This window comes from Camellia sinensis, chromosome 7, assembly GCF_055761805.1.
Source record: "Camellia sinensis isolate YWXY chromosome 7, ASM5576180v1, whole genome shotgun sequence".
Taxonomy (NCBI): Eukaryota; Viridiplantae; Streptophyta; class Magnoliopsida; order Ericales; family Theaceae; genus Camellia; species Camellia sinensis.
In genome coordinates this window covers 173,196,504-173,268,592 of record NC_138967.1, presented here as the reverse complement: position 1 = coordinate 173,268,592, position 72,089 = coordinate 173,196,504, and the positions used below count along the sequence as shown (strand labels likewise).

At 34.2% G+C, this 72,089-nt stretch overlaps 3 protein-coding genes across 3 annotated transcripts; 1 reads left to right on the top strand and 2 right to left on the bottom strand.

Annotated features, from left to right (window-relative positions):
* Window positions 1–38,836: 38,836 nt before the first annotated feature.
* On the top strand, window positions 38,837–39,688 carry LOC114314011 (F-box/LRR-repeat protein At3g48880). The gene has a single exon (XM_028260447.2). It carries the CDS (start codon window positions 38,837–38,839, stop codon window positions 39,686–39,688), a length of 852 nt encoding a protein of 283 aa, XP_028116248.2.
* Window positions 39,689–40,943: 1,255 nt separating this feature from the next.
* LOC114313999 (ras-related protein RABA1f) lies at window positions 40,944–53,426 on the bottom strand. Its single transcript, XM_082879860.1, has 2 exons — window positions 52,796–53,426; window positions 40,944–41,741 (listed from the first exon to the last, which is right to left on the bottom strand). The coding sequence occupies exons 1-2, from the start codon at window positions 53,014–53,016 to the stop codon at window positions 41,312–41,314; spliced, it is 651 nt and encodes a 216-aa protein (XP_082735986.1). The 5' UTR covers window positions 53,017–53,426; the 3' UTR covers window positions 40,944–41,311.
* A 1,573-nt stretch (window positions 53,427–54,999) lies between these two features.
* LOC114314000 (TAF RNA polymerase I subunit A) lies at window positions 55,000–69,758 on the bottom strand. Its single transcript, XM_028260432.2, has 10 exons — window positions 69,630–69,758; window positions 69,211–69,552; window positions 68,385–68,501; window positions 67,328–67,410; window positions 59,732–60,213; window positions 57,599–57,774; window positions 57,118–57,203; window positions 56,388–56,521; window positions 55,303–55,608; window positions 55,000–55,203 (listed from the first exon to the last, which is right to left on the bottom strand). Exons 2-10 carry the CDS (start codon window positions 69,538–69,540, stop codon window positions 55,025–55,027), a joined length of 1,893 nt encoding a protein of 630 aa, XP_028116233.2. The 5' UTR covers window positions 69,541–69,552; window positions 69,630–69,758; the 3' UTR covers window positions 55,000–55,024.
* Window positions 69,759–72,089: the final 2,331 nt, after the last annotated feature.

Genomic DNA, 72,089 nt, shown 5'->3' with positions numbered 1-72,089 from the left:
TCAAGGTATTTGCGCTAGGTAGCTCGGCTATTCGTAGCGAGCCAAGCAAGGTGATAACCATCTCACTTAGTTGGCAGTGAGTAAGGTGTTATCAAAATATGCATTATCCTTGGGAATGTAATTCCTAGGAGGACTCTACTAAGGAGAGTAGAGTCCTACTAAGATTGCGCAAACCATCTCACTTGATTGGTAGTGAGTAGAGTGTTATCAGGATAGACACTCTTCATTGGGAGTGTGATTTCTAGGAGGATTCTTATAAAGAGAGTTGGAATCCTACTAAGATTGTGCCAGGCAGAATCTATAAAAGCTCATAGCCGAACCTATGTGTAGGTATCACAATTCTCACTTTAAAATACTGAGAGCTTATAGTCTATTTGCTGACTTAGGCATCGGAGAGGTATCCGGCACACACCCGCCGGCTAGCTTACGTTTGTGTTTTCAGATAGTAAAGCGACGACGTTTGGAGGATTGCAAACTTGATCAACAGGATTATACGAGAAGATTATTTCGTGCTCGCATACCTAGTCTCTTTGCCCATAAGATTAGAGATGTTCTTAGTCAACCTTCTGGTATAATTGAATATGATAATTTAACTTATGGCGATATAATTAGTACAATTCAAAAAGAAGGCTTAAAAATGTGTATTGATATGAAACTTAGTCAAAATAGTGCAAAGGATAAACACAAAGCTAAATATGAATTAGGTAATTTTTGTAAACAATATTGCTTACCTCCTGTTGCTCCCTCTCGTCGCAAACATACTAAGAAAAAGTCTTCATATAAATATTCTACTAAGTACAAAAAGAAATACTCACCCTCTAAATCACCTGATAAGTATTATACTAAGCCTAAAAAGAAATACCACAAGAAATCACATACTAAATTTACAAAGTCCAAATCTAATCCCGATATTACTTGCTATAATTGTGGAAAAAATTATCATTATTCTAACAAATGTAAAGTTAAGGAAAAACTTAAAGATAAACTTAATCAACTTCAAATTACTAAAGAAAATCAACAACAAATATTTGAAATATTTAACCTTACCAATATCAATACTCCAATTCAATCTCCTAATCATTCTGGTCAATCCTCTAGTGACAATGATCCTTCTGATACCTCTAGTGACACTTCTACTTATTACTCCCCTACTAATCATACTGATAATGATATTGAATTTGGATGTAATAATACTTGCTGTAAAACAATCAATGTTCTTAGTAAATCCCAGTAGGAAGAAAATGCACTCATTGATTTAATCAGTAAATTAGAAAATCCTGCATTAAAACGACAATATACTAATAAGTTAAAATATTTACTTATGAATAAGGACAAAAAACCCAAACACAATAAACCCATTATTAGTTTAGATAAAACTCTAGATCGCTTTAAAAAGGATAAAAATAAAGAAGTAACTTTATAAGATTTACAAAATCAAATAAATCAAATCAAAATCACTATTCAAGAACTTAGGACCAAAGACAAATCTTTAGAAGACGACATTGCCATATTAAAAATTAATAAAAGTCTTAAAGATTTTCAAAACAGTCATACCTCCGTAGAATCTGACTCTGAATCTGCATCTAGTTCTAAATCTGTTACTAATATTAATAATCAATCTACTAAATCTCATGATACTAATCATTTAAATATCATTGCCCGTATTAACATTCAAAAATGGCATTCTAAAGTGAAATTAGTTGTTAACGATTTTGAAATTGAAGTTATTGCTTTAATCGATACTGGTACTGATTTAAATTGTATTCAAGAAGGTTTAGTCCCTACTAAATATTATCGCAAAACTCATGAACGGCTGAGTTTGGCTAATGGCAGTCAAATGCATATCTAATACAAATTACCCAAAGTCCATATTTGTCAAAATAATGTTTGTTTTAAAACTTCTTTTGTTTTAGTACGAAATATGGCAGATAAAGTAATTTTAGGTACTCCCTTCATATTTTTATTATGTCCATTTACTACTACAAATCATGGTATCACAACACAGGCATATTTGGTCAAAATGTAACTTTTAAATTCTTGCCTCCTCCCTTCATTAAAAAATTAAATCAACTACAAGAATGTTTTATTTCCCAATCTATTAACCGATCAACCAAACAACTTAAATTTCTTAAAGAAGAGGTTAATTATAAACGCATTGCAACTCAATTAACTGACCCTATTCTTATTTCTAAGATTGACCAGTTTAAAACAAAATTAGAAACCACTGTTTGTTTTACTTTACCTACTGCATTCTGGCATCGAAAAAAACATGTAGTCACCTTACCTTATATCAAAAATTTTAATGAAAAACAAATTCCTACTAAATCACGACCCATCCAAATGAATAATGAATTAGTAGAAATGAGTAAAAAAGAAATTAATGAATTGCTAAAAAATAGTATTATTAGTAAAAGCAAATCACCTTGGTCTTGTCCTGCTTTTTATGTTAATAAAATTACTGAACTTGAACGTGGTGTTTCTCGCCTAGTCATCAATTATAAGCCCTTAAACAAAGTTTTAGAATGGGTACGTTATTCAACCCCTAATAAAAAAGATTTAATTAAAAAACTTAGTCAAGCCGTTATTTTTAGTAAATTTGATCTAAAGAGTGGATTTTGGCAAATCCAAATTCATCCTGATGATAGATATAAGACTGCTTTCACTACGCCCTTTGGTCATTATGAATGAAATGTTATGCCTTTTGGATTAAAAAATGCTCCTAGTGAATTCTAAAATATCATGAATGATATCTTCAATCCCTTTAGTCATTTTTTCATTGTTTACATTGATGATATCCTTATCTTTTCCAAGTCAATTGATGCCCATTAGAAACACCTTAATACGTTCTTTCACATTATCAAGTACAATAGTCTAGACATTCTTGCCCCTAAGATCAAATTATTCCAAACCAAAGCCCGATTTTTAGGATATGATATTTACCAGAGTACCATTCTACCAATTAGTTGATCTATTGAGCCTCCCTTTGGGAAGTGGGTTGGCTTTTTGGCTTTTCGGCTTTTTGGCTATTTTAGCCTGGGGCTAAAAAGTCTGGTTTGGGAAGGCCTTTTTGGCTTTTGACTTTTTTGACTTTTTTTGTGAAAAATGAGTGTAATAATTATGGGTTGAATTTGATGTTTTGTTTTTTGTGGCTAAAATAACCTATTTTATTTTTTGTGGCTATTTTACCCACCAAAATCAACTTCCCAAACTATGCCTGACTTTGCTTCTAAATTTCCTGATGAAATCCTCGATAATATCCAGTTACCAAGATTCTGAGGATCCTTAAATTACATTGTTAAATTCTACAAAAATCTTAAAGAAAAAAAAAATATCATTAATTACCATAAAATCTAGAGAAAATCAGTCTAGGGTCCCTCTCCCACTTTTCGTAATGGAAGAGGTCCACAAAATTATATTATGATGTCTAAGGTCCCTGCAGAGAAATTTCATATCCCTCACCCTTCAAACCTCCATAAACCAATTCGATGATTTGTCTCTCCATTCTAGAGAGAGAATCTAGAGAGAGAGAGCACCATAGTTGCATTGCAGATCTATTGAACAGACATGGAGGCTACCTACTTCAATGATTCTCAACGTGAGGCAACGAACGATGATGGTGTAATTGCTGGACTCAATGTAATGCGTATCATCAATGAACCCACTGCCGCTCCTTCTTGGCAGCCTCTCGGATCAGATTATCGAAGAAATCTTCGATTGTTATCAGACATATTCACCCCCACATGTATTGACTTTGCCCAACTCCAGTATGGCGTCCCAGAAGTCCATCATCCACCGAACCTCATTTTAGAGAGAGAATATAGAGAGAGAGAGCGCCATAGTTGCATTGCAGAGCTGTTGAACAGACATGGAGGCTGCCTACTTCAATGATTCTCAACGTCAGGCAACAAAGGATGATGGTGTTATTGCTGGACTCAATGTGATGCGTATCATCAATGAACCTACTGCCGCTGCCAGGCGTCCATACACGATTGCTTGAACACTGGCCATTAGTTTCGCTATCTCTCGACCTGAGAAGCCTTCTGTCTTCTTGGCAGCCTCTCGGATCAGATCATCGAAGAAATCTTCTATTGTTATCAGACATATTCTCCCCCACATGTATTGACTCTGCCCAACTCCAGTATGGCGTCCCATAAGTCCATCATCCACCGAACCTCATTCTTCGAATCTACGAATCTCTCACTCCTCCACCACTATAAACGAGATTGAAAAACATTTTAGAGACAAACCGAGAACAAGACAGAGTCTCTATATACAAACCCATGCCAATTTCAGACCCTTGGCCTCATTTTTAGCAAACTCATTTCCTATAAACAAGAAAGGGACAAATTGAGAGTGTGAATCTGAGGAGTTCTTACTTTAAAAACCCTGAAAGCTCTGAAAATTGAAAGCACTTTGCGTATACACTGACTTTTCCATCTCTTTGAGAATTTCTCTGGGTTTGGGAAATTTATTTGGTTTAAGTGAATTTCTTTGGGTTTGGAGAAGAGAAATTTCTCTAGAGAGAAGGGAAGGCCAGAGAAATTTTCTCTAGATGGCCAGAGAAAATCACAGAGATGAGTATGTGATTTAGTCAGAGAAATTTGGAAATTTCTTTGTGAAGTCACCAGAGAAATTCTCTGTGAACCAGAATTCTCTGTGAAGTTCACAGAGAATTCTCTGTGAAATTTGATTTTTGATTCTACAGAATTCAGGTTGTAGAGTTGGTAATAATTGTTGATTTTGCTAAATTCGACTTCACAGAGAAAATTGGTGCAGGGACTTACCTTCCCTAGACTTTCCATTGCAAATTTCTCTGGTCTTCCCTTCTCTCCAGACAAATTTTTTTCTCTGGCCTTCTGTATATTTCCCACTCTCCGTTAGAATTAGGTAAGGATAGATATACCCTGAAAAATTTGTAGATAAGTACAACAAAAATTTATTGAATTCATTCAAAGAAAATGATAGGAATTTCCCAAACAAATTGTAGAAATTCTGAATCAATATCAACAATATAGCATATTCAAACAAGATGAAGCACATTACAATTTCTCTAGAGAGAAGGGAAATTTCTCTGGAGAGAATGGAAGGCCAGAGAAATTTACAGTGGGAATTCTAGGGAATGTTAGAGAAATTGGAAAGTCCAGAGAAATTCTACCCAGAATTTCTCTGGACCAATTTTCTCTTTGAAGTTGAATTTTCTCTGGAAGTCTAGGGAATGACTTCTTCTCTTTCTTATCTATGCTAAGGTATGGCAAAATCTTACTGTCAACCACCTCATCTTGTTGAACTTGATCTACAAAGAGCACTAGGATTAGCAAACAGAATTTTGATAGTAACCCTTCATGAAAAGATATTTGTAAGAGAACATATAAAATGCACGATGATGCAGAGTTTCCTGGATTGTGTGAATTTTCTCTGAACTATCTGAATTTTCTCTAGATGTCTAAATTTTCTCTGGACTATCTGAATTTTCTCTGGATAAAGAGAATTTCTCTGGATGTCTGGAGAGAATTTCTCTGGAAAGTCCAGAGAAATTCTCTGGACCGAATTTTCTCTGGATCGAATTTTCTCTGGATTGATGTTGAAGGACCTTAGACATTATGAAAATATTGAGTGTCCTTTATACTATAAATTCTTAATATCATGGACCTTAAAAAAAATCCCCCAAAAATCTATTAAACAGTAAGTGTACTTAAAACTTTTGACACGATCAAATATTTTTTAACTAAAAGCACACCAAAATTTTTTTTTAATTTACAGATATGTTTTTTTTTTTCTTTTTTTGGGGGGGGGTGTGGCTGCTGTCGAGAATGGTACTGTTGAGCCGGTTGATGATGTGTACCAATGAAAAATCGCGGAGTCGCAGATGGCCCACCACACCTTCAACCTTGTAACGTAACGTTTTCCTCACGTTATATAACTCTGTTAATTAGGTTTACCATGTGCACATGAGTAATATCATAAATATAAAAAAATTATCTAAAAATTACTTTAAAATATTCATGTGTGATTCAAATTCATTTTATGCATAAAATTTAGGGGTATTTTTTTTAAGGTCCCTGATATTATGATTTTATAGTAAAAAGGACATCAAATATTTTCATGATGTCTAAGGTTCCTCAACATCAATCCAGAGAAATTTCAGTCTCAGAGAAAATTGGTCAAGAGAAATTCTTCAGAATTTCTCTGGACCAACCCAGAGAAAATTTAGTTCAAAAACCAGAGAATTTCTCTGGTTTTAACCCAGAGAAAATTCAGTTAAAAACCAGAGAAATTTGAAAAATCCAGAGAATGAGGTTCAAAGCAAATTCAACACATCCAACTCTACAAAACCCATGAATGTACGTGTTGTATGTTACAATAGTTGGGCTTTCCTAACTCTCCTCCATTTCTTCTAGAATTCCAGTAGCTTCCTTTGCAGTAAAAGCTCATCATAATGGTATAGGTGCGTACATTAGGCAATGGTCCAGACTTCTTTATTTCTTCAAATAAACTTGCAAGATATTCCACTCTATTTGCTTCTGCCAAACATTTAAGCAAGAAATTGCATGAAAAAATACTAAGGTTTAACCCAATTTTCTCTGGGTTAACCACAACACGCTCATAAACAGATACCCAGAGAAATTTCCTAACCCAGAGAAATTTCCAGACAAAACTTTCTACAGAATTTCTCTGGACTCCACAACCCAGAGAAATTCCAGACTGGGTCATTTTATTAAATTGTGTACATATATATATATGAAAATATGTAAAAAGTACCTTTCGATTCAAAATATACTAAAATGTCTTGGATTTCTCTTTGCAAAACGAAAAACTTTATGAAAATTCTAGGAAATATTGTAGAGATGTAAGAGATACAAAAAATACAATTTAATTGATAATATTGTGGTGCAGATTTCTGATGCTACGGGAGAGGCAACACAAGAAGAGGGATGGCTGCTTTGTCATATCTTCAAGAAGAAAAACCACCACAAAACCCTAGACAACAACAACAATCACATCATCAATGTGGAGACAAGAACCCAAATACCCAGTTCAACAAGTGACGAAGGCACCTTAGATCTGGTTTCGAGAAATTGAAGTCTCCTACTGACTGTTTGTTTCTCGGTGACGCCATTGAAGGCCGGATCCGGTGAAGCTGGAGCTCAATCGGTTGGAGAATGAAGTTAGGGGTGAGGAACAAGAGTTGATCTGGACAGGTATGAGAATGGAGAAGTTTAGAGAGAGAGAGAGAGATGAGTTTTGATTTAGTAAGGTCAAATTTCTCTATGATATGTTTAGGGACCTTAGACATTAAAAAATAATTTTGTGGATCTCTTCCATTATAAAAAGTGGGAGAGGGACCCTAGACCAATTTTTCCTAAAATTTATAATACACATTTTTAATCTATACCATACATTCCGTTCTTGTCCCAACTTTGAGACAATAGGTCTGAATTACTGCATACTCCCTCTAATGATTCTTTTCTTTTTCTATCTTTTTGTTGTATTGTTTTCTTCTTCTTCTTTTTTTTTTTCACTTTCTTCTATTTTTCATTTTTTTTAAAACTTAACACTGGACAAAAAGTATATATAAACATATTTATAACATCTCCATTCCTTCACATTTTCTTTCATTAAATTTAAATTTAATAAATTTAAAAAAAAAATTCCAATCTTTTCATTAATTGTTTATCAAATTAAGAGTGAGTCATTTTTTCCGTCAAATTAAAAACTCATTAAATCTGTCATCAAATATAATTTGATGAAAAATTAAAAATATGAAATATTGAAGATAATTTTATTTTTCATCAAAATTGATGAAAATGGAAATTTGGAATAAGAAATTTTTTTTGATAAAAATGTAATGACAAAATTGAAGTAGTTCATACCAAACCAAGCTTTTTACTTGAGTTTTTAGAATCAAATTCAATGAAAAAATTGGGAAAAAGTTAGAGATGATCTTATATATTCAAATCCAATGGTATACAGAAAAATACACACATATCTATCTAGCTATCTATCTATACTATATATAAAGTGAACACTCATACTAATGTCTAAAACATTTTAGTTTCTCTATATGTCAAGGGAATTTCTTAATTAGAAAAAGAAAAGAAATGTTAGATAAGAATATAAGATTCAAACCTAACATCTTTGGTTCGATAAAGAACACAATTAACACACTTACTACTTGATTAAGAACATATTTGTAATTGTTTTCTTGCATCCCATCGAAAATGAAGAATGGGAACCGATCTTTGAGGCTCGAAACAGATCTTCAACCTTTGGACAATGGACATAAAGTTTCAAATCAGATCTTAAAGTTAATAGAACACACCTTTTCTGTAAACATCAAGGTTTCAAACTAGCCAACTGTATTTTGCAGAATAGACAAAAGAAAAAAAGAAAAGAAAAGAAAGACTATGGTACACGTTATGCACCTTATCACTACTTTTTGAGTCATAACTAAATGAAGAAAAAGAAAAAAAAAAAGACATAATCAAATAACATATAAGGTATAATTAAAAGTCTCATGAGTTATAACTAAAATAAAATCATTATCAAAGAAGAAAATAACATAACTTATGGATGCATATGGTAAGAGGTGTGTATAATAGAATTTTCCAAAAGTTAAAAGAAAATTGCAGAATGGTAAATCAACCAAAGAGAAAGGGGCAAACAACATTTTGCCCTTTTGTATCATTTCGATTCTTACAATTTTAATTAATTCATTTTAATTTTATGTCAATTTGGCTTAATTGATAAAGTCACTAAATTTTTGAATTAGTTGAGATTAACCCACTAGATTGAGTAGTTTTTGTTAGAAATAGTTTTGAAAATTAGATTTTTCCTTAACTTTGGTTTAATTTTTAGGTGGGACCCATGTGCCAAAGTTGGCAGATCTAAGTGGTAACGCGTTCTATGCCGCGTTATGATTTACGTGGTATATTTGATTGCTCAAAACCATTATCGGGTGAATGAAAAATTGAAGCCAAAAAGAGCTCCATGGAAATAGTGTTTTTGGTGAAATTTCCTAAAGATTTGAATAAAGACTTGTCTCACATTGATTTGGTGTGAAACTTTGAGTGGGTTTATAAGGTTTGGGGTTGGAACTTGGGGTAAGCCCCAAGGGACACCCAAGTTTTGTAGAGAGGGAGGTTATGGACAAAGTGGGTTAGACCCATTGGACCCAAAATAAACACACGCGCCGTCCGTCTGTCTAGGCAGGCTGGGCTAGGCTTGGGCGCAATTGGGTTAAGCTTGTCCAACCTAATACCTATTTTTTTGGGCCAAAAACATTTGAAATTTATTTTCTAAAATTAAACTCTAAATTTTTGGAAATTGAATTCAAAATGGGCTCCGTTTTTTCCCCTCACCCAGACAGATTCAAATCTATTCAATACAGGTTTTATCTGTTTAAAATTTGAACCCAAAAGATTTGTATCTGTTTATTCAAACTGAATAGGTACCATACCCGTTCATACAAATCTGTACCTGTTTAATTCAAATTAAACAGCCACCACTCCATCTATAAATAGGCAGCCCTCATTTGATGTTTTGACTTCAAATTTCGTCCAAAATATTCTACAATTTCTCTCTACATTTTGCTGCATTTTTTTTCTTATGCAAACAATTTGTAGTGTTGCTATTGTTTGTTGTTGATCATTTTATCCTGGAAGATAGACGTCCACAATCTGAAAGTACCGTGGAGAGGACGAATATGTCTTAAGGACACAGTGTTAAACACTGGACTTGATCAGAAAATTTGTTCAAGAAATTAATTTGGTAAATAATTAATTTATTTTCTATTTTATTATTTTTCTGTTTCAGATTTTCATTTTGTTTTTGTAACAAAATAAAAATCTATTTTATTTATTTTATATTATTTTCTGGTTTGATTTTTGCAATCAAACAAATTCTCTCATATCCTTTATTTCTTCTGTATTCCGTTTGTTGTTAAGTATACAAACATAATTTATTTATTTCATTAAATACAGTGAAGATTGTCTAACAATCTTAAGACAGATTAATTTTTGGTGTCTTCATTATATTTATTTTTATGTGTTTTCATAAAGTGATATTCTGGTTGAAAAATACAAATAATAGTAATATACTATTTATTTTTTTTGACAACTAGTAGTAATATACTGGTGTCATTAACAATTGCAGAATATTAATTTATGTCACAGAAATTTATTGTGGTATTTTATTTTTCTAGTTTTAATAACAAGAAAAGTAAAATTATTTTGTGTTATAATTTATTTTCTGATTTTAGTAACTTGAAAATTAATTTGTGTTTTGGTTTTTTCTGATTTTTGTAATCAGATATTATGACTGCTGAAAGCAGTACTCCAAATCCGATCGTTATAACGACTCTAGTCCATATCCAGAACCATGTTCAAGTTCCGATAAATCATGGAGAAAAACCGAAAAAATTTAATGGTACTGAGTTTAAGAGATGGCAGCAAGAAATGCTGTTCTATCTTACAACTCTAAATTTGGCCCAGTTTCTCCGTGAAGAGGCTCCAGTACTTAGAAATGATGAAAGTGATCAGCAAGTTGTTGCCGCTATAGACGCTTGAAAGCTTTCTGATTTCCTGTGCAGAAATTATATCCTCAATGGCCTTGACAACATGTTGTATAATGTTTACAGCCCTCTGAAAACAACAAAAGAATTATGGGATTCTTTGGAACAAAATACAAGACAAAGGATACCGGCACAAATAAATTTGTTATCGGTAAATCTCTAGACTTCGTTATGGTAGACTCCCAAACGGTAATTTCTCAAGTTCAAAATTTTCAATTAATTTTCTATGATATTCATTCTGACGGTATGTCTCTTAGCGAGTCTTTCTAAGTCGCTGCTTTACTAGAAAAGTTATCACCAGCTTGGAAAGATTTCAAAAATTATTTAAAACATAAACGCAAGGAGATGACCATGGATGAATTGATTGTAAGATTAAGAATTGAGGAAGATAACCGAAAAGCTAAAAAGATGAATGGTAAAAATCCCATTGAGTCCATGGCTAATGTGGTTGAGCAAGTGCACAAACCACATATCAAAAAGAGGAAGTTTACTGTAGATGGTCCTAAACAAGGCGACAACAATGGCAACAAGAAGTTCAAAGGAAAATGCGATAACTGTGGCAAAACTGGACATCGAGCTTCTGACTATCGCCGCTCTAAGAAAGATCACGGAAATACAAGCAAGAAGGCCACCAATCAAGTCAATGTGACAGAATTAATTACATCTCTAACGGGGTAAATGACATCAACCTCTCTACTGTGGTGTCTTAGGCTAATTTGGTTGGAAATCCCAAAGAATGATGGGTTGACACTGGGGCAACTCGTCATATTTGTGCGGACAAAAAGATGTTCACTACCTACAATAAGACTACAAATGGTGAACAACTTTTCATGAAAAATTCTTCTACTTCTACTGTGGATAAACAAGGAAATGTGATCTTGAAGATGACATCAAGGAAAGAACTTACCCTCAACAACGTACTACATGTACCAGACATCCGAAAGAATTTAGTTTCTGATTCTTTGTTAAGTAAAAATGGTTTTAGGCTTGTATTTGAGTCTAATAAATTTGTATTATCAAAGAGTGGTATTGTTACCCAAAAAGTACCCTAAGAGGGGGGGTGAATTAGGTTTCTACAAATTAAAATGAATAATACCCCAATAAAATTAACTACTAGTACAACAAATTATTAACAAGCACAATGATGAACTTAACAGTAAATGATCAAGTAAAATAACAATGAAGTATAACTAACATACAGGGTAAATCAAATGATTAACACATGAATATTAGATAACTATAGCAGTAGTAAGAAAGTAAAGAGATTAGGGAAGAGGAGACAACAGATTATAGTGGTTCGGCTTCAACCAAGCCTACACCCACTTCTCAAGCTTCACTTGAGATTTTCCACTATCTTCTAGCTTCACAGGGGTGCTAGCAATCTCATAAACATGGAACAATCCTCCATAGATTTTACACAAACTTCACAAGCCCAAACCCTTGCAAATCTTAGGTGATTCACAATCACTCTCAAGATTTCAAGAACACAGTGTTTGCAACACTTTTACAAGATGAAATGGTATTTTTACTTTTAAAGAAAGCTTACAATAAATATCTCTCCCAGATGGATATACAAAATAAAACTCTAGTTTTTCTGTAAACCTCACACAGGAAAGATAGGCTTAAAGCTATACGTCTCAGCGTATAATTTCTGAAAGAGGATGTAAACAAAAATTGAACAACACTCCTCAGAGAATTTTTCAAAGAATAGATGTGAGTGATTATAGATCAAAGAATATTTTCTGAATTTTTTTTTTATAACTTATTTACATTAGAGGCACTACAAGAAAACTGGGTATATGAGACGGAACTATTTGCGACGGCACACTTGCCGTCTCAAAAAGTCACTTTTTGTGACGGCAGAAAATGCCGTCTCAAAAAAACAGAGTATTTGCGATGGCACCATTTGCCGTCTCAAAAAAGCAGAGCATTTGCGACAGCACTATTTGCCGTCTCAAAAAATGAGAGTATTTGCGATGGTATTTTCTGCCGTCGCAAATACTCTCATTTTTTGAGACGGCAAATAGTGCCGTCGCAAATGCTCTGCTTTTTTGAGACGGCAAATGGTGCTGTCGCAAATACTCTGCTTTTTTGAGACGACATTTTCTGCCGTCACAAAAAGTGGCTTTCGTGTTTTTTTTTAGTGAATATTTTTAAAATTTTAAATATTTTTTTTAGATGTACTTTACTTAGATGTATCTAAAAAATAAAAAATTATGAAAAAATATTTTTAAAAATTAATAAATACATAAAAATACCCAAAAAAAATGTATTGAATTATGGTATTTTTGGTATTTAGTGAATTTTTAAAAGATTTTGGTGATTGTGGTTTTGAGATAGCTTCATATATATACAATCACAAAATGATTTAAATAAATTCAACGGTATTTTTCTGTCGCAAAAAAAATTAGAAAAAACAATGTCGTCTTACTCTTTTGATATAACATTTCTCTTTTCATTCATTTTTTCATTTTCCTGTCTCTCTGTCTCTATCTCTCTCTCTTCTCTTTATCTCTTTTCATTCATTTCTCTCTATCTCTATCTCTCTCTCATTTTCTCTCTATGCCTCTCGCCTATCTCTCTTCTCTCTATCTCTCTCATATGTTTTCTCTCTCTGTCTCTCTCGCTCATCTCTCTTATCTCTATCTCTCTCATTTCTTTTTTCTCTCTCTCTTTCTCTCTCTCTTATCTTTCTATCTCTCTCTATCTCTCTCGCTCATTTCTCTTCTCCTTCTGTCTCTCTCTTTTCTGTGTCTCTCTCTCGCTCATCTCTTTTCGCTCTATTTCTCTCTTTTTTTGTCTATCTCTCGCTCATCTCTTGTTTCTCTCTCTTTTTCTATCTTTCCATCTCTCTCTTTCTTTCTCTCTCTATCTCTTTTTTTGTCTATCTCTCTCTCTCTGTCTCTCTCTCACTCATCACTCTTTTCTCTCTCTGTGTCTACTTGTCTATTTGTCTATTTCTCCCTCACTATGTTCGACTTGCTCACTCTCTTACTCCTATCTTCTCTATTTATCGAGCTTATTCTCGATTTATCGATCCACTATAAGAAAATACACTTTTAACAACCACTTTGTCTATCTCTCTCTCGCTCATCACTCTATCTCTGTGTCTCTCTCTCTCTATCTCTCTTCTTTATCTGTCTCTCACAAAATTAAAATATTTAAATATTTAAAATATTTAAAAAATTGATTTGAATTAAGTTTTGAACAGAGTTTTGAATTATCTGTCTTCTTTATTTATTGAGCTCCCTATCGATTTATCGATCCACTACAAGAAAATACACTTTTAGCGACCACTTTGTCTCTTTCTCGCTCATCACTCTGTCTCTCTATCTCTTTTCTCTATTCGTCTCTCACTCATCTTTCTCTCTCACTACCCATCTTCTCTACCACATTTACCACTACTACAAATGCCATTCAACTACCACCACTCTTCTCTTTCTCTCTTTCACTCATCACTCTTATTTCTCTGTCTGTTTGTCTATCTATCTGTTTGTCTGTTTGTCTGTGTGTCTTTCGTTCATCTTTCTTCTCTCTATCTCTCTCATTTGTCTTCTCTCTATGTCTCCCTCGCTCATCTCTCTTCTCTCTATCTCTTTCATCTCTTTTCTCTCTCTGTCTCTCTCGCTCATCTATTTTCTCTCTATCTCTCTATTTTTCTATTCTCTCTATCGTTCATCTCTTTTCGCTCTCTTTCTATATGTCTCTCTCATCTCTTGTTTATCTCTATTTTTCTATATGTCTCTATCTATCTCTTTCTCTCTCTGCCTCTCTGTCTCTCTCTATATCTCTTTCTCTCTTTATCTCTCTCTCGCTCATCACTCTGTCTTTCTCTCTCTTCTCTATCTGTCTCTCACTCATTTCTCTCTATCACCACCCATCTCCTCTACCACCTTCACCACTACTGCAAACACCATTCCACTACCACCATTACTTCTACTGTAGCCACTTCACCTCTACGACTACCATTACTACTACTATCGCCACCACTCCACTACCACCACTACCACTACTACTACCATTACCTCTCTTTCACCCCTGCCACTCCATTTACACTACCACTACCACAACTTCACCACTAATCTGTTTCGTCATCACCATCACCACCGCCACCACCATCATCTCTTATCCACCACCTTCACTACTGCTGCCGCACCTTTTCCTCTACTACAAAAAATTAGTTCATGATTTTTAGTAATAAAAAAAATAGACCGCAGAAAAATATTTTTCATTGACTACAGAAAATTAACTTTTATTTTAGTGAAAATATTTTTCATTAAAATATATACGAAACAAATCAACCTTAATAACGGAAAGAAAAAAAAATTATTATTTATTTATTTTTATTATTTAAATATTTATTTATGATGATTTTTTTTTTTTCCATCCCGCCCGCTCGGTTCACCCCATTTTTTCCATTCCCGCGCCACAAAATCCCCAATCTCTTTAGAACAAAAAAAAACCCTAAATCTAATCGTCTCCCTCACATCACTCTCTCAGTCGCCTCTCTCTCTCTCTCTCACTCTCTCGTTTATCTCTACACTGATCTCGTTTATCTCTACACCGATCACTCTCCTACTCTCTCGTTGCTCATCTCATTGATTCGCACCGATCATCGCACCGCCGATCTACTCACAGGTAAACTCTCTCTCTCAATCTCTGTCTCTCTCTCTCTCGGCCCGATGGTTGTTTTATATATATATATCAGATATATCTCTGACCTAATCTGTCTCCCTCACTCTCTCATCTCATCAGATCAGTCTCATCTCTGTCCCTCCCTCTCTCGCCCCGATAGACTCACACTGTCTCACAAGTAAGCCTCTCTCTCTCTCTCTCTCTCTCCCTGATCTCTCATCTCTGCACTGCACCGATCGAATCTGTGTGTGTAATGTCTCCCTCATTCAGTGATGTCTGTAATATCTGTATGGTAATCTGAATCTGAAATGTTGATCTTAGTTGATCACACTGTGTAATCTAAAATCTAATCTTAGTTGTGTCTCACACTGTGTAATGTTGATCTTAGTTATGAAATCTGAAATCTGTATGTTAATTTTATTAATTCTGAAATCTAAATCTGAATCTGAAATATGAATTTGTTTTGTTCGATCTGAAAATTGATTCTGATTGTTAATTGATAAGCATGCTATCTTTGTGATGGGTTTGAATGTTGTATGAAGAATTTTTACATTTTTTTTTGTAGACAACATGGATTCTACTTACCTGATGAAGTAGTTTTCTTTTTCTTTTTCTTTAGACTGTGAACCCTGGTTTAGAATGATGTGAATTTTGAAAATTTAACTACCATCAAGCTGTAGTTTGTTTTATGGTGGGCTGAATTGTTCTTATGGTCAGTAGATGTCGCCAACAATGAAATAATCCTCCCCATCAAGTATTAGTTTTGCATGCCGTATCACTATACTTTTCATATAATAGACATATTTTTATAAGTCAAATAGTGAAATTAATATTACTAACGTTAAAAAATGTTAGCTAAAATAATGTTGTAATTATTAATGTTTAGGTTATTCTGGTACAAGCAATAAATTATCTAAGGACAATAAAATTTGATAAAGAATGACTATTAGAGTAAAGCTTAGTAATTCTTCAATCATTACCTCAAGAAGTCAAGTTCCCATATGTTCCCTGAATATATCAAAACTTCACTTGCTAACCTGTTCTATTTTGGCTGGCAGTGTTGGTTGGGCCCCTTCTTTTTTGCTGAAGCGAGATGTTCCCCATGAACCATTTATTGCTGATTCTGTAGACTTCGTTGTTTCCCAGGTTAAGTCTCAAAAACTCAAGTGAACTGTTTACTAGTAGTTTATCTGTAAGATGTGCCTAAACAATCCGCCATTACTCTTCCTTATTTGTTGATTTGTCACCATGGAATGAGACTGTTGTGTGAAGATAGCTTGTTATATTAGAAGAAAAATGCTACTTCCATTTACTTTTGAACTATGGAGACAACATCAATTGTTTAATTGTGAAATTGATGGTAAAATGATTTTGATCTCACTCCCATTTGGAAACCTGTTTATATGGCATTGCCTTTCAGGTTTCATAGGTCTCTTGTTTTTCCATATTTTTTGAATAGCAGATTTTGGAATATGAGTCTACCTTCATAGAACAGTGTCATGCACCACTCACTTTAATTTAACATTGTCCAATAATTTCTTTTCCATTTAAATGATTTTCTTTTAAAGTTGCCACTTCTCTTTGCATTGTATGAGTAGTTATTCTCACTATTTTAAACTTACCATCAACCTCTCTTTTAGTTATACTCCACCCTCTTGTAATTCCACAAAAAAGTGTGTATTCAAATTAAAATTCTTTTATGATCCATTTGGTTCATGAATTTGGTAAAAGGGAAAAGTAAAAGATAATGCTAAGGAAATTATTGTTCCTTGTTTGAAAGTATGTGAGGAATTTTTTGTTCCAAGTATAATTTCTTCTTCTCCTCATTGCATGAATTTTTATTATTACATGAAAAATGTCAATCTAACTTTGCTTTAAGTAGGAGGGAAAACACGAAGGATAAAGATTTTCCTTTCCTTTTACCTTACTAATTTCAAGTTCCAAACAATGCCTTGATAAAATTACGAAATTCCACCGTATTTCCCTAGTAGATGGAAAGAATGTAGAGTGTCAAATAAATTAGCTGGTTTTGAGGAAGACAAACGTAGCTTCAAAAAAGAGGATCCCCAAATGAGGTGTTAGCTACATTGAGTGAATATGAATACTCCTTTCCTCGAAAGATGCTTTTAATCGTTCTCATGTTTTTAATGGTTTTCAAAGGAGTTTCTTTTAGGTGTTAGCTTAATGTAGTAGTATGCATAGATCAAAACTCAGTTGCCATCTTCATTTCACATCCTATCAACTGCAGAGTCTATTCACCAAACGGAAGAAGTTGCTTTATGTTATTCGTACATTGCACTGTTCAAATATCATGCAGTTTTGAGAGAGAGCAAGATGAGTGGAGCAGTTCTGGTGGCTGTTGCTGCAGCAATGGGTAACTTACTACAAGGATGGGATAATGCTACTATTGTTGGTAATTTATTCTTTCATTTATTTTTACTCTTTTTTATTGTATTGTTATATTATGGATCACAACTAATAAATTTTGTGCTTTTGAATCCCCAGGCGTTTTATTTCTTTACAGTAGGAATTCAAAATTCATTTTTATCTTCGATATTTTCAGAAACAAAAACAATAAAAAAAACACCCATTCATCAACTTATCTTTTTTATTTTTCGGTTTTCTGTAGGATTTTGGAGTTTCCTCAATACTTTTTTTTCCTTCTTTTTCATTCTTTTGATTTTCTTGTGTGATTGTACTCAGGTTGTGCCCCCTCTCTACTTTATCTATTACAATCTTCTTTGTTGCTTATCAGAAAAAATAATAAAGTGTTTCCAATAGAAGTGTTTCAGCAAATCAATTTGTCAAACAAAATTTTCATTTTCCCAATTTTTGAGAATAGAATATGAAAACAAAAATGATACCAAATGTAATAACCCTCACCACTGCTTACCGATAAACACTGATTACCGTTAAACTGAACTGATTATGACTGATAACTGAACTGATTAAAGTACCGAACTGACTGACTGAAAAACTGGAACTAAATTGACTGAGTGTGTATGTTAATTTGTATTCTATCTGTTTGATTGATTATTTAATCTGTTCATGTTTTATGTTTAAACTGTTAATTGAAGGCCTTATCGGGAATTGATTGATGTTTTATGATCCTCATAATTAATGTGGTTTTATGGTATATTTATCTGAAAACTGATTAGGTATGATTAAAATAGTTTAAAATAAGCTAATTAAAGAGTTAGGCTTAATTGCCATATTGCCATCCTAGTGGGTCACTTACTTAATGCTTTGAGGGCTCATTCTTATGCATTACAAACATTTGCTCAGCCATTTCTCTTGAGTGTATAGCCGACCATGAGAGGGAGAGAGTGAGAGAATTTGGATTTCATCTTGAATTGCTTGGAACTTGGAGAATTGCTTGCTAATTGAAGTGTAGATTGCTAATTTGAGCTTCTAGTCTTGCATTGGAGACCTAAGGTAGAGTAATTACCCTCTTGTTATCTTGTTCTTGCATGATTCATGTCAAAATTGAGAATTGAGCCATGGATTAGTTCTAGCATGTTGAAATAGAGCATAATCCATGCATGCATGTTAGTATTGTTGGATTTTGAGTTGAGTTCATGGCAAATTGTTGCATGCATGTCCATGTTTTGAGTGTAGGCCATGATTTCATCAGGTTTTGGAAACAATTGGCTCTTTAGAGCATCAAATTGAAGCTTTAAATTGGTTTGAATTCATGCATGTTTGCATGTTCTCCATGTTCATGAAAATGGTTTTGAAATTGGATTTGAATTAAACACCCTTGGGCTTTGATTTCTTAAAATTGAGCTTTGAACCATGTCATTCTATATGTTTACAAGTGTTTTCTGGAAATTCAGCCCAAGAGGATCGGTTTTGATGCATTTAAACTTGGTTTTGAGCTTGGAGGTGCAATTTGGAATTTCTAGATTCTGCACTTCCTCTCGAGCGGGAGGAAGTGACGCTCGAGCGTGGAATCCGAGCATCCAGTATCTCTGCACTGTTTTACAGTCCGCTCGAGCGGAGGATTGGGCGCTCGAGCGGAATCATGTGTCTCAAGCTCGAGCGGGCGTCGAGCGTCCGTCGAGCGGAGATTCCACCCATCCAGCACTTTTGACTGTTTTTGCAGAACACTCGAGCGGGTAATTCTACGCTCGAGCGGGTACCTTTGTCTGCATGTCCGCTCGAGCGGAGTGACCTACGCTCGAGCGTGACCCCTGTTTTCTGAAAAATCTGAAAATGCTTTTAAAAGTGCATCTTTGCATCCTCGTCCCATTCTAGGCATTCCTAGGCCTAGTTTAAGACATCTTATTGAGGACATAGATGTAGAACACACCGAGGCAAATTAGGGATTAAGTTATTATCTTTCCCAGCTGTGTAGCTTAGTGTGTTCAATCTGTTAACTGTGTAGGGTTGGCGACTGGGGAGGCACGCTCTAGCATACTGTAGCCCAAACTCTGTGAGTAACGATTGTGTAAAGATATGTTCACAAATGATTATCTTCTGAACAACTGAACTGTACTATTTTCTGAACTGATTACTGTTAACTGAATGAATGTATGTCCTATATTCTGAACTGTATTGTGGCACCCTTAGCACCTACTGTTTACTGTTACTGCGACAGAAATCTCTGTCGGTTCCCTTGTTGGAACCACTACTGTTACTGACTGATGGCCATTATTTACTGCTCGGTCTTTAAGACCTACTGTTTACTGTACTGTTATGCTAATGGGTGTACCACATATGACTGTACTGACTGAACAACTGAAATACTGTTTAAATGAACTGTTTTCATATTGTAAGGACATTCATTCTTAACCTCTTTACGCATTATGTTATTCACTGGGCTTTAGCTCACTGCTCATATATATATGTAGGTGATCAGGCACCAGACTGCGGCTAGGAGCGTCAGGGTTACTCCAGTTTTGTCAAGCCAACTACTGTGCCTCACTGCGAGGTTCCGAGCCTATCGTGCTAAGGCTCAGGGGTGTTTTAGGATTCCCCCTTCTGTACTGTCTTACTGTTTTGTTATACCGAATGGATTGTATAGACTGAATGTTTACTGTACTGTCATGTAAGGGATGGAGTCCCTAGTCTGAATGATTGTATATATTGTGCATACTGCTCTGTACTGATTATGTAAATATGTTTGAAAAGTCTTTTTGCATACAGACTGTCATAGCTCATTAGGCATTGTTTAATTACTGTATTGGCTTCCGCCAGGCCCTGTACTCTGTTTTACTGTACTACTGTTAAGTAGGCCTTCGGTAATCTCAGATTACTGGCCGATTACGGTGCTAAACCCATAGGGCCAGATTTGGGTCGTGACACCAAACACACCCTGAATTTTACCAGTACTATAGAAATTCACACCTATAAATATCTATCACCTATTTCCAAGAAGTCGAGAAACTTTAATGTCTCAAATCATAAATAAATTGTTTTAACAAAAAAGTCACTCAAGTAGATGAAGTTTTAGAATTGATAAGATGAGATTTTTTTATTGTAGCCTTGGACTCAATCTACTCCTCCTTTTAAACCCTTATTCAGTGAGGACTAAACTAGGCATGCTTTCCTTGGATCTTATAGAAGATTGTTCATGTCAAAACAACTTAGCTGAAAATAATTTTCTATGCGACTATCACCCCACATTTCTTGGGTAAAAGATGAATCTTGCACTACAATTGATGTTCTTTTAGAAATTTTGATCATATAAAAGATTTAAAATAAACAACACTGTCAATTTGATGCATCAATTTGCATGTAGTAAAAAACAAAAAATTGACTTCAAATTACAATTCCATCTAGTTTTGGTCCTAATTTGAATAAATTACATCAATTTTCAAAATGATTTATACTAAATACATACACAAACAAATGATTTTCTTGCATGGACTTTGTAGAGTAGAGTAGAGTAGAGTAGAGTAGACCCAATGGAGGATTGGGATGTTTTGGGATGTTTAGAATTGGACTAAATGGGCAGTGTGTTCAAACTCTTTTTCCAGTGGTGACAACTATTTTAAGGTTTTCATCAAACGAACAATTATATGTAGTAAATAAAAATTTAATTCCACTCATACCTGTGTGGAGTTGCCCCTGCTTCTATAGGAATCAAATTTGCTCCACAGAAGTGCAGGTTTTTTGGTGGAATTCCTCCTCATTATCTGTTTACTTTTTGTAGGGTTTTGATTACTTAATCATTTGTTGCATAACCTTCTCTTTCAAAATGATGCATATGCTATGTGGGCATAAGCAAAGCTTTGGCATCCACATGCTAGTTGGGCTGACTGAAAAATTAATTCTTACTTTTCCAAGATAAGGAAATGCAGTAGTCTCAAATGTGTCTGTCAATGCACAAATTCTGCCATGATGCTGATTGGTGAATGTTGCTATTGCCTTATCTGATCATCCAAATTTAATAAAATTTTACCTTGTCATCATCTTCTTTAAATTGATTACTGATGGATGTGTGAAAGATAGGATTAGAAATGAATATATGCGCGAAATGGTAGGAGTACTATCAGTTGAAGATAAGTTGAGAGAGAAGATGCTAAGATGATTTAGTCATGTATAACAAAGACCTATGGATTCAATTGTAAGGAAGAGTGATGTAATCACTATAAATGTAAATGTTATGAGGAGGGGAAGACCTAAATAGACATGGGACGTCTTAGTAAAAAAAAAAAAAAAAAAATCAACTAAGCATATAGTCTTTAATACGACACAGTGGTGAAAAAAGATCCATGTAGCCGACCCTACTTGACTGGGACATAAGCCTTAATTTGGTTTGGTTATCATATTCGTTAAAATGCCATGCATGTTTTTTTGAGTGGTTGAAATTTTTTTTCTTTTTTTTTTTTTTTTTGAGTGGTTTTTTTTTCTATTTAGATCTATTCCCTGCAGTGAAAACTGTTTTGTGTAATTGCAATCATTCCATGGGGTAAAAATTACAACTGAACTCTGCCCAATTGAATCAGTTGCATATAAGACTAGTAGATGGAAACTATTTTAGTGTTTGATGATTTAGTGAAGTTACAAGAAAAGAAATTTGTTAATGATTGTTCCTAAGCTTTTTTTTTTTTTAAATGTTATTGTTCCTTAATTGTGGTTGGGTTGAATGAATTTTGTTCGATATTGGATTGAATGTTTATAAACAAAAATTGATTGTTTTCAAAAAAAAAAAATTGGTCGACAAATTCTACACTTTTGCGACTGAAATCATTGGTCGGCAATTCCTTACATTTGGCGACTAAATTGTTAGTCGGTGATTCCAAACTAAGAGGTCGCTGAATGTCACAATGTCTATATTTAGTCTGAAGTTATTGGCCACTGAATTTGGCTCGTTACACCTGATTAACTACCATATATAGAGTTAATTGTAATCACATATTAGTATTCTTCTCACAATTCTTTACGATGGACCCTCTGCATGTGAGTTCCTACTAATAAATTTGTGTATTCTACAATCCAAGACAGGTAGGAACCCTTTAAGTCCAACCCTTCCCACTCTCATCAGACATGAAAAAATTCCCCAGGTATATTACAATAAGAGTTTATTACACTATTTTGGACTACATTGAATTCCATTGTTATTGTTATTATTATTATTATTATTATTATTATTATTTGTGAGCAGGGAAAGCTTTGGTTTCTCCAATTGAGAGATATGCAGTTGTTCCTGATGACAACGTAAGTGTTCTTTCCACAGTTTTCATTGTCTTCATTACTGGTGTTTAAATAGTTGGTTTCTCCAAAAGATTATAATTTGCAACTGTTATCTATTTATTTGTAGCTCAAAAGGATAAATTTTGCCGAGGGGAAGATCTGATTCTAGAAGTAAGGAATTTGCAACTTGATTTTTGAAATAGGCTCAAAATTGAGATCTTGTTGGAAATTTTTTATTTTTTTATTTTTTGTAAGAGCATTTAAATATCCAATGTGCTGATTGGTGAATTTTAGATTTTATTTTATTATTTTATAGGATTTGGGTGAATTTTATAATTTAAATATGCTTTTATGAACATGTACAGTTTAATTATTCTTTGTAAAATATTGAATTTGATGGTTTGATCAATTTTTATTTTTATTTTCTGTTATGATGTTTTTGTGAATGGAATGTAAATAATCAGCTCTTAGAGAGTGAGAGACGGCACCACCGTCGGAAAAAATAGAAAATTTTAATATTTTTATTAATTTTATTATAGGTTTTACTTTTTGTGACGACATTATACTGTCGCAAAAAATAGAAATTTTATTATTTAAAATAAAAATTTTATTATTTTTTAATATTTTTTGCGACGGCATTACACTGTCGTAAAAAATAAAAAATTTCATATTTTTTATACTTTCTGCGACGGCACCACACCATCGCAAAAAACAGTGTTTTTTTTAAAAAAAAGACTATTAGCGACTGTATTTTTTGCCGTCTCAAATAACATTTTTAGCGACGGTAAAATAGGGCCGTCGCAAAAAAGTCAAGAAATTTCAAACGTTATTAGCGACTGCACGGTGCCGTCGCAAAAAGGTAAAAAATGCCGTCGCAAAACATTAGCGACGGCACTTACCGTCGCAAAAACTCTTTTGCAATCCCTGCAGTTGCGACCCCTCTCTTGCCGTCGCAAAAAGTCATTTTGTCGTCGCAAAAAGTATTAGCGACGGCATTAGGAGTATTAGCGACGGTATTTTACCGTCACAAAAAGTCAATTTTTTTGTAGTGAGCCTTTGGTATATATAATGAAACTTATAGCCGTTTATAGCCGTTATATTCATTTGAATTTATAACTATTTATAGCCGTTGTATTCATTTGAATTTATAGTCGTTTATAGCCATTGTCCTCCATCATTACTAATTTGAATATCTTCCACTTGAACCTTTTGGCCTGTTGCTGTGCTGGGCTGTTTGAACCTTTGTTTTGGACTGTTTGAACCTCTGGTTTGGGCTGTTTGAACTCCTGATTTATTCAAATATTAAATACATTCTAATAACATTTATGATAAAAGTTTTCAGTAAGAAATAATGTGACAAAATAAATTTTGATACTATTTTTCTCTTTCAAATAAATTAAAACATAAAATCATCAAAATAAATTTTGATTCTATTTTTCTCTTTCAAATAAATTAAAACATAATTTAAATAAATCATCAAAATAAATTTTGGATTCTATTAAAACATAATTAAATAAGTCATCAAAATAAATTTTGGATTCTATTTTTCTTTTTCAAATAAATTAAAATATAATTAAGTAAATCATCAAAATAAATTTTGGATTCTATTTTTCTCTTTCAAATAAATTAAAACATAATTGAATAAATCATCAAAATAAATAAGTCTAACAATCTCTCCCTTTTTAATGATGGCACACAATGATGTTTTGATTTGATTTTGGAATAAGAAAGACTCCCCCTCAAGTCATGCTCCCATAATACATAACATCATATAATTTCTCCCCCGATGATATCATCAAAAGAAAATCATGGGTCAGAATCTGGAGGAGGAGGAGGAGGAAAATAATAGTGATAAATGGCATCTATACAATTCAAAACATATATATACATATATGCATACACATACAACTCTCTCGCGTCTCTTTTTTTCCTTCGATAAACGCGTTTGACATGCGGCCTGCTTTTGTGTCATTGGCCGACAAAAGCAAGCTTGATTTGTACTCGTCTCGGCTCCCTCTCCCTCCTTGTCTTCTTCTCTTTTGCCTTCTTCTTAATCACACACTCTTCCATTTTCTTCTTCACCATTCTCTTCTATCTCTTCTTTACCACTCTCTTCTGTTTCTTCGCTACTCATTTCTTTTATACCTCTCACCTCTAAACCATGACTTCCTCATCCCATTCCCTTATTCTATTTCCGGACCTGAACAATCCCATAAGCTCTACTGGGCCGAGTGCCCCGGCTTCTACTCTTTCCAACCTTCCTATGATGTTGATTGAGCAAATAATGGCAGCTCAATCAGACATTGAAGTCAATCATTTCACATTGACATCCTGTATGGAGACGGTAACTGCAGTTACAAAATTGGCTCACCGTCTGCAGAACAAGACGAGTGAGCTCCATCAGGTCAACGCCCAACTCTCTCTACTCCAGCGCATGTATAAGGATGCGCGAGCAGAGATAGGCGCACTGAAGGCCGAAAATAAAGAGCTTAAATGGAAGACCACCTCTATGGCCCGATTTGGAGCAACGTCATTCTTGGCCTTTGATAGTCAACGAGGAGTCATTGCTCTCAACGAAAGCACGGGAGCAGGGCTTTCAAGGGCCTCCCAAGGTGAGAAAAAGAGGAAGAAAACGATGGAAAATGCGAGAAAGTAAGATCGGCGTATGGCCGTAAAAAAAATGAAGGGTTGTTTTTTTTTTAATGTAAATATGTTTATTTTGAACGGCGTAGGGCCGTAAAAAAATGAAGGGCATTTTTTTTTATGTAAATATATTTATTGTGATCGGCATATGGCCATAAAAAAAAATGAAGAGTGTTTTTTTTTATTTTGATCTGTTTTTGTTTTTATGTTTAAGTACTGAAAAATGAAATTAAAAAGCAAAAAATAAAAAATAAAAAAAAATAAGAAAATTAAGTCCAAACAAAAAATAATAATGAGACAAAAAATAAAAATAAAAGAAATTAAGTCTAATAGCAAAATAAAAAAAATAAATTAAATTAAAATAAAATAATACCAGCAGAAATTGTACTTAATGGGACATCGGTGTTGCTGGAAGGGTAATGCAAAAAAGACCATGAGGGTTTTAAAGAAAATCAATGTATACAAAGTTAATTTTACCTTAAGATGCAGCACTCAAAAAAAATTACACAGTTGATAATAGCAAACTATTAAGGAGAATAAATATATGAAGGACTTGAGAGCATTCAACTGATATAAATGTTTCTATATCAATATAGCTTCAAGTTTAGATAAATGTCATGGGTGCAATAAGGAGAACTTCCAGAGGTCAAGAATGAGACACACATGCTGTTGTAGCAAGATAATATGGCAACAATGAATCAATAAGCTTATCCATTATGAAGAATTCATGCTATTTCAATCTATTTTCAAGCAAGAGCCAAGGAGATACCAAATTGTTAAAAGTATATGTGAAGCAGTTGAGCATAATCTAACAATCAATTTTTGGCAAGAGCATACAGATTTTACACAAGATAATTAAAAAAAAAAACAATATGTGAGGTGCAAACTCGTAAGTGTGATATCAAAATAGAATAGAATCTGAGGGGTTTTTTTTTTTTTTTTTTACACTAATCAAGTTTAAATTATTCCCCTTGTTTCATTTGGCAAAATCAATAGGAGAAATGAACAATGAAAGCTCATAACTGAAATGTTCTCCTTAATAATATCAAATAGGACGCCAAATGTTATCAATAAAGATGCCAAAATGATACCAACATGCAATCTACCAAGGATACCAATATGCAATCTAGAAGATTCAACAATCATAGCTCAAGCATTATGTAGAATACCAAATATTGCTCATAATAGGTTAAACTCAATATAATCCCATGGAGCTAATGTAAATCCAAAAAATGAAGCATGTTCAAGGTATAGCAATCCATATGCGAAGAAAAATCATGAATTTTAATATATAGCACACATTTTAAGCATATGCATGATTTTTAGGCAAGAGTATAATCAAAGAGTATACATTGCAAATCATATGAAGCATAATCAATCTTTTTCATATCAAAGTAATAACAGTATTAGCTCAAGGGATATAAGATAGAATTTTACCGTAAAAGCTTAAGAGAGTATATGAGGCATACGTTAGGTTCAAGAGATGGAAGCTTTTCAATCTTCAATTTTCTTTCATGAGGAGTTCATCTCAAAAGGGTTTAACAAGTATGTTAGCAAAATGATTTCTCCCCCTAAGTTGGTGCTACCCTTTTCTAATGTGATCTGTGTAAATATAGCATTCATAGAACAATCACTATTACTCAATAAAAATACAGCACGAATCATTTCTTGTCACAAACTCAAAAATTAAAAATAATTCAATGATCAAACAAAAGTTTAGAATGCTATTTTTCAGAATTTTCAAGTTGTAGCACATAGCATAATATGCATAAGAAAATAGTGTTATGCTCTTTGTTTTATTAAAAAATGATGCAACAATCTCATTTAATCACATAACATTATCAAGAGACATTTTCATCAATTCAATCCACATACTCAAGTGTGATAAAACATTTTACTCAATGTGGAACACAACATGAATGCTATAAACAATTAATTCAACAATTTATCAATCAAAAACATTTCATGAGATGTATGCCAATATAATTCATATCCAAAAGATATTCAATAGGATAGATTCAATGTCTCTACAAACGTATGATACTTCTTTTCATTTAGACATTGTTAATGGATCATAATCAACGAATTTCATAACTCATTCAAATATTCCAATGTAAAGCATATAAGCATGAAATTTTCATATTGAGCATATTCTTGAGATCATAAATGTACAATTCAAAATATAGATAGTATACATCTCAAAAACATGTTATGACATAAAAATTGATTCTACAAAGATATGACTTAAAAATGAATTAACATATTAGTATGAAGTCATATATAAGATGTGAAAAGTATGCTCACAAAAAATATTTATCACTTCTTATCTCTTTTTCATAGCAATGGATGACATAATATACAATGTTAATGAATACATGAATCATTCATATTCTAATAAGTATTCATCAAAATAATATAATTCTCATTTTTGAGTTCAATGAAGATTTGAAAGAAACTAGTAGAACATGACTTAGCAAACTTAGTACACTTAGGTTACATGGAAGTAATAATTAGACACAACCTATTGTACACAAATCACACCTTAAAGAATATAGAACTTTAAGCTTAAAGGTGTGTTAGGAGTTATACCTTCATTTTCCTCTTTGGAATCTTCACCCATACATTACCTCTATTGTTCATCTTGGTAATTTTCATTTCATCACTCTCCTTCTTCTTGTAGGAGTTGATTTTGCTCTTTAGATTGAGCACTCTTATTATGCATTTCCTCTCGAAGTCCTTGGTGTTCTTTGAGATTCTACCTACAAAATATCTTGATTTGTTTCTTGGTACCCATACTTTCTTGGGTCCATAGGGATTAGTCTCAAGAACATTTAATCTCATAAAAAGGTTTAGGAGAATCAAAACCAATGCCTACTTTGTCAAAAACATATTTTTTATTTCCAAAAAGCTTGTTGAAGTTATCTTTTCCTTTTACAAAATTTTCAAGAGTTTTGTTTAAATCTTCAACATTATTTTTCAAAATGTTTTTCTCATTGACAATAGACGTAAAGTCATTTTTCAAAGTAGCATTTTCTATTTTTAAAACATCCACATCATTTGAAAAAGAAGTAACTAATTTCTTTAATTTAGAATTCTCAACACAAACATTTCTAAATATGTCATGTAATTCATTGAAAGCACTTTTAAGTTCTACATAATTAGAAATTACCTCATCTTTAGTGAATTCTTCTTTTCCAAGAGCCATGAGACATAGGTTGGCTACTCCATCATTTTCTCCCCAAATGGCTTCCTTTTTGCTGTCATCCATCATTGAAAGTTCATGAGCCATGAGTGAGCCTTGGAGTTCTTCAATGCCTAATTTTGTTAGGTCTTTTGCTTCTTGGATAGGTGTAACCTTAGCTTCCCATTCATTTGGCAAAGATCTAAGTATTTTTCTTGCAAGCTCACCATTAGTATAAGATTTACCAAGAGATTTTAGAGCATTAATAATATTGGTAAATTTATAAAACATCTTAGAAATAGATTCAAATGATTCCATAGTAAAGAGTTTATAATCATGAATAAGCATGTCAATCCGAGACTCTTTTATTTGGCTAGTTCCTTCATAGGTGATTTCAAGTTTATCCTAAATCTCTTTAGCAGTAATACATCCAGAAATTCTATTGTACTCATTTGCATCTAGTCCACACACAAGAATAAGCTTGGTTTTAGCATTAGCTTGAAGAATTTTATAATCACGCTCATCAAATTCATCCTCAAGTTTAGGCACACAAATATGGTCTACTACCTTGGAAGGGATTTTAGGACCTTTAGTGATAATGAGTCACAAAGTATAATTGGTAGCTTGAAGATACAAAGTCATTTTTTCTTTCTAATGAATGTAATTACTACCATCAAAGGGAGGTGGCATATTGCTAACTTGTCATACAACATAATAAGTAGAATACATGGTTGCTATGAATCAAAAACTCAAGATTGTTAAATCTAAACAAGAGCCCCAGGCTCTGATACCAATTGTTACCCAAAAAATAACCTAAGAGGGGGGTGAATTAGGTTTCTACAAATTAAAATGAATAATACCCCAATAAAATTAACTACTAGTACAACAAATTATTAACAAGCACAATGATGAACTTAGCAATAAATGATCAAGCAAAATAACAATGAAGTATAACTAACATACAGGGTAAATCAAATGATTAACACATGAATATTAGATAACTATAGCAGTAGTAGGAAAGTAAAGAGATTAGGGAAGAAGAGACAAACAGATTTATAATGGTTCGGTTTCAACCAAGCCTACATCCACTTCTCAAGCTTCACTTGAGATTTTTCACTATCTTCTAACTTCACAGGGGTGCTAGCAACCTCATAAACATGAAGCAATCCTCCATAAATTTTACACAGACTTCACAAGCCCAAACCCGTGCAAATCTTAGGTGATTCACAATCACTCTCAAGATTTCAAGAACACAGTATTTGCAACACTTTTACAAGATGAAATGGTATTTTTGCTTTCAAAGAAAGCTTACAATAAATATCTTTCCCAAATGGATATACAAAATGAAGCTCTGGTTTTTCTGTAAACCTCACACAGGAAAAATAGGCTTAAAGCTATACGTCTCAGTATATAATTTCTGAAAGAGGATGTAAACAAAAATTGAACAACACTCCTCAGAGAATTTTTCAGAGAATAGATGTGAGTGATTATAGATCAAAGAATATTTTCGATTTTTTTTTTTTTTTGGTAATTTGTTTACATTAGAGGCTTTGGTATATATAATGAAACTTATGGTCATTTATAGTCGTTGTATTCATTTGAATTTATAGCCATTTATAGCCGTTGTATTCATTTGAATTTATAACCATTTATAGCCGTTGTATTCATTTAAATTTTTAGCCGTTTATAGCCGTTGTACTCCATCATTACTAATTTGAATATCTTTCACTCCATCATTACTAATTTGAATATCTTCCACTTGAACCTTTTGACCTGCTGCTGTGTTGGGTTGTCTGAACCTTTTGGTCTGTTGCTGGGCTGGGTTGTTTGAACCTTTTGGCTTGCTGCTGTGCTGAGCTATTTGAACCTTTGTTTTGGACTGTTTGAACCTCTGATTTGGGCTGTTTGAACTCCTAATTTAATCAAACATTAAATACATTCTAATAACATTTAGGATAAAAGTTTTAGGTAAAAATAATAGAACAAAATAAATTTTGATGCTATTTTTCTCTTTTAAATAAATTAAAACATAAAATCATCAAAATAAATATTGATTCTATTTTTCTCTTTCAAATAAATTAAAACATAAAATCATCAAAATAAATATTGATTCTATTTTTCTCTTTCAAATAAATTAAAACATAATTTAAATAAATCATCAAAATAAATTTTGGATTCTATTAAAACATAATTAAATAAATCATCAAAATAAATTTTGGATTCTATTTTTCTTTTTCAAATAAATTAAAATATAATTAAGTAAATCATCAAAATAAATTTTGGATTTTATTTTTCTCTTTCAAATAAATTAAAACATAATTGAATAAATCATCAAAATAAATAAGTCTAACATGTATGTATGTTGGTAAGGGATACATGAGTGATGGTCTCTTCAAGTTGAATGTAATGACAGTTGTACCAAAACTTGCTATTAATAAGAATAACACATCTTTTGCTTATATTCTTGAGGCGAATTTATGGCATGGTTAGGACATGTAAATTTTGATACTTTGCGTAGATTAATTGGTTTGGATTATATACCAAAGTTTGAAATTGATCCTAATCACAAATGTGAGATTTGTGTAGAAGCGAAACTAACTAAGGCTCCATTTAAATCGGTTGAAAGAAAAATCGAACCTCTAGAATTAATTCATACTGATGTATGTTAGGGGTGCAACTTGGGTGGACTCAACCCAAGCAACCCGAGCCCAGCCCGAGTTTTTTTAGAGCTTGGGCAACTATATCTTGTAATCTGGACGGGCCTGGGCAGATTTTTGATACCCAAATTATAATTCGGGCCGGGCTTGAGCAAAATCAATGGCCAACCCGAACAACCCAAACCCGAATTGAATTTAATATATTATATAAATTATATAATATATATATATATATATTAAATAAAAGAGTTATTCTTAATTTTTATTTATATATTTATTTTTGGTTAGTTTTTGTATTTTTTTTTTCATAAGCTTGTTAATTCTTTATTTTACCTTTGTATTTTAAATATTGGATTTAGGGACTGGACACCATGGTAGGTGAGCATGGGACTCAATTGTCTGGTGGACAGAAGCAGAGAGTTGCCATAGCCAAAGCAATACTAAAAGACTCACGAATTCTACTCCTAGATGAAGCAACAAGTGCACTAGATGCAAAATCTGAGAAGATTGTTCTATAAGTCGCGGATCCTCTAGGGCAGGAAATAGCAGCCGCCACCTTTCAGTTTCATTTGGTCTACCTACAGGTTTCTGGACTTGTGAATTTCGGACAATTCGGGCAATTCGGGCTAACCCGAGTTCAAAATACAAAGCTTGGTCCGGGCTTGGGCAGCAATGCTCGGGTTGATGGTCGGGCTTGGGCACTACCAAATACAATTCGGGCTGGGCTTGGGCAAACCCCCAACCCGACTGAACCCGGCCGAGTTGCACCCCTAATGTATGTGATCTTAAATTTGTTCAAACTAGAGATGGCAAAAAGTATTTCATAACATTTATCGATGATTGCACAAAATATTGTTATATATATTTACTTAGAAGTAAAGATGAAACCTTAGAAATGTTTAAACTCTACAAAACTGAAGTTGAAAATCAACTTGGTAAAACCATTAAAATAGTTAGAAGTGATAAAAGTGGTGAATATGATGCACCATTAAATGAATTTGTGCACAACATGGCATTATTCACCAAACTATAGGACCCTATTCTCCACAGCAAAATGGAATTGCTGAAAGAAAGAATAGAACCCTTAAAGAAATGATGAATGCCATGTTACTAAGTTCAGGCTTACTGCAGAACTTGTGGGGGGAAGCAATATTGTCTGCTAATTATATTCTTAACAGAATACCCTATAAGAAAACCAACAACACTCCTTATGAATTGTGGAAAGGTCGACTGCCTTCCTACAAATACTTAAAAGAGTGGGGGTGTTTGGAAAAAATTGAAGTTCATGTTTCTAAAAAGACTAAGATAGGACCAAAAACAGTAGATTGTGTGTTTATTGGTTATGCTCAAAATAGTAGTGCATATCGGTTTCTGACTTATAAATTAGAAATACCTGATATAAATGTGAACACTATTATAGAGTCAAGGAATGCTGTGTTTTTTGAACATGTCTTTCCTTACAAGAAAGGACATGAATTAAGTTCACAGAAAAGAACTTATGATTGTACACAAAGTCAAGAGACTAATGACAATCAAACACAAGAGACTAGTAATGGTCTCGACCAGCAGGATTTAACTGATGATGAACCAAGACGAAGTAAGAGAGTAAGAACATCAAAATCCTTTGGTTCAAATTTTCTGACATGCCTATTAGAAAATGAACCTCAAAGCTTTAAGGAAGTAATGACAAGTCCTAAAGCACCTTTGTGGAAAGAGGCTGTTAATAATGAAATTGAATCCATCATGCAAAATCATACTTGGGAATTAGTGGATATAAATAGATATTCAAAAGAAAAATGAATGCAGATGGTTCAATAGACAAGTGTAAAGTAAGACTTGTGGTAAAAGGTTACAGACAAAAGGAAGGTCTGGACTATTTTGACACACATTCCCCTGTGACAAGAATAACATCAATTCACATGCTTATTGCTATTGCAGCATTGTATAATTTAGAAATACATCAAATAGATGTTAAGACAGCTTTCTTAAATGGTGATCTAAATGAAGAGATCTGTATGGAACAACCCGAAGGGGTTGTAGTGCCAGGGCAAGAAAAAAAAGTTTGTCGGCTTGTAAAATCTTTTTATGGATTAAATCAAGCACCTAAACAATGGCATGAAAATTTTGATCATGCTATGCTTACTAATGGGTTTAAGATAAACGAATGTGACAAGTGTGTTTATGTTAAAAACACTGACAAAGGTTATGTCACCATTTGTCTTTATGTGGATGACATGCTTATCATTGGAAGCAGTCAAAACATGATCAAATCAACTAAGCAAATGTTGAATAGAAGATTTGATATGAAAGATATGGGGGGTCGCAGATGTAATATTAGGAATGAAAATTACTAAAACATCTGATGGGTATACATTATCTCAATCTCATTATATTGAGAAAATTCTTGGTAAATTTATCAAAGATGATATGAATATAGTTAGAACACTTGTAGACATCAGTCTTTATTTATCGAAAAATAAAGGTGATACAGTGTCTCAGTTAAAATACTCCCAAATCATTGGAAGCGTAATGTACCTAATGAATTGTACTCGTCCTGATATAGCTTATGCTGTTGGTAAATTGAGTAGGTACACTAGTAATCCCGGAAAAGACCATTGGAAAGCGATCATTCGGGTTCTTAGATATCTAAGATTTACCCATATCATGGTTTGAACTTTACTCGATATCCAGCAATATTCGAAGGTTTTTCTGATGCCAATTGGATATCAAATACTAAGGATTCAAAATCCACTAGTGGATACGTCTTTACTCTGGGAGGCGCTGCTGTTTCTTGGAAATCCACGAAACAAACATGCATCGCACAATCCACAACAGAATTTGAGTTCATTGCTTTAGACAAAGCAAGAAAAGAAACATAATGGCTTCGTCACTTCTTAGAAGACATTCCAATGTGGCACTGCATTCATTGTAATAGTCAATTTGCAACAGGCAGGGCACAGAATCATATGTATAATGGTAAGTCACGACATATTCGTCGTCGACATAATATTGTAAGGAAATTGCTCTCAAATAGAATAATCTCAATAGATTATATAAAATCTAAAGAGAATATTGCGGATCCGTTAACAAAAGGTTTGACAAAAGAGCAAGTGTACAGTTCATCGAAGGGAATGAGATTAAAGTCTATTACATAAGAGTCATCATAATGGTACTTATATGACTAGAGATCCCAAGAACTAAGTTCAAAGGGACAACTAAGTTATGTGTGGCACGCCAGAAATCACCAAGGGATTAAAATTCTCTACCCATTCTTATAGTGAGAGTGATATCTACAACATGTGTTGTATGCAGGGGTTTAAGGATAAGCTTAGCTTTTAATGATTACTCATATCTTGATTTAGACATAAAATCAAGACGAGTATAAGAGATACTCACAATAAGAATCATCTATATGAGTGTCGAACTGGGGTCGGTTCTATGAGAATAAAGATGCTAAATTCTCTAGAAGCACTCATGAACAACCATGAGCGTTCAAATCCAAAATGAACAGAACCACGAGAACCACGGTGTGTCAGAAGATATTTTGTGTGAAATTTATTGTCTTGGCTTACACAAACGGCTGAACAATTCAAAGCATCGCGTCCATTGGTTAGCTAGTAAGTCCGATAGATTATCATTAGGGAAGGTTCAAGGCTGAAAACTACCTATCCTGATACAAGATATATTCGATTTATACTCTTTCAACAAATTCTGCATATTGTTGCATTTCTGTTGTCATCAAATTCCATTTATGTGAGGGATTGTTAGAAATGGTTTTGGAAATTAGATTTTTCCTTAACTTCGATCTAAATTTTAGATAGGACCCATGAGCCAAAGTTGGCAGGTCTAAGTGGTAACGCATTCTATGTCGCGTGTGATTCACGTGGTATATTTAGTTGCTCAAAATCATTATCGAGTGAATGGGAAATTGAAGCCAAAGAGAGCTCCATGGAAATGGTGTTTTTGGTGAAATTTCCTAAAGGTTTGAATAAAGGCTTGTCCCACATTTATTTGATGGGAAACTTTGAATGGGTTTATAAGGCTTAGGGTTGGAACTTGGGGTAGGCCCCAAAGGGCACCCAAGTTTTGTATAGTGGGAGGTTATGGGCAAAATAGGCTAGATCCATTGGATCCAAAATAAACACATGCGAGCACGTCGCCGCCGTCGTCAGTCCGATCGGGCGGGCGGGCTGGGCTTGGGCGGTGGTGTGTGGTTGGGTTGCGCGTGTCTACCCAATACCAATTTTTTTGAGCCAAAAATATTTGAAATTTATTTTCTAAAATTAAATTCTAATTTTTTGGAATTTGAATTTCGAAAATTGAATTCAAAATGGGCTCCGTTTTTTTTTCCCTACCCGGACAAATTCAAATCTGTTTAATACAGGTTTTATCTGTTCAAAATTTGAACCCAACAGATTTATATCTGTTTATTCAAACCGAACAAGTACCATACCTGTTCATTCAAATCTGTACCTATTTAATTCAAATTAAACAGCCACCACTCCATCTATAAATAGGCAACCCCTCATTTGATGTTTTGACTTCAATTTTGTCCAAAATATTCTATAATTTCTCTCTGCATTTTGCTGCATTTTTTTTCTTGTGAGCAAGAGTGTAAACACAAAAGTGTGTTCGTTGTGCAAACAATTTGTAGTGTTACTATTGTTTGCTGTTGATCATTTTATCCTAGGAGATAAACGTCTACAATCTGAAACCACCGTGGAGAAGACGAATTTGTCTTAAGGACATAGTGTTAAACACTGGACTTGATCAGAAAATTTGTTCAAGAAATTAATTTGGTAAGTAATTTATTTATTTTCTGTTTTATTATTTTTCTGTTTCAGATTTTCATTTTGTTTTTGTAACAAAATAAAAATCTATTTTATTTATTTTATGTTATTTTCTTGTTTATTTTTGTAATCAAACAAACTCTCTCCTATCATTTATTTCTTCTGTATTTCGTTTGTTGTTAAATATAAAACAAATTTTATTTATTTCATTAAATACAGTGAAAATTGTCCAACAGTTTTATAATTTTATCTTTAAAAGTACAATACTTGTCACTTTTGTACTTATTTTTTTATTAAAAATTATTTATAATTATAATCAATTAAACTAAATTAAAACTAAATTAAAAATTTAGAATCAAATTTAAGTCAATTAAAATAACATAAATAACAAAATATAAAAACCAGGGCATAATTTGTCCGAGAGAAAAAAGTTGGAAGGGAAAGACGTAGAATCATTAATAGATCGCTAACGTTAGGAAAACGTTACATTGAAAAAGGTTTAGAGGAAATTATAAATACACTTTTTGAGTTTTGATTAAAATATAAATTATTTTTTGTAATTTTAAAAATTACGTCTCACTTTTGAGGTTTTCAATTTCATAACAAATTGTCTCTTTTATTAATAAATTATCAAGTCAATTAATCGTTTTTAATGACGTTAGAATATGTTTCAATTAATAATTTAGGTAATTTTACTATTGTATCGAAGAACAATTATGAATTTTATTTTTTTTAGTTAATTCTGTTAAATAAAAATTCTAATAAGAAAATATTTATAATTTTTCAAATCACAAGAACAATTTATATTTTAAATAAATCTTAAGAAATGTATTTGTAATTTATTCAAAAGTTTAAGGCGCGGTGGGCCTTCTGCCACGCAGCCAGTTTTTGCTGATACAAGTCATCGACCGGTGCAATAGAAGTTTTTATGTAAAAAAAAGCAGTGACTTTGGTCCAGTCCAAGGTCGGACTGGATCGTTCTGTTCTGTTGGATCCGTAGAGATTCATCACAGGTTCTATTTTGATAATCTGAACCGTTCAATATGTAGAACTCGTCGAGTACTATATGTTTGCAAAAAATTACGTTGATTAGATATCGATAATTATGTGAACAAAACAGTTTTTTATCAACCCTTAATTGTTTCACCGTCTATTTTTTTTATACAAAACTGATTTGATCACATAGCTATTGATATCCGATCAACGTGATTTTTTATAAGCATGTAGTACTTGACGAGTTCTACACATTGCACGGTTCGGATTATCAAAACGGACCCAAAAAATAAATCCATGGGCCGAACTAGACGGGTCCAATCTTAATCTCAATTTGAGACAAGCTGAAAAGTTCTATCAAATTTTTATTAGATATCTTACAAGGTGTAGGATTTACATGATGTGTGTTCCATACCTGACATTTGATAAAAATTTTAATAGAACTTTTAAAATCTCTAATATTATATTATTATTATTTTATTTTTTTTTATTATTTTTTTTTTTTAATGACTCAGGAACCCCAAAGCTGGAGAGGATGTGGAGGACTCACCATCACTATTCAATTTCGATCAAGAGTCATAAAAAAATATAGCCTATGTTTGAGAAGCTAGGTTTGAGAATTTTTTTGGTTAAAATAATTACAAAAAATAAAATAGATTTTTTAGTTTAATAAGACAAAATATCACATCTAATCCATAATCATTGCATTCTTTCTCTTATAAAAAAGTCAAAAAAGCTAAAAACACTTTCCAAATCAAACTTTTTAATTCCAGACTAAGGGTTGGTTTGGGGTGTACTAAAAAAGTGCACTTTTTGTCTTTTTACGAAAAGATGTGCAGAAAAGTAGAGAGGTGATGTGATAGAAAAAAGATAAAAAGATAAAAAGATGGATTATATAGTAGATGACAAACAAGACTTAAAATAGTTAAAAAAGTCAAAATGACAAAACGTGAACCCACTTTCCAAACGATACCATAATAGAGATCTTGAACCCAAGATTGAAGAGCACAGGTCGAACCTTCAATACCACTACTTTCAACAGCAGCAAAATTTAGGATTATTTAAAATGATCTAAATTTTAAGAGTTGTTTGGGATAATCTAAACTTGAAAAACCCACCATCACTTTTCAATTTTAGTAAATAATCATAAAAAATTTAGAAGAGATTTTGAACTCAAAAAAATAAAAAAATAATAATATGATTCAAATAAACACAATTATCTAAATAAATATATTTATTTAATTGAGGACAAATTGTACCTCAAATACGATATATGAAAACCGACACTAGAATTGAAAGTGATGTAGACTTGTCCTGACATTATTATTGATTCCTTTGTTGCTTTTTTTTTGTCAGTTACTTTCTCAATAAATAAATAAAAGTAGTGAGTGGCAAAGAATGACGGAAAAGTCCAAGTCATCCACCATTTTATTTTGTAATTTTCTTGGTCTTTTCAAATTAGAAAAACCACATAATGTATGGACCATTTACAATTTTATTTTGTCATTTTCTTGGTCCTCTTGAATTAGGAAAGCTCCTTTAAATGTTCTTCTAACGCCCACACCAAATATGGACCGAACTTAATTATTATTCTCAGCACTTTAACCGTTAAAGTTTAACGCTCACACCAAAAATATAGACAGAGTTGTCTCACAACGTTCCAAATTTTCTCTTAAAATCCCAAACTCAAATTTCTCACCCTGCAAATCTCAACAAGCAATCCCAAATGGAGAAGAAGAAGAAGAAGCAGAAGCAAAACCCATCATGGCAAGATCTAAACCCCTTCCTACTATCAAAAATATTTTCTTTTCTAAGCCCACATAACCAGTTATTTGGCCCACCTTATGTTTGTCATTCATGGCTCTCAGCAACCTTACACAACCTCTTCAAAAACTCCAATCTTGACCTCCGGTTAATCGACACCCTTCATCGAAAAAAACAACGGCTGAGATTCACCCACCTCCTCAAACTAGCCATCAATCACTACCATGGATGGGTTTCGATCCAATTCCCTTCTAAACACAAGTTTGGATACTTTGGCACTGTCTACATAGCAGAAAACACTCCCAATATCACTAGTGTTGCTCTCTCCTCTGAAGCCTCTGTGAATATGGCTCCAATCTTTGTCTCTCTCCTGTACTGGCAAAAATTGAAAATTTTCGAGGCACGGATTAGCCCGAATGGGGGTTGTTTGGTAATTTCACAATTGGCTGATTGGTGCAAGAACATGACAGAGATTAGGCTTCATGCAAGTGTATTGATGGAGAGAGAAGTGACTTGTTTGGTTGAGGGGCTTTCTGGGTTAAAGATTTTGGATGTTTGTGAATCTACATTGTCTTGTGCTGCTCTGGGAATTATGTTAGATGGGAGATTGAAGTGTGTGAGGGAGATAAATGTATTGCACTGTAAATTTGTCGGCAACAATGGTGAGGATGCTCGAGCAGACTATTTGGAATTCAGGGTATTCAGGGATGATATGCTTGAAAAAGCTTGTGGGATGAAGAGTTTGAAGAAGTTTGTCCATTGTTTGGAGGGAACTTGTTTGCATTGCAAGAATAGGTCTTCGGAGAATAAATGAATTATCTCGGAAAATTATTTAGTAGTCCAGGAAAAGTGGGTCAAAACGACTCAACTTGATCTTATGATTAGTGTTTTTATTAATTTAGAAGTATCATGTTACCGTGCTGAGTTAGTACTCTAAAATTATTGAATGCCTATTTAATAGTGTTGCATAAAATTGATGAGCATTATTCTTTTTAATCCTCAAAGGGGAGAACTAGTGCCTGTTTTAATAAACAATATCTTTGAATTAAGCACATGAACATTTTTTTTATTTTTGTTTCTACAAAATGTATTGGTGGAAATGGATTGAGATTATGTCATGGTCTATTAAGCAAACCAGAAGATGCACTGGCATAGTTTGAAATTTGTGCACCTTGGCTATGCAGTAAGATTTATAAACAAAGGACCACTGCTGCTTAAGCTGACTTTCGCGCCGAAATAGACCACTTTGTTTGGTTTTGATTGATCATGGTTTTGTGAGTGAAACCAATCAAAATTGACCACATCGGTCAATTTTCAGCTTAAATCTTCGCTTCAACATCATTTTCGAAAAGGAATTGACATCAATGTAAAAGACCAATCCGCATTGGCCAATTTCGGCTTAAATCTTAACTTCAACGTCTTTTTTTGAAAAGGAATTTGGCAACAATCTAGGACCAATCAAAAATTGACCACACTGGCCAATTTCAATTTGAATCTTAGCTGAACATCTTCTCAGAAAAGGAATTGACATAATTTGGCATCAATAAGTTTACATATACAAAACCAACTGCATTAAACATAGGTGGAGCAATCTCAAGAGCCCAATTAAGCATAGGTGGAGCAATCTGAAGGGCCTGATTATCTGATAAGTATAACTAAGATTGTTTTGTGATTAGTTCTATATCAATAGACTTATCGGTCTCAGCCTCTCTCCATTAAGCCATATCTTCACTTGAAGAAGGTCGCTAAAGAGCCCTTTAACCCTAGTGGCAACACAAGAACTGTTAACACATTTTCTCTTCTCTTGACTTGCCTGTGAACATTTTAGGTTTGATTCATATCATTCTCCAAACACAATCTTAAAAAAAAAAAAGGCGAAATCATATTCGCAAATCAAGTGCACACAATCTATAATTGATATATCACAGGCTAGTCCATGTTACCATATAGTGAGTAGAGTCTTATATTTGCCACTCACTCAATAGGCACTGTGGCGTCGCCATTCAACAACCGAGTCAACTTTCCACAGTGCAGTGATTATGTATCAGAATATTTTTAAAGAAGCATAATTTGATAAACAAATTTATAACACCTGATAAGTTATACAAGATTCAAGAATTTTACCAAGAAACCAGATACAAACACTAACTACCAGAGTAGACAAATGAAACAATACAGATGGGGAAACAACCAAAGTACATATTACAAGAAAAACTGGCATTGTATGAAAGGAGAATTTGTATGCCACTTCTCTTTATACACTACAAACTGAAAGTCTCCGACAAAGCTCCAAAATCACAGCCACTGAAACCATATCAGTGAACAAATCAAGCAATAAAGTGAGAGGCGAAGAAACCAGGAGCTGCAATGTAGAGTTCTTGACATTCCAAGGCAAGCAAGCTTTTCAATCACACTCGTAAATCTTTTACTCTAGCAGCTATGCAGAGCAGCAACCAACTGTTTTCACAGCTGATACATCGTCCTTTCCCACATTAATGGTTTGCCCTTTAGGCAAGGCTGCAGGGTCTTCCCCTATATCAAGTGCTTTCCTGCTGACAACGTGATGTATTTGGGTAAGCGCTTCTGTGAACGCATTCTCAACGTTCATAGACTCGAGGGCAGATGTCTCCATAAAGAAGGTGTTCTCTCTCTCAGCGAAGGCCTTTGCATCCTCGGTCGAAACAGCACGCAAATGCCGCAAGTCTGCCTTGTTCCCTACGAGCATTATCACAATGTTGGAGTCTGTGTGATCGCGTAGCTCTTTTAACCATCTCTCGACATTCTCGAATGTAACATGTCGGGTGACATCATAGACGAGCAACGCACCAACAGCTCCTCGGTAGTATGCACTTGTGATTGCACGGTATCTTTGGCGATGAAAACAAAATGATTATTTTCAAGCATCAGAGATTCAGAATAAGAAATTTAGTATTTCAACAAATGATCATAATAATTACAGTAGGCAAGCAATAAGCAAGTAACAATTCATTTTCTTGTATCCCTAATGGCACCACAGGTGTAAGTAAACTTCAAGAGTAGACCAAGCTAAACTCCATGTTGCAGTAGGAAGCTGTAAGGTATGTTAAACAGAAATCCTCATATTACAGGGGGCTTTTGGGACATTGAGGCCCAAACTCAGATTGCATTTAGCATATATAGATATATCAAACACATTCCTTAGAAATCTGAGGTAAAGCGCACACCAAACAGATTACTCCATCACATAGACACATCTTACAGCATCCAAAAGGAAAATAGAAAAAGGTAAAGTAAACCAAAGGTGAGGAAGACCTAAAAACAAAGAAAAATACTTGAGAGCTCTAGGAAATGAGCTCTAAACAATGCACTAATGACATGGAAGTGTGTGGGGTCCAATTTGATGTGATGCTTTAGCTTGAAATTTTTTTTTTTTTTTTTTTTTTTGGAACTGCCAGCTCTACTTTTAGAGCTCTATAGCATTGTTGAAAAACAAAAGAGATGCTCAAAACTACACATGCCAAGCAGATTACTCCATCACATCTATATCCTCCATAAAGTAATGCACTGCTCAGATAAAGAAACATTTTAAATATTTTCTTAATAGATAATTAAAATAGAAAAAGCTAAAGAAAAAACAAAAGTGAAGAAGGCCTAAAAACAAAAAAAGGTATTCAAAACTTTATATGCCAAACATATTACTCCATGACAATCATATCCTCCATAAAGTAATAAACTACTTTGTTGTTAGATAAAGAAACATTATTAATAATTTCTTAGAACTTATCTAACCATTAATACTGCTTTGTTACACCCTCATAAAAAAATATAATCTAACCTAATCTAGTAAACCAAACCAGAAACAATGAAGGGGTTTGTATGTTAAAAAGCTTAATGAATGCGTCAACGAGTCACTTGTAACCAAGGTTCTGAAAAGCGGTTGCGATCGCCGTAACGGTGGTGGTGACGCGGTTGCGATTGCGGAGTGTAAAGGCCGTAGTGTAACGGTTGCGGTAATCGGAACCGTGAATTTTCTTATTTTTCGCACAATTTGAAAAAAACTTACCGATACACATTTTTTTTTTCCATAATCATATTTATTAGGTTAAAAATAAATATTGATCAATTTTTGTAAATTTTTAAATATGATTCAATATATTTCATATTTTTAAATCACTATAAACTGAGTTTTTTACATTTTATTTTAATAATTAATGACTTTATATTATACAAAAAATCAATCACTAACTATTATATATAAGATAAACAATGACAAAAGTAAGAGAATAAATAAGAGCCTAAATATATATATATATATACATATTTTAGCCAAGCCAAATAGATAATGACCACATTTATTATTATTATTATTATTATTATTATTTTCAAACAATATATAGATAGACACACAAACAAAATGGTTTAGTGATAGCAGCTGAATAGAATAGCATAGGTCTTACAGTTTCAACAAATCAATAACATGTTCTTCATCTTCCCTCCTCTCTCGCTATCTCTTGCTCCTCCATTTTCCCTCTTTATCTTCCCTCTTCTCTCTATCCCTCTTCCACCATTTTTAGCTTTTTTTTGTGTGTTTTTTCGGAAGAAACAGTTTGGAACCGTTACGTAACGGTACGTAACAGGCTGTTACGGCTGTTACGGTACCGTTACGACCACTACGGCAGACACACCTGTGAATCTCAATCACATTGCAAAAGCGGTCGTAACGGGTGGCGGTAACCGCCAAAACCGTTACGTAACGGTTGCGGCCGCTTTTTAAAACATTGCTTGTAACAGGATAGAAACAACTCTTTCCCAATTTCTCAAAAAACAAGACTTCCGTAGCATAATGTTCTTGATATTTCTTTGGCACCTCCTTTAGTTTAGTTTTTTGGTGACTCCCTACAAAAATTATTTTATCAGGAATCCCTGAAATGACAATCAAAATCTTCCCTATATCAACTTAATGTTTTCAAGTCATCCTATAGCTTGCTACTTTGCCAATTGTATAAATCATCCTCATTACAAAAATCTTTTGAAAAAAATGATCTAATTTGCCAATTGTAACCGAATGCACACACACCCGGCAGAATTTGCTACCTACCCTTTATTTATAAAAAAAATGTTCACCATATAGGCCATTCAATGGCAAGCTCCACCTGGCAAGCATGACAAGATCAAATGACAAACTGACACAAAATAGCTTCAAAAGAAGCTCTCTCTCTCTCTCTCTCTCTCTCCCTTTCTTTTGTTTTCTTTTTTGAAAATTAGCTTCAAAAGAAGCTTCACAATGCTTTTCTGCAAATGCTTTTACTCCACAGCAACAATGGTTGGAAACCATAAAACAATAGCAAAGCAGCTTTAAGTCCCTAATAAGATATACAGAAGTCCATACATGTGAAATCGAGTGCGAGCTTGTAGTCATTAGAACCATAGAGCTTAATGCACCCACATTGATCTTTCTTATTGCAAATGTTGTAGCCACAAAACTACGGAGACCCATATCAATATTAATCACAACATTAAGTTTTTGAATATGCTTAACTCACACATTAATTGTCTTCAGAGCCATACTTACCCAGGTAGGTACAAATAATGAAACAAATGCACTCTCTATTTGGCCAGGAAAAAAACCTCTAATACAATTAGCCCCTTTCTGACATTGCAACTCCATATGTATGAATGAGAATAATAGATCCATTTATGATTTTTAGCATTTCAAGCTATTTCATATTTGAAAGATTAAGCACAGAACACATAATCCAGTAGGAAGATAGTAAGGTTATCTTTTCTGAGCCGGATATGGTAAGAGACTTCTTGGGGGTGTTTGTTTCAGCTTTTCAGAGCCAACTTATGGCTTTTAGCTTTGAAAAAGTTATTTTGGACTGTTTGGTTAAACTTATTTCAAACAGTTTCTGGTTCTAACAGCTTATTTTAACTCAAAAAAGCTGATTCTGAGAAACTGCTCACCCCTTGCTTCTGATTATCAGCTTCTACTGTAGACATGTTAATTTATGGTTAATACTCTTAATTTTTTTTATTTTTCATTTTTTTAAAAATAGAAAAAGACTCAAATGGACTATAAATTATTATTATTATTTTTTATGAGAAATGTAAACAAACAAAAAATAAAAATTAATTGAAAAAGCTATTTCACAGCTTATTTAACAAACACTACTCAACAACTTAAATTTATAATCCAAAAGCTACACCAAACAGATTAACAACTTCTGATTAAAGTCATAATCTATAATCTGTTAAGCTATAATCTATAAACTGTTTTAACAGCTACACCAAACGGGGCCCTTATCTTCCTCAGCTAACCCAATTCTTGAAAATTTCAAATTCTACTCACAAAGTCAATGATGGGAAATCTCATCAAAGCTGTCTTTAAGGTGCTACGCACTCTGTCTTTAATCAGCAGATGTCACACAGCTCACAATCACGTAGAAAGAATACAATAAGAGATCGTGTTGGGGAGCGGTGAGCCTCTCCGCATTTGTTGTTTTCTAATTTTTTTTTTTTTTTTGATAAATTGTTTTCTAATTAATGTTATCCAAGTAACTGTCAGTGAAGGCTAAGAGTATCTCCAATGGTGCATCAAATTTTTCATCAAATCGACCAGGTGGATGTCCGGCCAGTCGACTGGCCAGTGTAAATTTTTCACAAATTTTTGTCTTGAGGTAGTCATCTGGGGAGTCAACCGGGCAGACAACTAGGAGGATGACCGGGGTGGTTGACCGGTCAGTGTAATTTTTTCACAAATTTTTGCCTTGAGCCTTGAGGTGGTCATCCGGAGGTTAAAATCAAACGGCTATGAACAGTGATTTGATGAAAGGTACATTGGTCATCAGTTTGATGAAAGAAACATGAAATCCTGAATTTGATACCTATTTGATAAAATTGTTGGCGCAAGAAAAATGAGTGATTTTTCACCAAACTCAAATTTGATGATAGATTTGAGTAACCATTGGAGATTGTCTAAGAGCCTGCGAAGATATTTGTTTTTTGCAGATCAAAGAGTTCGCAAATTTCCAAAGGAGCAATTAAGAATATGTCTCAAGCAATCATCTTAGGGACACCATTTCTATGTTTATTGATGCCAATTACTAAAATTGATTCTATTGGCATACATAACTTTAAATAATCAACAGATTATTTTTGAATTTATAGCAGAACCTTATACAAAAGAATTAGATCAAATCAAGGATCTAGTTAATTTTAAAGAAAAACAAATTTATTTCTTACAGAAAGAAACTCATTTTCTCACTACAGAACAAAGATTACAGCAATCTTCTTTACAGAACAAAATTAAATCCCTTGAACAGGAATTCCATACAAAAATTTGCAGTGATGTTCCTAATGCTTTTTGGGAAAAAAAGAAACACATAGTTTCTCTTCGTTATGAACCAGGATTTAATGAGCGCATTATTCCTACTAGATCGCGCCCAAATCAAATGAAAAAAGCGTATTTAGAAATGTGCAAAACAGAAATAAATACTCCTCTCTAGAAAAAACTTATCAGACCAAGTTATTCTCCTTGGAGTTGTACAGCCTTATATGTTAACAAAAATGCAGAAATTGAAAGGGGTGTACCAAGATTGGTTATTAATTATAAACCTCTTAATGATGCCTTGAAATGGATAAGGTATCCAATTCCAAATAAAAAGATCTTTTAGATAGATTACAGGATGCTATCATATTTTCAAAATTTGATATGAAATCAGGACATTGGCAAATACAAATCGCCGAGAAAGACAGGTATAAAGCTGCTTTTACAGTACCTTTTGGACATTTTGAATCGAATGTTATGTCATTTGAATTGAAAAATGCTCCATTTGAATTCCAGCACATCATGAATGACCTATTCAATCCTTATACAGAATTTGCTATTTGTTATATTGATGATGTTCTTATTTTTTCATTTTCAATTGACCAGCATATTAAACATCTTAATATTTTTAAGCATGCTATTATCATAAATGGTTTGGTTGTTTCTGCACCAAAAATGAAACTATTTCAAACTACTGTCCGATTTTTAGGCCATAATATTCATAATGGCACTATAATTCCAATTAACAGAAGTATTGAGTTTGCATCAAAATTTCCTGATTAAATCAAAGATAAAACTCAATTACAGAGATTTCTTGGTAGTTTAAATTATATTCATGATTACTACCACAATTTAGCAACAGATGCTGCAATTCTTTATACCAGACTTCGCAAAAATCCTTCACCACGGGGTCCAGAACATACAAAAGTCGTTCAGAAAATTAAACTCAGAATCAAGACTCTTCCTTGTCTCGCCTTACCAAATCCAGAATGGAAAAAGATAGTTGAAACAGATGCCTCTAACCAAGGTTATGGCGGGTATCTTAAAACAGTTTAATCCCAACAGTAAAAAAGAACTTTACGTTTTACTTCAGGAACCTGGAAGCAAGCAGCTTTAAATTATCCGACAATAAAACAAGAATATTTAGCTATTGTTAAATGTGTTTCTAAATTTTAGGATGATCTATTAAATCAACATTTTTTAATTCGTGTTAATTGTTCTGCAGCAAAATAAATCTTTAAAAAAGATGCCTAGAATTTAGCTCAAAAACAAATTTTTACTTCTTGGCAGAGCCTACTTTCAGCATTTGACTTTGATATTGAGTATATCAAAGAAGAACAGAATTCTTTACCGGATTTTCTAACCCGTGAATACTTGCAGGGTCCAAATGTCCAGTAAAGGCCAAGGCCCCGGCCGAAGGGGCTGAGAAAGGGGTTCTAATCCCTACCATGTACAGAATCCATACCATACAGAATTTCCAGGGCTGCAAGCTGCCCTTTTCAGTAAAAAAAGAGAATCTAGCCAAAGTGCTAAAGATGTCCTCCTTACTCCTCCAGAACCATATTTACAAAATACAATAATTGAGGAAACAGTCATCTATATTAATACAGAAGATGAACAATGGATGTCAGATCCATGGGAAATCAAAAGACGGTATCTTACTATTCAACATTCTCCACCCCACTTTGATCAATACAGATATATCTTTGAACAGATTCTTATGGAGACTGCTTCGGTTGAGTTCAAACATACTTTGGATGATCCCAACAGTACAGCTAGTCCAATCAATTACAGCAAAACCACAATCCAGAAAATTATGCCTATGCAAGCTTGGGGTATGCATCCTCATGTTACCAGGACCCTTGAGATTCGTAATAAGGAATCTCGTTACAGCTACTGGGATTATATTGATACTTTCACCCACGCATTTTATTACCAAAATCCCCACGAAGCCATTCTTGGTTTCTTCGTGTTCTTCCAGATGTTCTTAAAAACGATCTTTCAAATTGATTTCTCTTTTGGTGGGATAAGTTTGGTATCCAGTTAGATGTTTTTCCAGAACCAATTAGACAGGCATTTAATGAATTGCAAATTCCCTACAGTCATCTTCCAGTATATAAGGATATATCAATGTCCAAATCTACAATCCATTTTGTTATTCGCTTTGGAATTCCATGGATTTGAATGTAGGATTTCCAGTGCGATTACTAGAACAAGGTTCCCCGTTTAAAAAGAGTTTTCTTTACCAAATGGTGGACTAAGGGACTTGACACCCCTAAACAACAGCAAGAGATATTACAGAAAATTCAGGCTCACACCAAGGCCTGTTGGGAGTCTGTTCCAAAATTACTCCCTGCTACTCCAGTAATTAAAGATCCTTTTGTCCAGATTCAAACTGAATTAAGGCAAAAATATCCAAAATTATCCGAACATGAATTATTTGTGAAAAGCATGGATTTTATGAAAAAACAATTCCTGCAATCCCTTTTCAGGGATGATATTAGCATTCAGTCAGGCACTAGCAACCAAGGTCCAGAAGATAATTTAGATCCAGAGCTAGATGAAAATGAATTCGCAGTCTTCACTAGCGAATCCCAAGACCTTATTGACAATGAACCCAACATGGGAGATTTTTGGGACTCATTGACCAGTCTCATTTCAGAAAAGATCAGTCAGGATAAAGACAAGAAAGGAAAAGAAAAAAGAGGAATGACTCTTTGTCTTCCACTCCATCCACTTTACAACAGTGTCGGCAGAAAACGACAAACTCACTTTCGGCTAAAGAAGATGCTTTGTCGGCCATCTAGCCTCAATCATACACAGTTATCCATTACAGGACAATAAAGATAAGGTGCTGAGTCATCCACAATCAGCAGATGATCAGGACGATCAACTCCATCTACCTAGGACACGCCACCTGTCCTCCTTATCCTTATCTTATCTTTTTATATTATCTATAAAAGGAAGGTCTCACTCTTGTTGAAAGCAGAAGCTAATTTTCATAAGTTTTTTAGTTTTCATATCAATGCGCTCTCTCTCCCTCTCAAGTGCTCTCTTTGTACGCCTTCCATAACATATAATAAATTCTGAAGTTCTGATTGTAAGTATTCCTTTTCTTTCCATTTACATGTATGCATGCCCGTTGACAAACTTGTTGAATTAAATGCTTTATTAGATTTTTATAAATCTCATTATAATTATTGGTTAGCAGTTGACAATCGCCGTTTACAGACGGTAAGACTAATACATTTACAGAATTTTACATTGATAGAAAGTACAGAAAGGGATCTACAGGAGCAGATCTGCTTGTTGGCTGCAGCCAATCGACCACCACCCTCTTTACAGTAAATTCATGAGACCATATATGGCATAATTTAGATTTAATATAATAATAATATGAACAGTAATATTCTTGTGTTTGTGCTTAATCGAGGGTAGAACAGTGTTAGGTTAAGTGGGACGTCACCCAAGTCGCGTAAAGGTAAACCGTTAGCAGTGATTGCGGTTAGGTTGTGTCCTCGTAAGTCGTTGACAGACGTCCTTAGCTTTACCCTGTGTCAAGCACCTCAATTGGTATCAGAGCCATGTTTATTGTTGTTCATATTATTTTATATTTCTTTTAAATTATACATATATGGTCCCAATACAACCATATGAGTACTGTACCTTCAGAAGAAGTAGCCAATACAGTATCCAATACAGTAGCCAATACAGTAGCTTCCACATCAGAAGCTAGAGAGCTAGTAGCATACCAGGATGTAAAGGAAGCCCTAGATAAATAGACTATCCCTAAAGTCAAACCTGATACTACCTATAAGATAGGCACCTTTGACTTTTCCAGCAAAAAAATAATCAAAACATTTGAACATGCAGCTTCTATACAGAATGAGGATGAGATTATGTATCTCTTACACATACAGGATTTATACCCATTCTTACAAAAAAACAAGTATGTCCATATAGGACTTGTCCAGATAGCTTTCAAACCTTTGACCCTTCTTGGGCAAATACCAGTATCCAGTGTACCCTCCAAAATGGAAGATGCCTAGATTGGAGGCATCTCTTATGGAAGCTATTGAAACCAACCTCTCCCATGGTCCCGTATACTTTAATATATATCCAAACCTAAGCATAGCACTTACCGATGCTAATTTGTTTAAAGCCTTAGAACTAAGTGCTATCCCATGGATAAACTTATCTTCCAGGATCACCACCTTTTACAGTAATTTTCAGAATTTATTTAAAGGTTTTAACCACTTTAAATCCTTACATTCAGAAACAGAGTGAATTAGGACACAGAGTCTTAATTGATACTAATCTTTTCAGTAGTCAAGTTGCTGTGCCAAAAATGATACCTTAACAAAACATTACCTTTCCAGAAAGATGGCATATTCCTAATGCTGTTCCAGCCAGACCCATCATCCGTCAATCACTGGATGATGTCATTCAGACATAAGGTGGAAATGTCTACCTTACCTTCAATAGGCCACATAGACCATTGTCCAGAAGTATGTCTAGTACCAGTTATAGAACTGCTCCATCTTGCAGAATAGATCTACCTGAGTCCTCCAGACAGTCTACCTCTGAACCCGTAGAGTCAGTGTTACAACGAATGCCTTCCAGACCTCCTAGTGACACCAACCCTGACAATACTACAGATCCAGTAGTTCAGGGAATTCAATTTTCAGAAAACCAAATACCACATGGTGTTTATGAATCCAGAAGGCCATATAGCCCTACAGCAAGCGACATGAATTTTGAAATCTAAATGGATTTTACACCAGGAAGTGAGAATCGTAAAATCCTAAATCAAGATTTTTTACAGGATAAATACAGAGAATTTAGAAAATGGTGTTTTGCAAACCATAACAAATCACAGCTAAAACAGCTTAAACTTCAGTATTATACACACCTCGAGCAACACCAGAAACTTCAATCTTTTCCTTTATGGTATAAGGAAAATATTACTGTTCCAGAAGCACAACTTAATGTTCTTGAGAATATTCAGAAAACTTGTGTAACAACAGATGGTCAAAGTATTACTTCTGTCCATCCACCTCCCCAATCTCTGGAACTTAAACCTAGTGGAATTATAAGTTCAAATAAACCACTAGTTGTTACAACTTTTGTTGAAACTCCAGAACGCATAGGAATAAGGGAACAAATATTAAAGATATTATACCCTTAATCAAACAGAATAATTATACAAATCTTTTTTGTCAAACAGCTGGAAAACAATTAATTAGATTAGAAGTTGTTATGCAAATCAAAGATAGCTATACTATCCAACCAAAATCTGAAACCTTAGTTCTAGTAACTATAAAACCACCTTTGGAGAGAGAGCGCACTGATATGAAAACTAAAAAACTTATGAAAATTAGTTTATGCCTTCAACAAGGGTGAAGCCTCCCTTTTATAAATAATATAAAAAGATAAGATAAGAATAAGGAGGACAGGTGGCATGTCCTAGGTGGATGGAGTCGATCGTCCTGATCCTCTGCTGATTGTAGATGACTCAGCACCTTATCTTTATTGTCCTATAATGGACAGCTGTATGATTGAGGCTGGATGGCCGACAAAGCATCTTCTTCGGCTGAAAGTGAGTTTGTCGTTTTTTGCCGACACTGCTGTAAAGTGGATGGAGTGGAGGACAAAAAGTCATTCCTCTTTTCCTTTTCCTTTCCTGTCTTTATCCTGACTGATCTTTTCTGAAATGAGACTGGTCAATGAGTCCCAAAAATCTCCTATGTTGGGTTTATTGTTGGTAGGGTCTTAGAATTCGCTAGCTAAGACTGCGAATTCATTTTCATCTAGCTCTGTATCTAAATTATCTTCTGGACCTTGGCTGCTAGTGCCTGACTGCATGCTGATATCATCTCTGGAAAGGGATTGCAGGAATTGTTCTTTTATAAAATCCATGCTTTTCACAATTAATTCATGTTCGGATAATCGTGGCTATTTTTGTCTTGATTCAGTTTGAATCTGGACAAAAGAATTTTTAATTACTGGAGTAACGGGAAGTAATTTTGGAACAAACTCCCAACAAGCCTTGGTGTGAGCTTGAATTTTCTGTAATATCTCTTGATGTTGTTTACGGGTGTCAAGTACCTTAGTCCACCATTTGGTAAAGAAAACTCTTTTTAAACGGGGAACCTTGTTCCGGTAATCGCACTGGAAATCCTACTTCCAAATCCATAGAATTCTACAGCGAATAATAAAATGGATTGTAGGTTTGGACATTGATATATCCTTATATACTGGAAGATGACTATAGGCAATTTGTCATTCATTAAATGCCTGTCTAATTGGTTCCGGAAAAACATACTACAACTGGTGCAGGGCATTCCCACCCTCTCTTCTTTCAGTCCTACTTTTGTATGCATAAACCCTAAAAGCAAACCTAATTCTCATTTAGAATCTAGACGCACAAAGCTATAAATAAAACCCTAATGAGGTCATGAAATCAATAAAACCCTAGCATCACTAAAGCCAATAAAAAATTGAAACTTAACCCATGACAAATCACACATTTTCCGAGCAACCAAACGGAAACCCAATATACCATAATGAAAAAAAAAAAAAAAAAAAAGTGAGAATTGGGGGTAAAAAACAAACCTCTCTTGACCAGCTGTGTCCCAAATCTGGGCCTTGACGATCTTGTCATCGACGCGAATACTCCGAGTAGCGAATTCAACACCGATTGTAGATTTGGATTCGAGGCTGAACTCGTTTCTTGTGAACCTAGAGAGGAGATTCGATTTTCCCACACCAGAGTCCCCGATCAGAACCACCTTGAACAAGTAATCGTAGTCATCGTCGGCTCTGTACGCCGCCATCTGTGTCTCTCTCTCGAAATCGTTCGTTTTCACCGATCAAATTCGAAAATCGTGATATATGTATGCATATGGGTCGATTCTAGAGAGAGAAAGAAGAGGAGAGAGCGACAAAAGAATAGGGTTTGGTTTTTGGGTTGGCAATGAAACAGAAACAGATCGTCTCTCTGTATCTCTCATACACACATGAGAGTGTCTTCTTTTCTCATCAAGTTCTTAATTTTTTGTAACAAGATTTACATCATCATCATCACTGGTTAAAAAGTATTCACAGTATCTAACCCTAGCTAGCTTTTTGGACTTTTTTGGGTTGGAAGGTGTTTTGGTCGATATTTGTTGATTTGTCTTCCACTTTTCATTTCTTTTTCATCCAGCAAATTACTTACAAAATATTTTCAAAATAACCCAATTACGGTATATAATATAAAAAAATTGTAGGTAAATACAAGTTGATAGTGCCTGACACGTGTTAAAAATTCGGCGCAAAAAGATTTGAAAAAAAAAAATTGTTTAGAAAGCCACTCACAAACAAGCAGGACAGTGAAATTTAACAGATAAGTAAATAAATATATAAAATGTGTACAGGGAATGAAATATTTGAATAGATAATTGTACAAATAGATAACATGTGAATATATTTAAATCGATAGTTAGATAGTCACGTGTACATGTGCATTTGAATAAATAGATGACATTTAAGTTTCTAAATAAGTAGTTAAGTTTTTTAACAGATAACATGTCATTTTGATTAAAAAAATTTATATTTACCCTTATTGACGCAATAGTTTCGGAAATAAACATATAATTTCACTGCCTTATGATACATAGTAATCTCATAAGTTCAATATAAAATTTTTATAAGATCTTAGTTTTCTTTTAATAAATAATTTATTAATAATAATATTATCATATCTTTTTTATATTTTTTTTTTATGGAGTATTATTTATTTTTATGTATCTGCATTAATTCCGATGTGTCATATATTTTTCAAACCTTAAAAAAGGCTTGATAGGATATGTCTAAAGTAGTCATAGATTTTCCACATTTTTTTCAAGATTATTTTGAAAGGCCAATAACTTTACTGTTCTTTTAATTGTGGGTTTTAAAGTCATTAATGATTAATGGCCAGCCTTCTTTCCAATCTTTAGAGTGAGTTACGCTTGTAGATTCATTTATGAGCTTTACTTTGATAATTAGTTTAAACTGATAATTAAAATTACCTGATTTTTGTTATATTTTTTTATTTAAAAAAATAAATAGTTTATTTGTAGATTATACTTGTTCATTTCCTTTGTAATAAATATGATAAAATTATATAATTACAATTGAAAAAAAAATTATAATTATTTTATTGATCTAATTTTTTATAATCTCTACACAAACTTATGAAAAAAGCAAATTAGATCTTTAGAATAGTAACTACCTAGAATAAAAAAAAATTCGTCCCTTTTGTTAAGTGAATTGGAAACAAGCCATGATGGGGAAAAAATTGTGAACAAGTGGTGAAATTGTGTTCTCACAAATTCACAATCATTAGTATTAAAATTGTGTTTAAATCATAAATTTAAATAAAAATTTAAAATATAAAATATAATTACACTTTACTTACTTTTTTTTTTTTTTTAAATCTCTACATAAATTCATGATTCAAACATAATTAAATTCCTAATTGTCTGTTTTATTATATTTAAAAGCACACCCGTGACATGATATGTTTTTATATGTACCTATCATTTTAGGCTTAAGTCATAAAAATCACATAAACACAAGAACATTTCCGGGAGTAATTATTATTTTATTTTATTTTAAATATTATATTAGTTTTATTTTCATGCTTTAAAGAATAAGAATAATGTCAGCAAATTACAAAACATCATTAATCAGACACCCTTTCTTTTCTCTCCAATCCCTCCACAATCCAAGATCCATACACAACCTAATGACGCAAAAATAAAAAATAAATAAAAACCTGAACTTTCTTCTCATTTGCAAAAATAAAAAATAAATTGATTATGGTTTGTCAAAATTTGAATAGAATCCAATAGAATTCTGCATATGCATTCGCAAGAATAAGAATAAGTGCCTATCGTTCTCCTCCAAGCATGTGCAAGCATTTACAACATAACCAAACTCCTGTCCATAGATACGAGATGCAGAGGCTGCTTTGTAAGTTAGGAGTTCCAAGTCACCTGTGATCGATCATTAACAGTGAAAAAAGAAAATCAATATATCGGTTTGCAATCATCCGAGACACCTAAAAAAATGCATTAATTTCATGATAAGAGTACCTGCTGCCATTTCGGACCTAAGAATGCTGTGGCTGAAATGGCGTGTTAGCCACCATTTGCAACGAAATTTCCAAGCCTTTCCCGATATTCCATCTGTAAAAATTTTGGGAATCCGGTTGAAACAAATAGAATAGCCGAGGTTGTTCACACCTTCATTTCCATTCAGACACACTGACATTCGATCTTCTTCACATCCATAAATCTTCAAAAAACAAGAGGCAAACTCTTTCCATATATTGCTTTCTGCATGGGTAGCATCTAAATGCAAAGCTATCATTTCTAACAATTGTTGAGGGCTATAATCTCCTGCAAATATGGAAAAGGGGAAGAAAAAAATTGAAGTCAGATTCCACAGCGTGCGATCAAGCCTCTAATAATTTTCCATAGCAGAAAACGAATAATTCTAATGCCTAACTAATTAACAATTTTTCATAGAATTTTGTACTAGAATAATAATACATAACATAGCATCTATTTACATTAATATAAGAAATGCCTAGGCCAATACATGAACGTCCCATCAACATAAAAAAATATAGGGGCAAACCAAAGACTCAATGACGATATCAAAAAAAAAAAAAAAAAAGAATACACCCAATTAGGCAGCCAATAATAAAAAATACGGGGGATGAGGCGATATCAATCGAATCACTATCAAAGGTGATAATAGTTTTATTGGATGCATGTATATCTCATTTATAGGTTCAAACAAGATGTCCATATCTTATGAGTTGTTCACTTACAAAATTTAGGGCAAATTACATTCATATCCCTTGAGATTTGCTTTAACTACAGATTCACCCTTGACTTTTGAGAAATTATAATGCACCCCCTGAGGTTCCAAATCAAATTACAATTTTCCCCTTCATTAATCCCCTGTTAGGTCAACTAATGAATTTTGATGACACCAACATAAAAAATTTGTCAATATTTTAACCTTGATTACCTGAACCCAGCTTCTAATCCAAACCCAACCCAAATAACCCAAATTTTCTCATTTGCCATGAAAATATATATATATATATATCAATTAAACATATAAGACGCGAATATGCATGCATATTTGTTTCAAAATGATAATGTACCCTTTTGATGCATGTTCATGAGCTTCGCCAATGAGTGGCTACATGTTGGATCCTTCTTCAAGATATCCTCAAAGCAGGTTGAAAGCTTGACATTGTTGGCACTATCAAAATGGTCCAAAAGACTTGCTTTTGCTCTACACCAATTAAAAAGAAATAATAAATATTGAGAATAAATAAATAAATAAATGTGTTACGATTGTGCTTTACAGAAATAAGACCCATAAGAACCAGGTGGCCAGATATAGATGCTTCGGCAACCTGGAATCTAGAGTTCATTTGGGTATCAGAGACAACTCCGTAAACATAAGAAAATACAAGGAAAATGTGGAAATCAAACTTTCCTCATTTTCTTAAGTGAAATCTCCATGACACAAAGGAAAGTAAGTGAAGAAGAGCATCAGTTAGATTTCCAACTGCACTACAATGAATTAACTCTTTTGGCCCCACCACTTCCATGTGGCATCATCATACTACCACTCTAGTAACACCTGGGCCACAGCTACTAACTCCAGCATCCACACCATAGTTGGTAAACCTAACTCCAACATCATCAACACCACTGGTTCTCTCACAGCTACCATGACCCAACTGATATTTTAGCTCCTCAAGCAGGGAATTTGTTTCCACTTTGCTTTCTTACTTGCTCCAGTAATTAATGTTTTCTATCCATCTCCTAGATATATTTTACATTGTTTTAGTTTTCTGATCCAAATAGCAAAGGAACCATTACCTCAAAGGGAGTGCTGCCTCTGAATTATGACCAAACTTCTCAAGCTCATTTATAGCCTCATCAATGTGATTCCCAAGCAGCAGCATCTGCAAAAAAATATTGCAACTGAAATGATGAGGGCTGTCACACTTGCTCCATAACCATCTGTATAATGATTACCATATAAAAGTTGAATTGATGACAATGACAAAGAAGAATAAATTGAGTGACATCAAACAAAACCTCCTTTTGTTACTAAAGTAAAAAGGAGGTGGTGGTGAAGCTGACAACATGAGGGATAGTAATGATGGTACAGTTTGATCTCACCCAAGGAACACTAGAACACTTGCATTGAAGCAAATGCCCAGGTTTCACAACACCTCCCTCTCTGGCTTTTAACAAGTCAATGTATTCTTGAAATATAAAAGAAAGAAGGGTGTGTGCTGATTCAAAAATTTTGATAACAATTGGCATCAAATGAATGAATGAAAATCGCCCTTACCTGTACCAAAGGAAGTAAGGCCTCATATACTGGAGGTGTTGAGTAAAGAGCAAGCCGCAAATGCTTGACCGCTCCCTTATAGTAGTCATTTAGCATTTCCCTATTCGAATAGATGAAGTCCTCCAAATTTTTATTTGAATGTGACGATTGTAATGGCAACAACCATGAATCCAAGCCTTCACCAGAAAGAATGGAATAATTCAGTATTCATTATAAATGCTCTTGAACCAAGTATATAAAATCTAAGGAGAACTTTCCAAAGCTCAAAAATGCCTGACAAAATTCAACAAAACAGAGATAGTAATTTGTTGCTATAACTATCATTCAATGCCAAATTGGAGCCTCGAATAGTTTAAGAAAGTGCCTGATCTGTTTAACAAGAACAATTAGCTCCTATCGCCACCATCACCCCATTCACATCCTCCAACACTACAACTTCCCTATGGAATCGCCATAAACTAAGCCTCAGCAACAGCAACATCACAATAATTAAGACCTATATGTCAAGACTGTTGGCTAGACTTAAGGTTCGTCATAATTCCTACAAAACTGGAGTAGGTCAAGAAAATCTATTGTAGTTTTCTCTTGTCCTAGACCAACCTCTTTTCCGTTTTCATTAGTTACATTAATTAAAAAAGTTTTAACTGCTTAATAAAGATAAATCCAATTCCAAGAACCCAAAATTACGGGTCCCTAATTGAAGAATCCATGGTCAGATCCAAAGTGATGAACCAAGTCATATCCAAACAGCTCATTAACTAGAGTCTATTCTGGTAATCTAGTGCATGTAACTTTGTTACGTGCTTCAGATGAATCGAACAATCATCTTATGTTACTTGAAAATTGATCCAAGCTTTTTTTTTCCCCAGAACAAATAAAATTATTCAAGCCCGGCATTTTTTCCCCATAACAAGCAAAATTATTTAGGCCCAATTTGAATGCAACTCCTTTTCTAGCTTTTAGCGTTAAAGCTGCATCCAAACAAGATCTTAAAGACATAAAGTTTCACGATAAAACACATAGCAAGAACATAGTTGTCAAACTGCATGGTGCATGGAGCATTTCATCATCCATATTTCAACAACTTGAAAGATATAAATTATATATGAAAAACAATATTCGCTAAATCACGTACTGAGTCATGTTTCCTCTACATGATACAATAAGTATCTTCATCCCTTCAAATTAAAGGTTGATAATACCTGTAATGAGTAAGTATGGTTTACATTAGATGGCATATGTTGGAACATCTTAAATTTGAAGTTCAAATTACAAATGCCAAAATTTTACCTTCAACCAAAAATTTTGGCACTAAAAATAGAAGAAACTTGTTGAATACTCCCTCTAGTCTGGCATTGTAGTTTCTAGGGAAGTTTTTTCTTCTCATAGAGGCAGAATAAATCAAACGAGAGTCCACGAATGCTTCCCTAGTTTAAAATGGATTTAAACAATTGGCCATACCAGCTATAGAGATATCATGGAAGACGGTGAGCATGTGACACATGTTTTACAAATAACAACGGCCGTAAGTAGCTAAGTCAGGAAAGCATCCATCTATCCTTTATATTTGTTGTTTACATTTCAAGATCACTTCAAAAGCAATAAGATTCATTTGTCAATTACAGACTCCAAAATATGATTGAGAGTCTGAGACTATAAACAAATAATCTCACTGTTGGCCAGAAATTACTGAAAGAATCAGTATGCCCAATGGCATCATACAAAAAGATTCAGAAAAATTGCAGAAACACTAAACAGATAATTGAATTTGATGAAAGCTGAAGCACGAACATGCTTGAAGGGTCCTGTAACAGTAATTGATCAGAGAAACTATAAACTTCAATACTACAAACAAATCACTAAGGTCCCATATGCCTAGTCTCATATTCAATTCAACAGAACACCAGCTGAAGACAAATTGAGAAATTAATCAACTGACGGAACTGCATTATCAAGTATTGCCAGCTCACTCCACCAAAATATTCACAGTGATGGCATAAATAATGAACAGGGAGCACATCACATATTCATAGCTAGTTTTCTATGATCCCTTTCTTAAAATTGTATTGTTAAGAAATTCCTACCCACTATAACAAAGATTACACTGATAAGCAAATAAACTCTGAAACTCACCATGGGCATTGAAAGTAGATGCAAACTGCATATCATCACCATGATTAGAGAAAGACTTTTCATGTCCACTATCATCAGCAGAATTCATGTAGAAGCCCTGTGACTGGTAATTTCCGTAAGTAGTTTCTCTCTGTAGGTTATCATCCAATTCCATAGAAACTTCTCTATGTTGTTCAACATCAACTTTTCGAGCAACATCTTTGTCATTCCCAACAGATGTGTCTGAATTGGCTTGAAAAGAGGAATCAGCTTGAAAAGAGGTTTCAGCTTGCTGGATATCAACTTCATCATGTCCCTCAGAGTTCTCAACTGAGTCGTTGAATCTCATTCCTGACATCTCTGATTGCACAGGGGTGTAAGACTCATCTGAATCTCTCAACTGCAACTCTTTTGGAATTGCAGACAACCACAGATGACAAAAGGTTACGCCCACAACCATATTTGAAATTGGGTCACTTCCAAATTCGCATTGTTGCATGAGACTGAGAGAAACACCCACAATTAATTAAGACAAAGCCCTTCATAAACTGTGTTGAAATTGAATATATAAAGAGAAATAGAGAATTGTATTATTGATGTAATATTGATTGATATCTATTGAATGTTACAATGATTCCTATATATAGAAGAGTAGGTGGTAGTAGGTGGTAGGTGGAGTAGGTGAAGTGGAGGTGATAGTGGTGTAGTGGGTTAGGTTTAGTGGAGTAGGTGAGGTGGTAGTGGTGTAGTGGGTTAGGTTTAGTGGAGTAGGTTTAAGTGGGTGAAGTAGGTGATAGGTTTTAACAGCCCCCCGAAACTCAAGGGGGATAGGAACTAGCCAACTTGAGTTTGGAGAGAGTAACAAAACAAGAAAATAGACGAATACATAAAAGAAAAGAGGATAGGAGACACTGTATGGTCGTGTCAGACCGATGGTGAAGACACTGTATGGTGGTGTCATAACGTTGTAGAGGACACTGTATGGTGGTGTCATAACGTTGTAGAGGACACTGGATGGCGGTGTCAGACCGATGTAGAAGACAGTTTATGGGGTCATGTCGGACCGTTGTAGCAGACAATGTTGTGACAGTTGTTGTGACAGTTTATAGAGTCTTGCTGGACCCTTGTAGAAACTAACCGGAATCAATGTCGGGACAGTTTACAGAGTCTTGTCGGACCCATAAAGGAGCTAACCGGAATCAATGTCGGGACAGTTTACAGAGTCTTGTCGGACCCTTAAAAAGTCGCACCCTCAAAAGGTGTGCCCAATCTATCAAAAAGTGTGCCATCAAAAGACGGGCCATCAAAAGGCGCGCCTATTCCATAAAAAGGTGTGCTGGACATGATGGCGAGACGCGTGACCACATTGGCTTGCGCGCCCGTTTTGTCGTCTGGCGTCAAGTGGCGCGCGATGCGCGTGTCTGCCTCTTCATCATGGTCTTTATAAACCGAAGCGGAGGCTGAGGCTTGAAAGCATAACTAACCAGTGGAAACCTCTTCGTTCTCTGAGAGAGATTTCTGAGAGAGATACTCTGTAACACTCTGTTTTCTGAGAGAAATTTCTGAGAGAGATACTCTGTAACACTCTGGTGTCTCTGTTTTCTGAGAGAGATTTCTGAGAGAGATACGCTGTAACACTCTGTTTTCTGAGAGAGATTTCTGAGAGAGACACTCTGTAACACTCTGTTGTCCAGAAAATGGCTTCGTCTTCCCGTGGTCTGCTCACTCTCTTTCCAGACCTTAACGAGTCAACAAGAGAGATAACTGGTGCGGGGGCCAGTGAACCTCAACCAAGCGCCCCAGGGTTTGCTCCGTTGAACTTTCCTATGCGGTCTGTGGAGCAAAAAATGGCAGTGCAAACTGACATTGAAGCCAATCAGTATACATTGAAGTCATGTGTGGAAACCATGACTGCGGTCACAAACTTGTCGCACCGGCTTCAGAGTAGAACGAATGAGGTGCAGCAGTTAAACGCCCAACTGGCTCTGCTCCAGCGCATGTATAAGGATGCGCGAGCAGAGATAAGTGTGCTAAAGGCGGAAAACAAGGAGCTGAAGCGGAAGGCCACCGTGATGTTCCGATTTGGAGGTCCGCCATATGCTGTAGTGGAGGAGCAGGGTGGAGTGATCGTGCCCAGTGGAGTGGGAAACATAGAGGCAACACCGTCAAGGGCCGCCCAGGACGGAGGCAAGAAGAAAAGACCGGCGGAATAGGCGAAGAAGTGAGGTCGATGGGTGGCCGGCTGCAGAAAAGAAAACAAATATTTGGGTGTTTTGTTTTGATTGATTGTGTGTGGTTTTTTTTTTTTTTTTTTTTTTTTGATAGGGGTTGATCCCTGAGATGAATAAAATATGGTTTGGTGTGCAAAGCTATATTATTATTTTTATTTTTATTTTTATTTTTATTGTGAAAAATGGAACATAAAAAAGATAAGATAAATAAATAAAAAATTCTATTTTGTGGTGAGGGAGTCGGTGAGGGAGGTGCAAAAGGTGATTAAAAGAAATAAATAAAGAAAGAGTGTGATGATGGATATGGGTATAGATGTAATAAAGGAATGAAAAGAAAGAAATAAATAAAGAAAGAAAAGAAGAAAAGAAAATGGGTTTGTGCAAAAGTAGACGGAGTCTGTGCAATATATTATAAGAAACATATATATATATATATAGATATATATTAAAATAAAAGAAAGTTGAGTGGGTTGATTAAAAAAAGGTTGTGGGTGTGAAAGTGGAAAATAAAGAAAAGAAAAGAAAGAACAGCGTGTGACTTTGTTGTTTGAGAGAGAGAGACCGTGGGTTTGGTCTCACCAAAAATCAGAAAGATAGAGAGAGCCCCCCCTGTTTGGTTTTCTCTTTTCTTCTTTATGCTCCTTAAGAGACACAGCCAATGCACAGATGGAAAGACCTAACAAAGGCCCTGCGGGCATTATTTTGCGAGTAGCTGCCAATCTTATACCAAATACAGACGCAAAGAGGAAGGTGGATCCAAACGCAAGGGCATCCCCTATTTCCTTCATCTCTGATGCTTGCATAAGAAAGTAAGCTGCAGCCATTAGAGATCCACCAGTAAGGCCTCCTAGAAGCGATCCTTTGCTTCCTGTTCTTGTATAGGCAAAAAGACCACCAACAAGGAGAAGCACTCTGTAAGCTGCAGAGGTAGCAGGGGCAAGGTCTCCGCCCAGTTGAGAGTTGCATCGATGAAAGGGACCACTAGTAGTACAAGTGGACTCAGAATTTCTGTTGAAGAGGAGGCATTGTCTTTGTCTTCCCCTGAAGCTAAAGCTAGGGCTTGTGGAAGAAATGCCCGAAAATCTCCTTCTTCTTCCTGTACTTCCTCTCAGATCGAGAATCGACGACAATGGAAATATCGGAGGTGTATTTGTAGCTGCAGCTGGTATTATTATTAGACACACACAGCGACACTGACAGGACGCCATCGTCCCCCCCAATTGACGGCGGCGCAACCTCCCTCCTCAACCAGGTACCAAACGCTGAACCCAACCAAGTCAGAAAAAGCAAAATACGGTGTGCTGTCTGTGGTTTGTGCACTCAGCAGGTTGAAGAAAGGAAATTTCAAGGTACGTGTAGAAAATTTTAGCAGACTAGGTTGAGGTCCGGCGGACGGCTAAGGTGAGGTTGCCGCCCGCCGGTGAAGCGAAAATATTAGGTTCTAAACCTGCTCTGATACCATGTTGAAATTGAATGTATAAAGAGAAATAGAGAATTGTATTATTGATGTAATATTGATTGATATCTATTGAATGTTACAATGATTCCTATATATAGAAGAGTAGGTGGTAGTAGGTGGTAGGTGGAGTAGGTGAAGTGGAGGTGATAGTGGTGTAGTGGGTTAGGTTTAGTGGAGTAGGTGAGGTGGTAGTGGTGTAGTGGGTTAGGTTTAGTGGAGTAGGTTTAAGTGGGTGAAGTAGGTGATAGGTTTTAACAAACTGACATCTCATGTATATTAGGAAACACATTATTAACTTCTATTCAGACTGTAAAAAGCATTCATCCTTGAAAAAGGTAAACCTTGAAAATAATAATAACAATAATCAATGTGTTTGGTTTCAATTTTCTGAATTCAATTTTCTGAAAATTGAGGCCTTGTTTGGTTTGTTTTTCAGAAAACATTTTGGAAAATATTCTCTAGAAACAAATTTTCAAGAGTAATCAAACCAAACAAATTTTTTCAAAAAAAATCTCAAAATTTTGTTTGGTTACCTACTTTCCAAAATCACTCTCTCTCATACACATCAAATCAATCACTTTTTTTAAAACTTTCTCTCCAAAACAAATTTTCAAAACCATTTCTGAAAAAAAAAAAGCAAACCAAACAAGTTTTCGTACTTTTTGTCTCAAAAATTATTCTACAAACACAAACCAAACACACCCTAAGTGTTTTGTTTTTCGTATTTTTTTTGTTTTTGGTGAATATTTTTAAAATTTTAAGCAATTTTTTTACTTTTTTAAATGTAACTTACTTAGATATATTTAAAAAGTAAAATATTTGTAAAAAAATATTTTAAAAAATCAATAAATACACAAGAATACAAAAAATGTACTGAATTCTAGTAATATTTTTTTTTTTTTTTTGTATTTAGTGAATTTTTTAAAGATTTTTTTCACAAGTATTATACTTTTTAAGTGTATTTATGTTAGGTGTATCTAAAAATTAAAAAAAAAAAAAATTACTTAGAATATTAAAAAAATTCAGTGAAAAAAAAAAAACACAGAAAACAAAAAATTTCAATTTCTAAAAAGTGAATCCTGCAAATTCAAACCAAACAAGCTGAATAATTATGAAGAAAGTTATTCACTCTTCCCCAATTAACAAATTAATCTCGTCTTCCACATATAAATTGGCTGAACAGACTGGTAAAACCACAAATACATCTTGAATACGCAGCTCTGTAAGAAAACTTTGTCACTCGTATCCAAAAAGATTCACATGGAAAATTAGACAATTCTGTGAAGTACAGGAACCTATTGCAAACGGAGAATGATCAACGTATTGCCAATGCTTTGCCCAATATACATCTCAAACATAATGTTTATCACTTAACTTATGCAAAACTAGCCGTTTGGTGTAAATTTCCAAAGCAACTTCTTGAATTTGAAGAACATCATATACAAAAATTAAATCATAATACATAATATAGAACATAAAACACTTATTCTCATAAAAAGCATCAGTTCTAAAATCAAGTGTGTTTTACCATTTCTTCTTGGCTAAATCCAGGGTTCATCCCTTTTAAAGCATTTCCCCCAATTTTTTTTTTTTTTTTTGGTTACTAAATTGTGCTCATAAAAAAATCCAAGGTTTATCCCTGCAGAGTTTCTTAAAAGCTATCATGCAAGGAACATACAAAAACTATGATTGAGAGCCATGTTGATACTGCATACATACGGCAGTGACTTGTTACAATATGTTTTGATAGGCAAACAACAATAAGGTTTTGGTGTCTGATAATGTGATTCACAGAATCACGGCTCAAAATAATGTGTTGAGCAAGGGCCCACAAACACTGTAATTCCTAAGGTTTCCACGAATTTGTGATATTTCAAATTAAACCCACCAACTATTATACTTCTTATATTTGCGCTTGAGTTAACAATGATTTTCAAATGTACCCTCAGCCCCTTGGCTTACAATAAGATGAAAAGTTACAAAACTTCTAAAAAAAGGCATTAAGAATTACGAAGTTTATACAAAAATTATATGAAGGATAATTCAAAGTATATAAAGAAAAAGGAAAATTGTACATAAATCTATATATATACTGTTGTGTCCCCATATCTTAATTTTTAAGGGTTGTGTCAGATACCTTGTAACCGTTTTTACACTCAGACTCTCGTGTCCATATCTAGAAATCATAGCTTCGAAGTCATTCAACCTCTTCAACAGCATTTTTGTAGGGGGTTACTTCTATTTGTGTCCATGCTTCCTTACATTTTTCTTTTTCCTTTTTTTCTTTTCTTTGTTTCTTCTTCTTCTCTTTTTTTTTTTTTTTTTTTTAGCTGGATTCTGGATGGATTCATCATCATTAATCTTCATAGTCACTTTTTTGTTAAAGGAGTTGAGTGTTTCCTACATAAAAACTGGGGATTTTTTTTTTTTCAAAACAAATGCATCAAGCCAAATGGCAGTGCACATCCAGGACAGTGACTTTAAAATGCCTCCTCAACATAACAAATAAACACGAAGTAGAAATCAACAGAGGGCGGAAAATTCAGACACTCAAAACATTTAAGCCCTCTAGGACATGTAGGGGGCATGCGCGGGCGTGCATGCAGGAAACTACCTTCCCTTTGCCAGTGTGAAACTTCTTAATTTTTCCACTCTGCCCTGTTATAGCCTGGTTAAACTGTAGACCCCCTATTAGTTAAGGTGCTAAATTACTATTCTAACTACTTAACAAAGAAATAGCACACTGCCCAATAACAAGCATAGCATTGGCATGGTGTGAAACACTAGGAAAGCAAATATATACTTATAAATCAGATCCAGATGGAAACAAAATCTGATCTGTCAACACTTAGCCGTACAATCTAGCTCTAACTCATCTTATCAATAAAAACCTTATTACATTTTCCACAGATGTATTTAAAGTTGAAAAAACAAGTAATGAATACCAAAAAAAAAAAAAAAAAACAGATAAGGTTAAATAATAGGAACCTAATTCAAGTTTCAACCCACCATCTCCAGTAAGTATCACCCAAATTTACCCTTTAGCAAAAACCACAATGTAAACCCTTTATTTCAAAAAGGTAGCTTACTAGCTTGGATGTGATATCAGAAGTTGCCAGCTTCCAAAATCTAATAGTCATTCACTGAAGATCAGCACCACCCAGATCAGACAAGATGTAAGAGCAAGGAACTGCATAGAAGATTCTCTCACATGTGGCAAGTTTTGATTAGCAAGACTGCCAATTTTTTGTGGTTCAACTAGAATTTTAAGCCAATTACGAAACCTTAAAAATTCACAACATGCCTAAGCAAGGCTACTGCATGCCCATGCACAGCATTGACCACAAAATTAGTACTCACAATTGTTGGACTTGCCAATGACCAATCAAGATAGAAGGATAACTGAAACTTAAACAAAAATTAACAAATATGAATATTGTTTTACACACTTGTTTTTTGATTGATTAGCAATACTTCTTTTTCATTAAGACCAACCTTGGTTACTTTAAAAATTAACAGCTTGAATTTTAGGCCTAAATGATGATAGCATAAAATTAGTGATCTTTAGGGAATTTCACATTTTAACAAAAATCATTTTACAGCAACTTATATCCGTCGCCAAGTAGTTCAGAAAACAAGCTCGTATGGATTCATGTCCTACATTTTATTTTTCAAAACATATTATTAACAATATTGTCAGCATAAAATTTCCCCCAACACATGTTGATAGCTAATTCACTAAAACATAAGACGAAAGTAGGCCTTAGGGATCCGACAGTGCCACGTGGAAGGCCCATCGCCCAAGGGTTAAAAGTTACTCTAGGGATAATAGGCCGAAGGACATTTTCTATTTTGCCAAACACCACAAAATAACAATGATTTCTATGTTCAGCCAAACAAATACACATGAGAAACCTAGAACCATACCTTATAGCAGCCTGATGAGCATCCTGAGCATTCCCTTGTTTAAGACAAAAAAGGATGAATTCCAATTGAACAGTGAATCTATCCTGCCAACAATTGAAAGGTTGAAGAACATACTCAATGCGAATAAAATGCACATTAGCAAGAGAATCAGTGCCTAAAACACATAAACCTTTTAGACAATGTTTGGAATAATGCCTTGCAGTTTCAACCAAAAATTAGGCATCTAAACTGCAAAATAAAATTTTTTACCAAAGCATCCAGATGATGATGCTCACGAATGTGTTGAGTTTGACTTCATTTGTAAGTGAGAAATTTCCATTACCTTTAGAATATTGTCACAAAAAATATAGATATTTCACAAACGCATGAGAAAACACAATTTAACCAATCCTGATAGCCAACCATCAGCATTTGAACATCCCCTTCCAAGTAGTGAATGAATGGTAAAACAATAGGACCTTTTTAGTAAGCATAAAACAATAAGAAAATAGCATAGTAATATCCCTTTCCACAAAATAAAGACACAACGGCACTAATACTCAATCTAAAAAGACAAGAAGCACATCTGAGTCATGCTCCTATATGTCCAAGATCATTAACTATAGGTGGCTTTTGTCTACTGCATACGTGGATAATAATAATTCAAATGTGCCTTGTAGCACACTCCAAAGACTACTGATATTTGATTTTAATTGGATTGCAAAATATTTAGTACAAAACTAGATATAGACTTCCTTCACAAATAGCAAAACAAAAAAACATTTCATGGATATTTTCTTTCTTGTAAAAAAATATTTTAATGTCTCTATTTATTTATTTATTATTTATTTCAATAGGAAAGCACCAACATTTACCACCTATTTCTAGTCCAAATCACATTAGGCAAAAATCAAAATAAGACAAACTTCAAAACAAAATAATGAAGGATGCTTCATAAAGAGGTGGAAAGAACTGAGAAAAAACAAAGAGCAAAAAAGCAATAGCAACAAAATAAATGAACACGGGCATTGAAAGGAAATTGTAATTTTGCTGTAGAACAAACTTTTCTAGATTGTACCTTCATTGGCCGATTTTTCATTGATCCGATCCTTTTCATCCAGATTTCATAAACATGTTGGATCTTGGTTGAGTTGATATGGTCCTTTTGCTTATGCTTGAGGAGCTCCATTGCAACCTGTGAAATTTGTGCATAGGTATCACATAAAACTATTCATGCCATCTTGTTCATGATATGGCAAAAAGTTTCACATCTATATTTACATAATGAAGATACAAATGACATTAAGAAGAAAATAAACCAAACAAATATGCTGTGATAAAATTTTACCAAAATGCTATGACACAAATAAAATAAAATTAGCACCCATAAGGCTACAATCTAAAGGAAACTTTATTGTGGCTTCCAGAAATGCTAAATACACAAAATTGGGACACATAAAAGTACACTTTGTGGCTCAGACTCATTCAAGGTATGGTGTGGGTCACGCAATTTTCAGCGCAATAATTAAATGTAACTAGCATTTTTGCTTTTACTTCATATTTTGAATGCCATTGAACATCCCTCCACCACGAAAAAATTCACAACACAACCACACAATGTTGTCTCGGCCTGGCATTTTCTTCTTAATCTCTACATCTCCATATTTGTCATGTCAAGTTTTTCAATTTTTCCCAACCCACTTTTGCTTACTTCACACACATGCACAAACACCACCATTCGTCAACAGAAAAAAAAAAAAAAAAAAAAAGGCTGTCTTGTATTGTAGGGTTTAGGGTTTAAGGTGCCGAATATTCCTATAACCTCTCAAATTCAAATCTTTCCATCCAGAATGAATTCTCATCCGTATATGCTAACAAAAATTCAAACTTAATACGATTCATACCCAATACTTTGATCGATTCTTTGGAGGAGACTTCTCATTACCAGTCCCTTTCAGCAAAACACTCAACACACCGCTTGCTTCTTCCCAATTATGTCGCCGCACAAGCTTGCTCAGAATTCGCCTTAATCTAGCTCGATTCTTCACTCGTACTTTCTCAGAACCTATTGCGAGCGTGTAAGAAGGCTTCGTCACAGATAACAAGATTCTTTTAACGAGTCTTGACTGTGTGCGACTGTTTCGAGCATCTCTATCCTTGTTTTTGCTCTTCGTTCCGCCATTTTTGACTTGTTCGATCTCTTCTTCAACTTCCATGGTATGATCTTCAGACATCTTTGACACCGACTGTTAATCACCAATGTCTGTGTTTATGTATGTATAGATATGATTGTATATGGATTGTGATGTGTATGGAACCTTACCGGAAGGGGAATTCCAGGGTGGAGAGAGGAGGAGACGCGGCGGAAAGCAGCGGCGAAGATGGTGTCGCCGCTGCTGCCGCTGCTGGAGAAGATGGCGAGGGTTTTTGTGTGAGTGTTTTTTTTTTTTTTTTTTTCGTTAGTTAAAACGGCAAAAGGGGTTATTTTGGGATGGGCTAATTTGTAAAGTTGGGCCGGAGGAAAGCCCAATAATATGGCCCTTGAGACGGGCTTTTAATTCGGAGGCCCTACGTTATCTTAACAGAGACGCTGAGCACACCTACCGATAAAAATTACCTATTAGGTTCTAAGTTTCTATCTTATGCACCAGGAAGACCTGTTATATTTTTTTTATTTCGATTTTACCCCTGCTACCAACTGGTAAAAGTTCGTATTTAAATCATCCCAAATACTTTCTAAATCTTTAATTGTTTGTAATATTTACTACTCATTAATTTTTTCAATTTGTATTAACTTCTCTCTTGATCATTTTTCCAAAACTCTTCTTCTTTCTCATCTCTCTCTCTCTCTAGAAAATACCGCCATTTATAGTTATGGTCATGGCCATGGCCATTTACTATTAACCACTATTGTCATCCGTCACTAACCACCACCACCACTCCACTGGTCACCACCACTACCTTCACCGGTCACTACCACCACTATTGTTCACCAACCATCTCTATCGTCGCCGATCTGTACTTCACTATCTCTCAACCGTTTGACTCACTCGCCTAACATTGTCGCCTTCCTTCCTCTTTACTATTACTGTCACTCTTCCTCCATCCTCCATCTTCCATTCTTCATCTGTCATCATTGTTTTTCTTCTTCAATCATCAATCCACCATCTTCAACGTCGAACTTCACCAATGGCTTCAATTCTAGTTGTTTTCAATACCGATCTACCATCTTTGGCGCCAATCTGGTACTTTACATAGTCGCAAACAAGATCGAGACTCTTTCTACAGTATGTTGGTGAAGACCTACATTTGTAAAACATGTTGAACTAATCTAATGAATTTATCACTGATTTGTTTAATATGTTGTAAACTGCTGCTACTATAATTTTGATATTGATACAATGATAAATTTATCACTAATTTTTGTTCATGTTATATTTATTACCTCCGTCTTCCTCACTCCCTCTTTCTATTAAACTAAATCTATTGAATCGGTGATAAATATATCACTGATATATTTCTTTGAATCTTGTGTTGATTTGTAACGATGATGACGATATTTTTTTTTTTTGTAATCTTTTAACAAATAACTAGTGAGAAATTTATCAGTGATGTATTTATCACTACTAAATTTATTACTGAATATGTCTTTGAATCTTGTGTTGATTTGTGACGATGATGACGAGATTTTATTTTTATAATTTTTTAACAAACATTCAATGATAAATTTATCAGTGAATGTGTATATCAGTGATAAATTTATCACTGAGTATGTCTTTGAATCTTATGTTGATTTGTGATTATGAATACGAGATTTTCTTTTTTTTTAAAATTTTTAACAAACAGATAGTGATAATTTTATTATTGAATGTGTCAATCATAAATTTTTTACTAGATTTGTCTTTGAATTTTTGTGTTGATTTGCAAACGTGAATAATTATTGTCTAGTAGGGACTTCTTATCCTCTTTCTTCATTTTCTTCATCCTTATTCTTCTCTTTTTCTCGCATAGCGGTATTAACATGGTTGAAATGGAAAATGGCCAAAAAAAAATATTGTCAAAGGTCGGAAATGGTTTTCGATGGCCGATTGAGAGAGAGAGTGTGTGTATGTGGAACGGTTGAACGATTTCTACATGTGGGCTGAATATTAAGGATAAAATGGGAAGATGTGCTAAATTATTTCAAGTCAAGACCTCATAGGAGTTAAATAAAGTTTAAAGGACTGGTCCGCAACTCCCCATAAAAATAAGGCACTCATGGACTGCTCCAATTAAACAAACTTATTTGCTTATAAGTCTTTATTAATAAATTTATCTCTGTAAATTTATTGATCAACTCATTTGTAAAAATCTATCATCCTCTTCTACATACACAAAAAGCAAGAGAGATTGATAAATTTATCACTGAAAAATAAATTTAAATCCAAAACAAATAAGGCAGTGGTGGTATGGTGGTTACGTAGATCAATAATGGTGAAGTGTTGATCTACGATGATAAAGTATAGATATAGAGTTTAGATTTGCTACTATGGCGTAGATAGTTGGCGAACGGTGGCAACATCCAAATAATGACAATGGTGGTAGTGGGTAGACGATGACGATAGTGGAAGTAATGGGCAAACGACAATGATGGTGGTAGTAATAAGTAGATAGTGGTGGCGGTGGTAGACAATGGCAGTATGAACTCGTGAAAAAACGATGAAGAGAGAGAGAAAGTGAAAAGATAAAAACACTTGATAAGTATAAGTATTGTAGAATTTATTGTGCATTTAAAAAATCAATA

Excerpts from the sequence above, each read along its gene's own strand:
- LOC114314011 (XM_028260447.2), top strand. The coding sequence starts at position 38,837 with ATGGAGAAGAAGAAGAAGAAGCAGAAGCAAAACCCATCATGGCAAGAT.
- LOC114313999 (XM_082879860.1), bottom strand. The coding sequence starts at position 53,016 with ATGGCGGCGTACAGAGCCGACGATGACTACGATTACTTGTTCAAGGTG. Across the intron at positions 41,742-52,795 it reads GACACAGCTGGTCAAGAGAG|ATACCGTGCAATCACAAGTG; the intron begins GTTTGTTTTTTA and ends TCATCGCCAAAG.
- LOC114314000 (XM_028260432.2), bottom strand. The coding sequence starts at position 69,540 with ATGTCTGAAGATCATACCATGGAAGTTGAAGAAGAGATCGAACAAGTC. Across the intron at positions 68,502-69,210 it reads AGAATCGATCAAAGTATTGG|GTTGCAATGGAGCTCCTCAA; the intron begins GTATGAATCGTA and ends CAAATTTCACAG. Across the intron at positions 55,204-55,302 it reads TAGGTCCGAAATGGCAGCAG|GTGACTTGGAACTCCTAACT; the intron begins GTACTCTTATCA and ends GATCGATCACAG.